The following is a 72,089-nucleotide window of genomic DNA, read 5'->3' as shown; positions in this document are numbered from 1 at the left end:
TTCGTAATAATTTCCATTTTAGATCTCTTTTACACGAATGCTCAGTACCTACTGAAGGTAAACGGGTCGGACGTGCTGAGAAAAGGTTACAACGTGGCCATATCGATCATGCAACATCCGAACAACTGGCAGAGGTTTAGCGGAGAGTGGCCATCGATCGACTTTCAGGTTATCGAGGTCAGCCCTTCGTAATGCTGCGGCCGATATCCCCAAATTGGAAAAATCGACTTTTTACATTTATTTTTAATAGCTTCACTTTTGACATTTAAATCTATAATCCCGCACCGGTAACCTTACCATCAAACAGCATCGTTTAATAAGTGCTTTAGAGTGAATTTATTATATTGATTTTTTTTTTTATTTTTTTTTTAAATTGGAATTAGCTTTTTTTTTTTTCTTACTTTTGACTTTGTGAGATTTTGCTGGCAACTTAAAATAAAAAAAAAAATAAAAAAAAAAATAAACAATATAAAATAGGCAAAACAGAAATCTGAGGCTATAATATGAAGCTCTATATTTAAGAATATTTTTTAAGTTAGTATTATTCTATTATCGTTTGAAGTAATCAAAAAATGAAAAGCGATACTTTATTGTGTATTCTCTAAATGATACTCCATGTTTAGTATTCTATGATGTAGTTTGCTGACCATACTTTTTTTTTTCTCTTCTTTTTTTAGGTGGATTCTAAGGTATGATTACAAAGAAGAATTTTATTAGCATTTTTAATTAAAAAATGAAGACCAAAATCAACAGAAAAAAATGATCACAAGAATAACATGAAACATGGATAAATAATCAATATAATACTTATAATATATATCTTGATAGGGGTCTACTGTATGAAAAGCATACATGGAAAATGTCAGGGTTTGCCCTTGGGTATCCAAACCTGAAGGAACGATAAGGGATTAAGTTTTTGACCATCAGAACATTTCGCCTGTCCTGTTTTTTTCATCAAAGTCCCATAAAAAAACATTGATTACCACTGTAGGCATGCAATATTTTAGGTGACTAACTCGAACCCCACATTGAGATGATTCTTAATGGCAATCCTTTCCTCCATAGACTTCTATGTGAGTCCTTGTGGTTATTCAGACCGAGCCATTCTAAAACACATACAGATGACTAATATGCAGCTGCCTGGAAACATTATATTATATTTGTTGGGCGTTTAACACGCTCCAAAAATTCAAACTGAATGTTTAAACTGTTTAAAAGATTTAATTGTACTCATTTAGTACTGGATAATATGTAAGAATTATTATTGACAATTAATTTTTGGGTTTTTTTTGGAGCTTTATTATACGTTTTAAAGATCTAAATTTCATAACTTTTCTTGAAAATAAAAATTGCAGATATTACATTTTTCTTTAAAAAAAAACAACTTTTTTTATTATTTATGTTTTTATACAGTTCTGCGGTTCACGTGAAAAACTGCCAAGTTCTGTGTTTTCTAAAAAAATACTCTCGGGATTAAATAGAAACACTCAAAGCAGACGTGATCTTACAACGAAATTCAGTCTGAACGCCGGAACGTATGTTATTATTCCTTGTATCGCAAGGACGCCCCTGGAGGTCTCGTTCTTGCTGCAAATTTTCCTGAAGAGTAAAGACAGCGTCGTGTAAATATTTATTTTATTTGAAATTCTCATTTTTAAATATTGCACCAGAAATCAATAGATCAAACTGTCTGAAAACATGAATATTTTATTGCATTCTCGCTAGAAAAGTTATAAATGGAAATGTTTATTAGAATGGGCAGTAAAATGTATCTTTTTATTATTTTTCATGCTTTTACTATACAATCAAGGAATACAATAATTATGGGCTAATTACTTGGTATTCCTAATTATATTTATTGCTCTAATAATTTATTAGTATGTAATTAATTTTTTTTTACATTTTTTATATTTTTTTGAATACATTTTAAGATATAAAATACCCTTAAAAGACATCTGCTTTTATTTCAAAATAATGGGTATAAAAAATAATTTTTGATTAAATATAAATCATATTAAATGCATAATCTAGGGGAAAATACATTAGTAAACTTTTTTTTTTTTTACTAACATTTTTAGATAGATGCAAAGCATTAATTGACTAAGGTAAAGTTTGTCCCCAAATATGTCTTGGTTCATAGAATGTAATTTTTACATTTTTTTTAAACATTATTTACTAACTAATGGCCTAGAAGTTCCTTATGAGAGGAACATTATAAAAAGTATCATTGTGTGCATAAAAAGATCAATGTACTAACAATGTATCAACACAAAAAAAAATCTGACTCGTGCTTTTTGGAGGACAAAGTTTTAGGTAAAAATTTTTTTTTCAAAAAACATTCAAATATACAAAAATTATATTAGCAAAAATATCATGCTTTTTATTATTATTATTTTTTTTTTAAACAAACAAACAAAGTATTAGAAGAGGCGTATAAATACTCTCCTGAGATCCCCCAAACTAATTTAGGGCAGTCTGATGACTTTTAGCATCATGTTTAGCTTTTCATGTTTTTTTTTTATTATTATTATTTGGAATTCCTCACTTTTACGATGTGAATTTAATATTTAAAGATGAATTGTGATTTTGTGATTTTTTTCTAATATTGGCCACTTTTATTGGTCAATCAATGGAGTTGCCCATGTCTTCTAAGCAGTTGGAGACTTTTTAAATGCCTTATCCTTTTGCCATCTTTCCGGCCAAATATCCCACTTCTTCCACTCCACTCGCTTTATCCAACCAGCTTCATTCCCCATAAAAGATTTATTATTAATTAATTCCAAAGAAATGATTTATTCCTAATCGGCAATTAACCGATATGTGCAGCTCTGATCATAGCATAAAGTTGGCTTTTGCAATATCCTCTTCTTATCATTGAAACTATTAATATTGTTTAATTGCGTAAATGATGTGTTTTATTTTTTTTTTACATTTTTCTAGTGAACTGGGTTTGTCATCGGGCTCCGACATTCATAATCCCGGACCGTTACCGGCTAATTACTTGGTAATTATAATATGCTGTTGGCGTTCCCGTCGAATGAAGTCATTAGATTTTATTTGCTGGGCTATTTAAATGATAAATAATGTATTGTCTGATACCGTTCAACTACAGAATAAAAAGAATTAGTAAAGTCGTTAGTCTCAAGCAGCGACAGTTGTAAATTGTCACAGCTTTAAGCGGATTCGAGACGACCAGAAGTTTAATGAGAGTCGTTATGGGTCAGCTCAACGAGAGCTTTACTGAGCGAGCCGATTTAAAGGGTGGGTTCTAATAATACTTTGGTATAAGAGGAAAATTTAATGGATTTACTTTTTTTTATGCGGTAAATGAAGCAGAACATTTAGCTTTTTACATTTTTTTTTTTTAGAAAAGTTGAAGTTGTCATCATTTTTCCCAGGCATTCTTTAACGCTGAATAATAATGTGGTGAGAGTCGGGTCTCTTCTTCTAAGCCAAATATGCTTCCTAATTAGTCTCGAAAGCTTGTCACCGAGCACAGGGGTGTCCAACCTGCGGCCCTCCAGCTGCTGCAATGACTACATCTCCCATACTCCTCAGCCAGCACCTTAGCTTATAGAGCATTATGGGGGATGTAGTCCTGCAGCAGCTGGAGGGCCGCAAGTTGGACACCCCTGACCTAGTACAAGTCAGCCTAGGTAGGTTTATTTAGCTAGAAGGGATACAATGAGCGATTTATGAACATCTTTTATTTATATAGCACCAACAAATACTGTAGCGTTTCTTGCAGTCCATACATTCAAAGGGTCTGACCAAACTAAAACTAACAGACTAAGATAAAAGAGGCTCGGCTCAGAAGCTTACAATCTAGAGAGAAACAAGTCTGCCCAAAGCCACGTGTCCCAAATATATGGTTGCCCCCTTTCACAATGGCTCTGTGGGTGTCACGTTCTGCCCAGGCTGCGGAGCTGCATATCTCGCTCTTGCTTCAGTTTCCCTGTTTTACTTCGATCCATTCCTGGATTTCCTTTTGCTCTCTTCTGATCTTCCATTCCTTGCTTCTGCTTCAGCTCTTTGCTTCAGCTCTGTTTCCTTTATAAGGTTTGCCCCTCCCGTGTGTTCTGTTTGTCTCAGTCTGCAGTCTAAGCTATGTCTCAGTGCTATGTGTTTGGGTTACATGGTTTGTTTCGTACCTCTGTCAGCAGGGCTTAGCGTTAGGACCCACCGTCATTGGAGTACTTTGACGTAGTGGTGGGCTAAGCATACTATGGCCATAAGATGTGATGGAATCTCCAATTGTTATCATATAGTTGTAGGCTAGTTCCTGTATTCATGTTTGTTTGTCTCTTATGTACCTTTGCCCTCCTTCCCTGAATCATCTGAGGATTCTGGTTCCTCTCTCCTCTCCCCATGTCCTAGTCAATATGGCCTATCCTTGCTTAAAGGAGAAGCGTCCGAGGATTCCGGCTCCTCACTCCTTCCCCGGTGTTCCTTGCCTTGTTCCCTGTCCTTTGTTGTGCCCTGTATCATGTATATCTTGTCTAGTAATGTTTATTCCTTGTCTGGTTCACTGTAGTGCCCTGTATCATGTATGTCTTGTCTGGTTATGTTTCGTGCCTGGTCTCCCTGTCCCTTGCTTGTTATGTTTCTGCTATATCCTTTGCTTAGCTTCCATACTCCCAGCCTGCAGCATCCTGCACGTGATTCTAGTGATATGTTTCATACCTGCTCCAGGGTGCCTGCAGGATACCACTTTGTTTCATTCTGGACTTCATCCGCTGCTATATCAGGGCGCTGGTGTTTGGCTGCACAACCCTAGGTGCTCAACACCTGGGTGAGTGCGGTCGCCCTGCAACCAGGCCCTGTCCAAGCTCCACTACTGCACTGTGACTCCTGCCCACAATCTTTGGGCGCGCTGGGTCCTTTCAGTCATCTGTTTAGACCCAGTGCATGACAGTGGGGTGGCGAGTATCTGTGAACCCCTATCTCTGGTGGTCTAGAGGGGGGAGACCTGTTTAGGAAGTCAGTCCCTCTTTGAGATCCCTCTCTCCTTCCCTGAAGCTGAACTCACAAGATTGCTAATCAGTGTTACTATTTTACAATTAATTAAAGAAAATATGCTGGGAATTGAACCCCAAATAGTCTTCGGGGTCCTACCTACTCTGCCGACTGGCAGCACAATGTAACTGTTCACCGAGCGTCTCACTGCCCTGGGAATAACAATGTTTGTTTTCTAGAGATACGAAGACCGGTCCTATGAAACGACGTTCAGGAGATACGCGTCTCAAGTAAGAAATGATACCGCGTTACATACCGCACGTTATTCACAGAGCGGCCCCGGGGCCAATGACTGCATGAATCTTCAGTATATTATGTTCTTTGACTTCTTTGCCACATTCAGTCACTCATCGTCTTTAAAGTATTTTAAGTATATATTTTCATATTTTACATTTTGAACACATTTATCCAATTTTAGTGAAAGTTGCTTTTAAGTATTAATTATTCTTTTATTAGGGAAACAAGATGAATGTCAATGATTTACATAGATTTCTCAATGAAGTCGTTTTGAAAGGTAAGGCTTTTTATTTGAAAAAATGGTAATATCCCATATTATCCATAGATTTATTTTCAGTTTTAGTTTCATCTCTGCTACTATATATATTATATATATTATATATATATATATATATTATATATTATATATTTATATATATATATAATTTAAAATTATTATTTTCATTATTTTATTAGTATTATTTTCATTATTTTATTAGTATTATTTTCATTATTATTATTACCGGGTATTATTATTATTTATTATTTTGTCCAAACAGATTTATTGGTTAAATTGAATATTTATTTTTGTAAACAATTTCCATATAGTTTATTCAACAGATATAGCTTATTCCATCTATTTCTTCCAGGTTTCTCTTCTCCAGCCGGGGGCTTCACCAAAGACTCCAGCAGAACAATGTTGACGTCAATGGATGTATCCTTCTAAATCTATCGTATTGCGCTTTCTTCGGAAAGAACGTACGCTGACCTCATATACAAATAGGATTCTTTATTTAAATGAGTTATTAAAGAAAAATGAATCGGCAGACTGTTATTTGTTATTAAATGTGTGTTTGGGGATGGAAGTCTACCCAAGGTGGTGCCAGAGGTGGCCCGAGATAATGGTGCCCATCAACGTAACCATTAGGTTTTTTTATACTCGCCATTGATAGGACTTGATAACGGGATTGGTGTTTAATATGGTTGATATTAGGAGAGAGAAGCATTAAGAATATTCATCGGAGGTCCTCTTGGCCCTCAACAGCCGGCTTCCTCACTGCGGTGTTCCGAGATATGACATCATATCCCAGCACGTTGGTGCCCATGCTCTACAACGGGTGCTCAATGGGCCCTTTTTAACTGGCATCATTTTCTCTTAACTTCATGGACAGCAAAGTGAAAGCGGATCTCTTACCGCAGAGGGCTTCGGACAATTATGGCGTTATCTGACCCGGTTTAAGGTAACCCGCGTGTGGGGTTCAATAGACGTGATACACGCTAGTGATTATGCGCCAGTGATTGCAGCGTAACCTAGATGGGAGCTAGAGAAGTAGGCTGGGGACAGGGGCGTAACTAGACGCCTCAGGGCCCGGGTGCGAGAATCTGTTAAGGGCCCCCCACCCCCTCACCCCCCCCAAAAAACATGATTTTTACCCAACAATTTTTTTTCAACTAATTCAACAAATTCAATTTACATATTGAATCATAATCAAAGAAAAAGGGGCGCATGTACAAAGGGCATAATCCAGGGGTGTCCAAGTTTTTTCTGCAGTGGGCCACTTCATCAGAATTGTATACGTGCGCGGGCCGCACTCATTTTTCACTGTGACAAAAACTATGGCCTTTAATAAAATATGCAGATTAAAATAAAGTAAAATGACACAAAACCTTTACTCTTCCTCTCACTGATTTCTGGGCCTTGAAAGTTTTGCGACTACAAATTCAGGATTCCCTAGATTTATTCTAGGGATGAACTAAAATGAAAATTCTGGACCAAAACATTCAGGGTTCACTTAGCTAAAACCGAAAATGACCCCCACCTTTAAAAATACTAATAAAAACTCACATGTTTAATAAAAGTAGGTAACACGCAATTGGACAAAATTAGCAATATGACTTGGCATGATAGGAGTGTGATTGCTGTTAGCCTAGGCAACCAGTAAATGCTGGTACCTAGGCATGATGGGACTGTGCTCGCTGTGATTGCTGTTAGCAATCACACTCCTATCATGCCAAGTCAGCCAGTACATGCTGGTACAGGGTGGCTGTAAGTGATGTGCAGACCCCATACTGCTGGCAGCATCACTACACAAGGGGGGCAGCTAGCTAGGTTTCAGCATGTACTGGCTGACTTGGCATGATAGGAGTGTGATTGCTAACAGTAGTCACAGTCCCATCATGCCTAGGTTCCAGCACTTACACATCCATCCAGTAAATGCTGGAACCTAGGCATGATGGGACTCTGATTGCTGTTAGCAATCACACTCCTATCATGCCAAGTCAGCCAATACACGCTGGTACAGGATGGCTGTAAGTGATGTGCAGACCCCATACTGCTGGCAGCATCAATACACAAGGGGGGCAGCTAGCCAGGTTTCAGCATGTACTGGCTGACTTGGCATGATAGGAGTGTGATTGCTAACAGCAATCACAGTCCCATCATGCCTAGGTTCCAGCACTTACACATCCATCCAGTAAATGCTGGAACCTAGGCATTATGGGACTGTGATTGCTGTTAGCAATCACACTCCTATCATGCCAAGTCAGCCAGTACATGCTGGTACAGGGTGGCTGTAAGTGCAGACCCCATACTGCTGGCATTATCACTACACAAGGGGGGCAGCTGGCCAGGTTTCAGCATGTACTGGCTGACTTGGCATGATAGGAGTGTGATTGCTAACAGCAATCACAGTCCCATCATGCCTAGGTTCCAGCACTTACACATCCATGCTATCACACACACACACACACACACTCATTTATTCATATAATCATTAATTCACAGATTCATTCCCTCAATCACACACACTCATTCAAACACCCTCCCCACCCCCCTACCTGTACTGCAGCTCCCTCGATGCCGCTCACAGACTTCAGCAGGGGGCGCGGCCTCCCTCTGCCTTCTCTGCTAAAGCACAGAGGAAGTAGGAAGTCACCTGAACTCCGCTTCCTCTGTGCTGTCCAGAAGACCCTCCCACAAGTAAGTAGCAGGGCTTGAGGTGCGGCTCGTGTAAGATCGGTTGCCCTGGCTGCCGATCTTACGCGGGCCGCACCTCGAGGTCTCGCGGGCCGCATTTAGCCCGCGGGCCGCATGTTGGACGCCCCTGCCTTATTTAAAAAAAAAAAAACAACGTAAAAAAAAAAGATTTCGGGCGGCCCCTTGGCTTGGGCCCCCCTGCCGCCGGGGCCCGGTCGCAGTCGCGACCCCTGCGACCCCGGTAGATCCGCCACTGGCTGGGGAATGGGAGACGGTATATCTCTGCCCAGTGGAATAGCAAAAGAAAGCATATGTATTTTGTAGTGGGTAAGTGGAACAGCCTTCCAGCAGAAGTGGTAGAGGGTAATACAGTGAGGCTACTAAACATGCATGGGATAGACATACGGCTCCTGACTCTAAGACGAGACCGACGACTGATTAAGGTTTGAGTCTTTACAGCAGGAGAAACGGGCGACTAGACTACCATTAGTTACCATTTTTTTTAGTTACCAAAAATTACCATTTTTGTCAAATAAATGCAAATACTATATAGCTTGGACCCCTTCAAATACATACATGTTTGTTTTTTTGGTTTTTTTTTTAAATATTTAAATTTTTTTTAAGGACATTTTTGCTGAAATTGATGTGAATCGTTGTGGATTCCTGGATTCCTATGAACTACAGAAAGCGGTGGAGTTTGCAGGTATGATATGGGATAGAGAGGCCGGAGTTATTCATAAAGTTGAGACCTTTTTAAGATGAGACGATGATGTTAAAAATACTGCAGGTATTATTTAGTTGTTCGTGCACTTGGTAATTTTATGTTAGAAAACTTAAAATACTTATTTTTGTTTAATACAAATGCTCAACCTAAAAAAAAAATCACTAAATTATACATAGAGGTCATTTTACTTTGTAAGTTATGTATATATATTCAATATGCAAGAAATGTCCTTTTTAATTTAATTAAGAAAAGCATATTAAAATAATGGAATCTCTTCATAGGTGTACAGAGGCCCTGTATCACTCCCATCACTCCTGTGTTCCAATGGCCCTGTATCACTCCCATCACTCCTGTGTCCCAATGGCCCTTTATCACTCCCATCACTCCTGGGTTCCAATGGCCCTTTATCACTCCCATCACTCCTGGGCTCCAATGGCCCTTTATCACTCCCATCACTCCTGGGTTCCAATGGCCCTTTATCACTCCCATCACTCCTGGGTTCCAATGGCACTTTATCACTCCCATCACTCCTGGGTTCCAATGGCCCTTTATCACTCCCATCACTCCTGGGCTCCAATGGCCCTTTATCACTCCCATCACTCCTGGGCTCCAATGGCCCTTTATCACTCCCATCACTCCTGGGTTCCAATGGCACGTTGTTTTTGCTGATCCAAGTTTAAGTTTAAAAGGCTAACTGATGGTTAGAAACCCTTTTGTAATTATGTTACAGCCGGAAATTTCCTTGTTTTCCATGAAACCAAAACCTTTGAATTTTAGTGTATGTATGTGTATGCATATATACTATGTGTGTGTGTGTATGTGTATATATATATATATATATATATATATATATATATATATATATAATTAAACACTCATCCAGGGGCGTAACTAGACACCTCAGGGCCCGGGTGCGAGAATCTGTTAAGGCCCCCCCTCACCCCCCCCAAAAAAAACATGATTTTTACCCAACAATTTTTTTTCAACAAATGCAATTTACATATTGAATCATATCTGTAAAAAAATCAAAGAAAAAGGGGCGCATGTACAAAGGCCTAATCCAGGGGTGTCCAAGTTTTTTCTGCAGTGGGCCACTTCATCAGAATTGTATACGTGCGCGGGCCGCACTCATTTTTCACTGTGACAAAAAATATGGCCTTTTAATAAAATATGCAGATTAAAATAAAGTAAAATGACACAAAACCTTTACTCTTCCTCTCACTGATTTCTGGGCCTTGAAAGTTTTGCGACTACAAATTCAGGATTCCCTAGATTTATTCTAGGGATGAACTAAAATGAAAATTCTGGACCAAAACATTCAGGGTTCACTTAGCCAAAACCGAAAATGACCCCCACCTTTAAAAATAATAATAAAAACTCACATGTTTAATAAAAGTAGGTAACACGCAATTGGACAAAATTAGCAATATGACTTGGCATGATAGGAGTGTGATTGCTAACAGCAATCACACTCCTATCATACCCAGGCAACCAGTAAATGCTGGTACCTAGGCATGATGGGACTGTGCTCGCTGTGCTTGCTGTTAGCAATCACACTCCTATCATGCCAAGTCAGCCCGTACATGCTGTTACAGGGTGGCTGTAAGTGATGTGCCGACCCCATACTGCTGGCAGCATCACTACACAAGGGGGGCAGCTAGCTAGGTTTCAGCATGTACTGGCTGACTTGGCATGATAGGAATGTGATTGCTAACAGTAGTCACAGTCCCATCATGCCTAGGTTCCAGCACTTACACATCCATCCAGAACAGCCCCGGAGGGAAAGAATTGGACAGAGGGGCCCCATGAATGTAGTGCGGACGAGGTACCCATGGTCAAGCCGGTTTAAGGGGTTAAGGCATGACTAAGCGGAAATTTTAGCACGGAAGGAGTTAAGTTTGGAGGCACGTGCAGGGCCAGAGGGGAGGGGGTAATTACCCTCCCTGGGGGATATATAAGGAAGGGTCGTGGCCTATAGGGGCAATTATTTTCAAAGAGATTTTTCCCGCCCATCCCTCCCCTAATTTTTGGCTCTGCCGGGTACTCTGGTTTGGTTAAGCTGGTACGGTGCAGGAGTTAACCATCTAGGTATGGTTACTTGTGGTGCACAGAGGTGTAAGTGCAGGACACTCCAGGGGCATGCGCCTCTGTGAATCGTAAGGTCATGTGACTGCCGCGCTAGGGGACGCCGGCAGTTCCAGCAGAGATACAGGTGGCCACGCCCACACCAGCAGGTTATTAATTTGGTTATTAATGGTTACAATTGGTTATGTTGTCTTTCGTTTTGACAATAATTATTGATATATGTTGTGTCAAATTTGTTGTGTTTATAATATTTGACACTTTATGACATATTAATAAAGGTTGAGTGTCGCGGTGCTGGAGTGTTTAAGTCCGCACCGCGGACAAATAATTCCATTCTGACGTTAATAAAATTTTGAAATAAAGAAGTGTCTTGTTTTATTTGTGAAAGAGGTACCGAAACTGGACGCTACTTCATTCAAGTAAATGCTGGAACCTAGGCATTATGGAACTGTGATTGCTGTTAGCAATCACACTCCTATCATGCCAAGTCAGCCAGTACATGCTGGTACAGGGTGGCTGTAAGTACAGACCCCATACTGCTGGCAGCATCACTACACAAGGGGGGCAGCTGGCCAGGTTTCAGCATGTACTGGCTGACTTGGCATGATAGGAGTGTGATTGCTAACAGCAATCACAGTCCCATCATGCCTAGGTTCCAGCACTTACACATCCATGCTATCACACACACACACTCATTTATTCATATAATCATTCATTCACAGATTCATTTCCTCAATCACACACACTCATTCAAACACCCTCCCCACCCCCTTACCTGCACTGCAGCTCCTCGATGCCGCTCACAGACTTCAGCAGGGGGCGCGGCCTCCCTCTGCCTTCTCTGCTAAAGCACAGAGGAAGTAGGAAGTCACGTGAACTCCGCTTCCTCTGTGCAGTCCAGAAGACCCTCCCACAAGTAAGTAGCAGGGCTTGAGGTGCGGCTCGCGTAAGATCGGTTGCCCTGTCTGCCGATCGTACGCGGGCCGCACCTCGAGGTCCCGCATGTTGAACGCCCCTGCTTTATTTTAAAAAAAAAACAAAAAAAAAAAACGGAAAAAAGATTTCGGGCGGCCCCTTGGCTTGGGCCCCCCTGCCGCCGGGGCCCGGTCGCAGTCGCGACCCCGGTAGTTCCGCCACTGCACTCATCTACGGATTTTCCCTCAGAAATCTCATGGTGCTGCCACAACCACAAGGGATTCTGGGTAGGCGCATGCAAATAAGGTCAACAATTATCACTTTTGCCTCTATATCCACTTGTCTGGTGTCTGTAGATGAGTGTGTAATAATACTTCTACTACCCCCTTAATTTTAGTGGAAGGGTTTTCCATCACCTTTACCCACCATAACTTATGTAATGGTATATATATAAATTGTCAGCATTTCTCAGTTTGTCACTAATAATGAAAAATAAAAAATGTAACATAATAAATCCTTAACATGTATAATGAAACATAATATAAAACAAATACACATCAAAAACAGACAAACAGTATATTGTATAATGCCATTTTTTCCCCTACATAGGACTTGTTGTTACCAAAAGTCGTCTAAATCAGCTAATCTGTCTGTATGGAAATAATGAGCAGAAAGTACAATTTGTTGACTTTTTGCTTTGTATGATTCGACTAAAGGCAATTTCCAGTAAGTTCTGATTTTTTTGTTAATATTTTTTGTTTACACATTTAACTCCCCGAGCTGGATATTTTGTTTGTAACCCGTCAACCCATGTGGAATGTCATTTGATTTTATTTCTTGCACGGTGACCCTAATTTAGTTGAACCTGGATGAAAAATGGGTGATCTTGCTAACTTTGAAATGCACATTTAAAAAAAAAAAAAAATTTAAGCAGTTAAAGAGAAATCGTCACAGCTTTCATATATTTATTGAAAACTAATATAATAATTAATAATTAATAATAATACAATAAAAATCCCAACTAATGTTTCTCCAATTTTCTCCAAAAGATACAATGAGAAATTTGTCTACCGATGCAAAAGGAATATATCTGAGTCAAGAAAAGGTATGTAATATTTTTTTATGACGGGTGTGATGTCACAGTATTATAAGGGAAAGTGTTATTATTTGTGAGGTTGTGAAGTTCCACATGGTAGCGGAGAGGTCCCTTTAAATTTTAGTTATGTCCCCCTGCAAACTTGCCATGTAGGACATGAGTTTGGCCGGATATTGACACGCGATATATATATATATATCTGCCAGTCAGTTCCAGGTGGAGGTCTAACAAGACCCCCGTGAGCATGTGCAGAGAGCGCTATTATTGATTTCAATGGAAAAGAATTTCTGACACTGATTGGTTGCTTTAAGCAGCCAATCGGTGGCAGGAACCCTTGGACCACAGAAGAGGTGGGAAGCTGCAGGTCTGTTCAATGAATGAAAGTACTACTCATTCCACAATTACTAAAATAATGATGACAATTGGCTTCAGCTCACATCGATCCAGGGAAAAATATGGAGTCAAGAAGGAATTTTTTGCAACATTTTGCATTTTTTCTGGATCGACTGATACGAATAACGGAACTAGATGGACTTTTTGTTGTCTTTTTTTTTTTTTTTTCCCAACCCGAGTAACTCTTTGACTGTAAATATGTGTAAATAATGTGTTTGCAGCTCATCCAGCTGATGATATGATATCGCAGCCTGAACATGAAGGACCTACAAAAAAAACTCTGGTAAGAGACTATCTTGAAAGAGATCATTTGCATGTAAAAGCTAAAAAAAAAATAGTACATTTTTGGTTTTATACTACCTGGGGGTCAGACTCCGCATGTGGATGCCAGGGTTTGACCCTGTTGAGGTCTGAGGACCTTGTGGCACTTGCCTGTTTGAATGACCTGTGGGTTAGGGATGATGTCTGCCACCAATGGTCCATGATTCATACCCACGATATTCCTTGTGTCCAAAGCCCGGGGCAGGACTATCTTTCTACCACCTCCTGACGCTCAGCTTCTGAGAATTGCGAGGTGGCCACGTAGGAGCTGCGATGGAGGTCTTTGTTGGTCAGAACTCCATCGAAGTTCTAGGGCTGGTCAGGGGATCTCCTCATCTGTCCCGAGATCCCCACGTCTTTGTCTATGGAGGCAGACTTCTAATGGCCATCTCTTTGGCCCGAACCATCATGAAGCCAAACAGAATACAGCAGCAAATTAAAGGTCCTGTTCCACCTACTCTGCTGAAATTAGCATTAGCTTAAGGCACATCTTCATCAATGTCCTAAATGTTCCCAGATATAATTCATTAATGATGTCGAATGTTCATACTTTCTTCTGGAAATGCTTGTCATGTGACAGATTTGTTGTTTGTTTTGTTGACAGGTTGTTGCTTTAGAAACCGATAAGAGTTTTTATAGTTTCTGTGCGATTAATCCTAACAATAACTTTAATACAGCTTTTTACTTTCTAGAATGAGAGAAAGGCTACGTGAGAAATGGACAATATTCTATCCCATTTCATATGAAAAACCTTTATATTAAAGACATTTCTGCGGATTTTAATAAGTAACTTTATTGGGGTGAGGGTTCATTTCGCGAAATATAGCACCAGAATAATATCAAACATATGAATCGCATAAGCTTGGAAGAATCGAGCTTTTTCTGGATTTGTATATTCAAATAATCTACGCCTCGCTTTCTTTTCCAGTCTTGACTGCAAGCGCACGCCAGGAACGCGTTCAAAGGAAAGAACACTAATGTTTTATTTTTTTTATTTTAATGATTGATATAATTCAATAGAATATTTCAAAGTATTCTCTGTGATGGGTATGAAGCCCACTTATTAACGGTAAATCATTAAAGGATAAGTTCTATGGAAAAAAAAAACTTCTCTTCCTAAACCTTAGAGTTGTATACAGTAATAACCCCCCAACCTGTATACAGTAATAATCCCCCAGCACTGTATACAGTAATGTCGGTCAGCATTGACAAAAACCTGGTTTTAACTCATTTTGTCCCAAAAAACCTCCCTTTATCTGCAGACCTGGAGCCGCCGTTGCTGTCAGTCATGTGATATTTTGGGTGACTTTCCCAGCTCAAACGCCACACTGAGCGGATGCTTTATGGCGATGCTAATGAAGTCCATTCCTCCTTTCATTAGTCAGAGAGTCTGGTTGGGTGATTTAAACTGAGCCATTTGTTTGTTAACCAGAAGGTAGTCTGATCTACAAACACCAGGTTATGGCTTGCAATGGCCCCTAATGCCATATTATTTTAAGAATGTGAATTTGTTTGCAACATTTTAGTTTTTCTTTTGTCGGCGAGTATTCCTAGTTATTGGATGTTTGCTTTTTGTTTTTTAAGCAAATCAAACATTTATTTTGATCTATACATTTACTTGCATTTCTACATTTACTCTATAAGTGCATTCAAAATATCAATTAAATGGAACCATATTAACCCCTTAATGACAAAGCCCATACGGGCTAAAAATGGGTTTTTAATGGGTTTAGGGACCGGCCCTTGTCCTTAAGGGGTTAATTACATGTTGCATGGAAATCATCGGTGCTGTCCTTTACGCAAACAAAATACAAAAACCTACCAGTAGTGCTATAGTATCATACGATCTGCCTATACTAAGATACTGCTAATTAAAAACTATTCTGTAATATAAATTGTGACTCTGTCAACAAAAAATAAAATCATTTATGTTAATAAACAAGGTTGCCAGACCTGTCTGCGTCCTTTTTAAGGCTAATTGTGTTTTATTTTATTAATAATATAATATATTTTATTTTATATAAGATCCATCAGCAACTCCTTCCCAAGCCCCCATACTCTTTGGAGCATTTCGATATGGAGCACTCCGCAGGGCCGCGGTCGTTTCTCACTCCTCCATTCACATAAATGCGGGTTACGCTTCTGATGGAAGTTCAACATGGATAATTGTGAGTTTACGCAGCTGCCGCTTAATAACTCCGCTTCTATACGATCAGGTGGAGGAAAGGGAAAAGGGACTGGTATCCTCACAGTAGTACAATCAAGGAGGGGTATATGGGACCCCCACTATGCCTAGTAAGAACCAGACGCAAATAGGTGGTAATACCAGAGGGACCTTCGGTGACTTAGAGGGTTCCAAACAGCTGTTCGCCAGCTTGGGGCATTAAAACCCAACTCCAGTACCGAGGATATACCAAAGATTAGCCTCCTGCTGTTTTTTTTAGGTTCAGGCAAATCCGCCCTGTCCCCATAGTGTGATAACCAAGTGTGAATCCTATGTAACCCCGGGCCGTGGAATCAGAAATAGTGACGTGTTTTGCGTGCCTTTGCATAGCACAGCCTGGGATATCGGCAATGGAGTATATGTCCGGGTCTACACATCAGCTGCCATTCCTATAAATCGTAGATTCAGTATAATTCTGGTTATGTTTTCACAATAATAGTCCAACTGGGACCTGACTGGCCCCCGAAAAAGGCCCCCGGGCCCCCCACATGCTGTGCATTCAGAGCATTGCGTAATAATAAATATATGCACTTATATCTGCCCCTGGGCACTATATGTGTAATTAACCTCATAAGTGCTACATGTATGTAATTGTAACCTCTTTAATGCTGGAACCCAAAACTTCCACGTGCATGTAATTATTCAGAGCACTGTGTAATAATAAATATATTTAATATATAAAGCCACAAAATCCACTTATATCTGCCATGTGTTGTCTATCCGTGAGCCCGTGTCTGAGCGTTGTGGGCGGGTCACACATTATAGGACAAGCTTGGGTGGGGGGGGCTATACTTTAATTCAGCAACAGGTGCCCCCCGCAATTTGTGTTATGCCTCTGACTGTGAAGTTCCCCTTATTCTGATGAATTTAACGTTTTTATATCTAAATCAAATATTAGAATCGTCATTCCTAGTCCTGCTGAATCCCCGGACCTTCCCCAGAAATAATACTTTTATTATTTACATTTTTTTTCGTTTGTCATCATTTTTGTCGGGAACGTGTAATTGTCACGTGACACATGAGCAGGCGCTGATAGGTTGTTGCCAAGAAACTGGGAAAAAAAGCTTTTTAAAACTTCCTGTTATTTTAGGTGATTATACCGTCAGAGAAAAGAATAAAGCGACAGATCTGACAAGGTTAATTTGCGTAATTCTTTTGTCTCAGGATAACGGCACCTTTAAGGGTAAATATTTCCTTCACGCCCCTTTTTTTCCTTACCCTTACAAAGGCTGCCTGAGCGAATCAACAATCAGCAACTTATAGTGGAGAGATAACTTAATGGGGAGGAATAACCATGCGGATCCTGAGAACAGGGAGGAACAATGGGATACACAAAAGGTGGCTGTCTACTTCATATACGTTGGTTTTTTTTTATCACGGGTTTATTAAGTAAACAAACCTGTAAAGTTTACGGTTTAGAGAAAGTGTCCGATCTGCCTTAATATATATTTTACCCTATATAATATTGCTTAAACTTTATTAGTATTGTATATTAGAACACGTACAACAAAGGACAGGATTGAGAAGACATTACAGATCCGCTATATGGAATGTGTTAACATTCTAGTAATGATAATCATTGCAACACGTTAACACTTTCCGATAATAATAATAATTACCACCACATATTACATCATATACAGTATCATTCCACGAAGCGTCACATATGGCTGGGAAAACCAGCGGTCCCTCTCTAACTGCCTGCGTTAGACGCACGACCTTCTTCTACCAGATGACACGGCTCGTATCTCTTCAATCTTCCCGGTAACTACGAATGAAAGCCGCTCTTTGAATCACAAGAAATCAGGATAACGAATGAAGCCCTCCATCGGATGCTGTTTACGTCATGAAAGAAATTGCACATGGGAGCAGCCACTTTAATTTCCTGTACTCAGGATTTGTCCGAATTATTCCTCCCCATTAAGTAAACTTCCACTTAATGTTACGTTGCTGTTTGCTGATTGGTTCAGGCACCCTTTGTAAGTGAGAAAGTAGAAGAAGGGAGAGACCTTTAGGACCATAGATGGTGTCACTGTTCCTTTAATATGCAATAACATATGTGGTATATAATAATAATATTAATTAATAATAAATATAGGGGTTCAATAAGTAGATGTTTGTGTAAATGACATCACGTTAATCCACTCATTTGATCATCATTGAGATAATTGTCTCAATTGCACAATATTTTGCTTATGTCATTATTACATCACAAGATTTTCACTGCATCTTTAAAGGCAACATGTCTACATTCAGAGGAAATCCGGGTTTCTAGGGGGTGGCATTTTCATACGTTATATTACAACCCCAGCCGCCACACTGAGCTGAGTCTTCTGGGCAATGCTAATGAAGTCCTGCTTATGCTAATGAAGTCCCTTTCCCCATAGACCTTCATTAGTCAGATGGTCTCTCTGGGTGATTAAGACCCGGGACATTTTATTGTTTAGAACAAGGGAACATGATAAGAATTCAGTGTATGTTGTTTAGTAGATTTGGGCCAAGATCACAGAAATAGAGCACGTACAGAAGGTGGCTACACGCCCCGTAACATGCATTATATTCAGCGATAACTCATTTGTGAAAATGGTAAATGTTTCGTACTAGCGTATGATGCCGAGTGTTGCATATTCTTTTAACCCCTTATCATATAGTTACGGGAGCACACATAATACTGACCGGCTTCGTAGGGTTAAGTTACAGACCTAACCCTCCCCTTTAAGAACCTGGGTAATCGTATAACCTTTAGCTTGCTTTTATTCCCTGTCTTATCTGCGAGCTTCCTTGTATTTATTTACCCGTATCAGCCTAGTGAGAATGATTACACTGTGGGCACCTTCCTGTTGCACAATATGTATCATTTATTATCCAGGGGAGAGGTTCCAGTGACAGGTGGAAAATGTATGCAAATATGTGGTCAGGGGTGTAACTAGAACACACACACACACACACACACACACACACACACACACACACACACACACACACACACACACACACACACACACACACACACACACACACACACACACACACACACACACACACACACACACACACACACACACACACACACACACACACACCTTCTCCAAGCAACAGCTTTGCCCCCAAATAGCTTACCAGTGCCATCATTGCCCCCAAATAGCTAACCAGTGCCATCATTGCCCCCAAATAGCTTGTCAGTGCCATTTTCATCCCCAAACAGCTTGTCAGTGCCATCTTTGCCACCAAACAGCTGGTATTACACACACCAAGAAGCTTTTAAAGGGGTGATCCAATGTGGGACAAGTGGCCACAGTTTTAACCCCCGCAGCCATGATTGGATCAAAAAAAAAGAAAAATATGTCATTTCCATCTATAAACATGCGCAGACAGAAACACTCAACACAGCTATATTTTATAAATACCCCAAAGTTGCATTTGCGTAAAAGAGGAGGAATAATAGGTCCATTAACCATACAGATAATGGTATATATTGCAATAGGAGCTCTCTGTCCCGTGGAGCTTACAATCTAAACTGATTTCATTAGGATTACTCCAACACACGTGTTTACACCCGAGGGTTCTCTTTTTTTATATGCGTAAATATAACAAATAAATGTCATTTTAATTTTTATTTGATGCATATTTGTGATGTTTATTTACTGTAGGGGACTGGAAAATAACCAAAGAATTAATTAGTAAAAAAATAAAATAAACTATATTTGGGGGAAAAAACTACTGCGCAAAAAAAAAAAAGTGGGAGATGGCCGCCTTTTCTTCATTGGTATAAACATCATCTCTGTTGAGGAACAGGTGGGGCGAGAAAGGAGTGTTACTATATTACATGGGGTAATAAATCGTAGGTGATAAGTTCAGAAGCTCTATTAACCCCATGATGTAAGTTAAGCAGATATTGCGCATGGCCATTGGTATAAATTGATTTGGTGACACCAAATGTGTGACAGTGTGCTGGATTTCAGGACTGTCTAGGAAAATCCAGGACACATGTGCACACTGCTACACCCCCCGTAGGCACTCGTACAACCCCCCCCAGTACATTCTCCCCTCCAGGTGGGGATACAAGGGAACCCAGCGACCCCCGTCTGCTCCGTCAGCTTGGAGAAAACACTATTATTTACAAACATAAATCCAAAAGAGACGTCATTCCGGTGAATACAGACGGCAGGAACCGGAACATCCAGTAACTCCTGTTATATGAGAAAGAAATCCGCGCTGAACAGTTACAATCCACTTATTCATATCACACATCCCACGGGTGCCATTATTATTCACATACTAGTCACACACAACCCCAGCGCTGTATACAGTAATATAACCCCCAGCGCTGTATACAGTAATATAACCCCCAGCGCTGTATACAGTAATATAACCCCCAGTGCTGTATACAGTAATATAACCCCCAGCGCTGTATACAGTAATATAACCCCCCAGCGCTGTATACAGTAATATAACCCCCAGAGCTGTATACAGTAATATAACCCCCAGTACCGTATACAGTAATATAACCCCCAGCACTGTATACAGTAATATAACCCCCAGTACCGTATACAGTAATATAACCCCCAGCACTGTATACAGTAATATAACCCCCAGCGCTGTATACAGTAATATAACCCCCAGTACCGTATACAGTAATATAACCCCCAGCACTGTATACAGTAATATAACCCCCAGCGCTGTATACAGTAATATAACCCCCAGTACTGTATACAGTAATATAACCCCCAGCACTGTATACAGTAATATAACCCCCCAGCGCTGTATACAGTAATATAACCCCCAGTGTTGTATACAGTAATATAACCCCCCAGCTCTGTATACAGTAATATAACCCCCCAGTGCTGTATACAGTAATATAACCCCCAGCGCTGTATACAGTAATATACCCCCCAGCACTGTATACAGTAATATAACCCCCCAGCGCTGTATACAGTAATATAACCCCCAGCACTGTATACAGTAATATAACCCCCAGCGCTGTATACAGTAATATAACCCCCAGCGCTGTATACAGTAATATAACCCCCAGCACTGTATACAGTAATATAACCCCCCAGCACTGTATACAGTAATATAACCCCCCCAGCGCTGTATACAGTAATATAACCCCCAGCGCTGTATACAGTAATATAACCCCCCAGCGCTGTATACGGTAATATAACCCCCCAGCTCTGTATACAGTAATATAACCCCCCAGTGCTGTATACAGTAATATAACCCCCAGCGCTGTATACAGTAATATACCCCCCAGCACTGTATACAGTAATATAACCCCCAGCGCTGTATACAGTAATATAACCCCCCAGCTCTGTATACAGTAATAACCCCCCAGCTCTGTATACAGTAATATAACCCCCCCTGCACTGTATACAGTAATATAACCCCCAGTGCTGTATACAGTAATATAACCCCCCAGCTCTGTATACAGTAATAACCCCCCAGCTCTGTATACAGTAATATAACCCCCCAGTGCTGTATACAGTAATATAACCCCCAGCGCTGTATACAGTAATATAACCCCCAGCGCTGTATACAGTAATATAACCCCCCAGCGCTGTATACAGTAATATAACCCCCCAGCGCTGTATACAGTAATATAACCCCCCAGCGCTGTATACAGTCCGTTCCTCCATAGACTTTTATTTGTCAGAGAGTCCAGCTGGGTGATTAACACTGAGCCATTCTATTGTTCCCCACAGGCAGTATGATAAGGGGTCGGGGTGTTTAGTAGATCGGGGATCAGATAACAGAGCGAGATACAAATGGCTGATATGCAGCGGCCTGAAAATATTTATATTATGGGGCAAAAACTACAAACAGTGCAATATTTTTTTAACTAATTGAGCATTAAATTAAAAAAATGGAAGGAGCCTCTCTTTAAATTCTTGGGTCCATAACCTAAAAAGTGGCGTCTCCAACAATTTTGGGGGGTCACATAGGGGGAGAGGGACAAAATTAGGGGGGCAATTGTAAAACGCTATTTATATACATATACTAGATATGTATGATCTCTCCAACCGGCCCTGCTCCTTCAGAGGCATCTCAGGTGGGGGGGGGGCACCAGATTATTTAAGAGGGGGGCCTAATGTGGTGAATATATCTCTTTTGTGGATTTCTCACCGAATTCATTTTTCCATAACTTTCACACGAGATCTTTCTGAATCCGCTGCAGGTCGCAACTAAGAACGTTCAAACCCGAATATCCAGCTATTCCAGATCGACGTAAAATTACACGAAAAGAGTAAAAATGAAGAAAAGAGTTTATGATCCGTAACCAAATGAAATGCGCCCTGCACAAAACAGAAACTGCCCAACAGTACCTGCCAACTCTCCTAGATTTCAATAGAAAGAGGCAGGAACGCTTTCTGGAGCTGACTGGCAGTGAGTTTTTCAGCCAAACAAACCAAATGTTTTTTTTCTTTAGATGTTTCGTGCAGAATCTCCATATCTGGGAACTTTCTAAACGTGCGGATCCCGGGACGCTTAAAATATTAACCCTTTAATGGCCCATTGTAAAGATTCTATCTATCATCAAATCTGTTACCTAAATGGCTCCAATACCGGCCCTCACGGAAACCTTGACTTGTCATTTTTTAAAGATACACTTACTTGAGTCACCTGCATTCAAGCAGGGATATCAACCATAACATACTGGGAGCGACACCACCAACTGGGAGTCTTTTATAAGATCCCAGCGGGGGGTGGGAAGGAGTCAGATCCGGACTGTGTGATCCGGAGAATCTGCCCCTTCACCCTGAGATCGGGGCAAAAAACCTTAGACTGGGGGGGGCAAACCCTGAGAGTTCTGATGTATGGTAATTATTTGCTTGCCTCCGGGGTTGCTAAATTGTGAGTTTGCAGGTAAATTCACTATGTATTAAGAAGAACCAAACCCGAGGGGCGTATATACCGTATATATATATATTATGATAAGCAGACCTGGCTGTTGCTTGAAATACTGTAAGAAACCAGAATTTCAAGTAATTTTTAATGCACACCTAAGAAACACTAAGAGAGCAGAGGATCATCAGACCTTAATCAGTCGTTGGTCTAGTCTTAGATTCAGGAGCCGTATGTCTATCCCATGCATGTTTAATCCCCTCACTGTATTACCCTCTACCACTTCTGCTGGGAGGCTGCTCCACTTATCTACCGCCCTCTCAGTAAAGAGCCTATCGGGGAAGGTTTTTGCATGGACGCGGCACTCCAGAGGCTTTTACGTTACGAAACAGGATCCCTCCATCAGTTGACGTAAGTTAATGAAAAATGCGGTTAGTGGTTAAAAGCAAAAAATACCCCCGCAGGTCGTGTCTTGAAATCACTTTCTTAACCGCACGATCCGTGCTTTAGAACAGGTGGACTGCTTGAGAAAACAGGAGCTTTCTTGCTCGCTTTCTTGTTGACGGATTTCCACGGCATGCCTGCCGGACGGGCGGACGGACAGGAGAAACCCGACTACCCCTTCATTTGTTTAACAATAGCCGGCAGACAAAGGGACGGGCGTCACACCTGCGTCGGTTCAAACCCCCCCCCCCCCCCCGCTAAACACCGAGAGATCAACTCCCAAGGGATAACCTGACCCCACGAGACGGCTAATCAGGGAACACAGCAGATCCATCAGCTAATGTTTAACTAGGGTGAGGACGCAACGCGAGCCTCGCAAGAGCAAAAAGAAAATAAAAGACGAAAAAACCAATTCATAATAAAAGAGAAGACGCCTGAATTCATCGCGTTATCACCTGGCTGCGCATGTTGGGGGGAGTCTGACAGGTAAAGCGATTTGTTCCTTTGATACCGGTGTATACTGGTTTGCCGTAATGGAAACAATGTCACAGGTTAGCGGAAATTCTATGGAAACGTCTGCGTGAGTTGGCCGGTGCGAAACACTCATTTTCAAATATTTTACAAAAAAAAAAAAGTGAAATTCTATGCATTAATCTCTCATTTGCAGGAAAATGGAGGGTTTTTGGGGGGGCAAAAAATGATTATTTAATTATTGCACCGTATTATTTTTGTGTTTGCTTTTTGCGTTGTTTCGATAGGGGAGGGTGAACATTGATAATAACATTAACATTGCCAGAATACTAAACTGACAGTGAGCTTGCGATCTATCAGATTTATTATATGTATGGAAAATAGAATATTTTTAAAATATATATATATATTGTTTTTTATTGATTAAAACATTCTACAATAATAGAAACATAACCAGTATTCTGTTCTAAAAATAATAAAAGCAAAATAAAGGCAAAAAAATGTAACACAAACAGTTAATATTTTTATTAAATTAATATATGAATATAGCCTTTTTTTTTACTGCCCCCCCCCCGAGGACCTTTGACACAAAACATTATAAAGCTGTTGCTTTCTTTCTTAATATGGATAGCCCAAGGATGATACAGGATGATCCGTTATCATGGAACCAGTTAGTTGTCGAGATGCTAAGCCCTAAGACCCGTTCATTTTTATTTGCGGAGTCAAAAATTCAGGAGAACCAGGCCTATCCTTATGTATCTATATATATGTGTTTTGGCTCTTAAGGGGTTAAACGATCCTCGTCTATTCAGGTGGTCTTTAAACTGTAACGTAGTGCTGCAAAAAAAGTATCAAGAAAGATTGCGGAATCCCGGTGAGTTTCGTTAATTGACCAAGTTTGAAGAGTCTTAGGACTTCGATAAAATCATAGGAAACCCCCCCACACACACACTAACACACACACAGTAACACACATTAACACACACACTAACACACACACAGTAACACACACACAGTAACACACATTAACACACATGCACACTAACACACACACTAACACACACACAGTAACACACATTAACACACACACTAACACACACACAGTAACACACACACAGTAACACACATTAACACACATGCACACTAACACACACACAGTAACACACACACAGTAACACACATCAACACACATGCACACTAACACACACACTTACACACAAACTAACACACACTTACACACACTAACACGCAGACTAACACACACCAGCACACACCAACACGCACACTAACACACACACAGTAACACACATTAACACACATGCACACTAACACACACACAGTAACACACATTAACACACATGCACACTAACACACACACTTACACACAAACTAACACACACACTTACACACACACTAACACACACACAGTAACACACATTAACACACATGCACACTAACACACACACTTACACACAAACTAACACACACACTTACACACACTAACACGCAGACTAACACACACCAGCACACACCAACACGCACACTAACACACACACAGTAACACACATTAACACACATGCACACTAACACACACACTTACACACACACTAACACACACACTAACACGCACACTTACACACACACTAACACACACACAGTAACACACATTAACACACATGCACACTAACACACACACTTACACACACACTAACACACACACTAACACGCACACTTACACACACACTAACACACACACAGTAACACACATTAACACACATGCACACTAACACACACACTTACACACACTAACACGCACACTAACATACACCAACACGCACACACACGCACAATAACACACTAACACATGCACACTTACACGCGCACAATAACACACACACTAACACGCACACTAACACACACACTTACACACACACTATCACACACACGCACACTAACATACACTAACACATGCACACTAACACATGCACACTTACACAATAACACATGCACAGTTACACATGCACACTTACACGCACACTTACGCACACTAACACACACACTGTCAGCGGAAGGAACTGACGGTTTCCACCTGGTTTTGCCGCTGTTTCTTTTTTGTTTCTATGGGAGTTTTGGGGGGGGGGGGGTGACGTTGCGGAGGGTCCGAGGTTACTCCCCGGGGAACACATTTTCGTTTTCCATCTACTTCTTGAAGGACATCCGTCAGAATGAAACATTGTAGCATTTTTGTGTTACTGGACTTATTAGAATTGAAAGGGTTAAAAGGACACTCCTGAGATCCAGAGCTGCGATTGGATACATCGTCCGTGGTCCAACATTAAGCTCCCCCTGATTGGCTGCTTGAAGCTTTTAAATTAATGGGGGCACTTTCTGCGCATGCTCATGGGGAGTCTCGTTAGACCCCCCACAACTTCAGGGATCCAGTACTGGAAGCATACCTGCGAACAATGTAAATGAGCTGACCCAGAAATATTAACCCTTTAATAGCCCATTGTGAAGGTTCTATTTAGTGACTCGCCAAATATGTTACCCAAATGGCTCTAATACCGGTCCTTGACTTCTCATTTTTTAAAGATTGAGTCACCTGCATTCAAGCAGGGATATCAAATTGGTAGCAAAAGCACATATTGTCAGTCTTATATATGATCCCAGCAGTATAGAATAAGAAGGAGCCAGCTGCAGACTGTGTGACCCCTGAAAATCTACGCCTTCACCCTGAGATTGGGGCAAAAACCCGGGGCAAACCTGAGTTCACAGGTATGACTGGAACCAACTGGCAATGAGTGCATCATGTGGCATTAAGCCAAATAGCAGGGGAACCGGGGCAAATGCATTGGGGGGGAACTTCAGAACCCCTCCATGTATTTGCAAGGGGAACATCACAAAAATGTAAAGGAATTTAAATGGATTAATATGCATGCGACAGCCGGACTGCTCCTTTAAATGCTGCTCTGTAATCGTCACCGTATTCCATTATGGGGGGTGGGGGGGTTGATTGTACACGGACGGTACCTGTTCATGTCAGAACTACATGATATTCGGGTTATTTCCTAACGATCGTTGAGTAGGAGCCGTCCTTGTAAAGCTGAACACCCGTCCGACAGCTCACCAAGATCGGGGGAGTTTCTGTAAACTCGTTACAGCCGCTCGTTTACTCCAAAAAACAGAATTCCGAGCGTGTAGAGAACGAAGCCCGTTTATCCTGTACCCGCTCACAGACATATAGGAGCGAAATGCTAATTTAAACAAAATTTAACGCATGCGGGTAAAACGAAAGCATCTCGGTGTTGCCTCTGTTTTAAATAATTCTCCTGATTAACTGATCTGAAAATCTCATATTAGAAACATAATTCCAATAAAAATGTAAGAGGTTCTGCCTGGATTTGGGAAACAGTCAGCTCATGGATGTGGAGATGTGGACCTCATGGAAAACTGCTGGTTGTCACCAAGATGGCATTGGAGAACATTGGAGAACATTGGAGAACGTTGGAGAACATTGGAGAACATTGGAGAACGTTGGAGAACGTTGGAGAACATTGGAGAACATTGGAGAACATGGCAAACCTTGCAGCGGAACGGCATCAGCGTGTTTCCTAGAGAACTCCAGGCAGAGATAGTAGAAAGTGAAAAAAAATGATTCTCCTTAGGGTTAGAGCAGAATCGTCACTCTAAATTAGGGACACCATCAAGAGGGTACAAGGGGAACTCATGGATGGTGCTTAGAGAAGCTGGGGGACCTGGCCGTCCTGATCTGTCACTGGCCTCCCCATTGGCCCTCGCGTCCTGTACCCTGGACTACCTATGTCTGGGACCTTGTGGACTTTGGAGCCCAAATGGACCTTTTTTGGAGATTGGGGTCAGGTGGCCTTTTCAAGAGGGATTAGATCCCTGCTGGCATCTCTCTGGACTAGGGTTTCCTGAAGAAGTCACGTGACATAATCATCATGACCCAAACGGAAGACCATATAGTGATATTTTCTTGGGGAGTTTCTTTAAGATAGAAAGTTCTATTGACTTTCTCCTCAAGTAGAATAGGAAATCAGGGACCCTAAACCTGCGTAACACTAAGTAACAACCAAAACTGGGTGACCTGGTAACAAATCACCCGGTTCTTCAGCTAGAAGGACAAGCGGCATTGAGCCGCTCCACAAGCCGCCTTCGGCTTCTATCCTCATCAAACATGTTGAGGTTCCTCACCTCTCCACCGATGAGTGTCTACCTGCCTCTAACTATCGAGGCTCTTGCCATAAGATCCTTGCCGAGCCTCAGCATTTAGAACATTTTTGTTTCTTTTATTCGCCTACGTTTACTGGACATCGTTCTTCGCTTATGTTCTTCGCTCTTCACTGATTGACTTAATTATTATCCATTAACTAACTATAGCAACGAACCGTTTCCTTGGAGATATTATCTTCTGAGGGCAAGAGTTGGGATGGAATTTTTATAACTCCATTAGAGACCATTAAGCAGGGAGTGTTTCAGGAAATGAATGAGGAACCTCTCATAGCCATACCATCTAAGTGTCCTTCTTCAGACAAGGGCAGTCCCTCGTTGGCCACAATTCCCCAAATAAGAACCGATCCAATGCATGGTTAAATTCCTTTACTGTATTTACCTCTGCCACTTTTGCTGGGAAGCTGTTCCACTTATCAACTACCCCATCGATAAAGGGAAAATCTTCTTACGTTACATCTAAGCTTCCTGTTGTTTCAGACCATGACCTCTTGTTCCTTCTCCTCCTACTGTGCTAAAAGTTAAGCCAATATCATATGACACTTTCCATAATCAAATCTTATATCGGCAAAAGTAATGATAGAAAAATGTAGTGGTGATGTTCATTTGCATGTTGTCGCTGCACGGAAATCTTTTAGGCAGAGGAAAAAAGCCTCAAAAGTCCGGAGTTGACGGGGTTTTTCTGGGAAAATGGGGAAGGCAGGATTTACCAAACAAAGTAAGTAGCTGCAGCTGTTTAAAGCTGCTGTCCCACTTAGAAAACAATGTTAATAGAGCTTTGTAGGATGTTAAGCAAATAAACCTTAGCAGATCTGTCATTTTATTTTTTTTCCCTCCAATCGCATAAAAACATCTCGGAAATGGTTTTTTTGTCGCAACAACCTATCAGTGCCTGCTTGTATGTCACATGACAATTAAGAAGTCCTTGAAAGACGAGGAATGAGGCAAAATCTTATGGGAATATTTATTCTCTGTAAAAGGTCTTGGAATTCAGCTGTATTAGGAAAGATGATTTAGTTACGAAAGTGTTAAATTCAACAGAGGGGGGGCGCCATTAAGAAGAAGAGAAGGGAGGGATAAAGTCTATAAAATTAGTGAACTGAAGCTCTAATAAGATACAGGGAACTCGCCATAAATAAAATTATAACATATTTTTTACTTCCTTCACTCTTCTTTCCATCTTTATCATCCTTTTTTCACTACTTTCCCCTTTCCCTCTTTCTTCCTCCCCAGGGCCGGCCCGACAATGGAGCTGAGTGGGGCAACCGCTCCAGGCGGCACTTTTGAAGGAGCGGCACTTTGCCGGCCCAAGCCCTTTTTTTTTTTTTTTTTTTTTTTAAAGCGAAAGAGAGAAAGGGGCGCCGAGTGGTTTTCGCTTACCAAGCTGTCAGTACCCGCTCGGCGCCCCTCTCTCCTCTGCGGCGAGTCTCCCTGTTCGGTCTCGGTGCCGGCTTGTAATGCTGAGCGCCGGAAGATTTCCTCATAGCCGGCTCCGAGACGGAACAGGGAGACTCGCCGCAGGACTGCTGAAAGGTAAGTACAAGGGGGGCGTCAGGGACGGAGGCAGAGGAAGGGTAGATAATGGGGGGGGGGCGGCATTTTAAAATTCGCCCCAGGCGGCATTTTGCCTTGGGCCGGCCCTGTTCCTCCCTTCCATTCCTTCCTTCCTTTACTTGCTTTCATTTGTTCCTCATTTCCATTCTTTCTTCTTTTCCCTCCTTCCTTCCTTCTCTTCTCATCTCTTCTCTTTTCCCTACTTTACTCTCTTCATTCCTTCTCTCATTCACTCTCTTCATTCCTTCTCTCCTTCACTCTCTTCATTCCTTCTCTCCTTCCTTCCCTCTCTCTCTCTTTCCTCCCATCATCTTTAACGTATGTTGTTTTTCTTCCAGAGGATTGAGCTACAAAAAAAACCTCTTTCCAAATCTCATATTTCACAGTTCTATAGACCAACAAAGCCCCGTGTGATGATGTTTTTACTTTTTACTTATAGAAATCCACTATATGCGTATACAGTGGAAGCAGCCATCTACCTCAAGATGTTTCTTCCCCATTAAGTTTGCTCTCTCCCACGATTAAGTTGCTGATCGTTGCTGATTGGTTCAAGCAGCCGTCATAACGGGAGAGCAGAAGGAAGAGAACTTCAGGACAGGAAATTAATCACATATCGCTTCTTTGGCCCCTGTGTGCCGCAGACATCTGCTTCCCCGGGAAACAATATTCTCTTACTTCTAAATAGAATATCTCCAAAACAATTCCACTGATTGACAAGCGAAAAGCACAAGCTGTAGGTAGTTTTAATTAACGAATCTATTTATGCTAAAAGCCGCCATGGCGTAAAAGAGAAATTGCAGAATTTGCTATTTCTTCCCTTCTTTTAACTTTCTGACGTCTTGTCCTAACCTTTATCGGACTCGGTTACCTCCCTAAATCTTTACTTAATGATTTGCACTTAAAGCCAAACAACTTCTGCCCATCGATTTTTTTTTTTTTATTTTTTTTATTTTTTTTATTTTTTTTTTTTGCTACAGCAGACAAAGTACATTGATTTCCGTGTACTAAATAATGCAATTAAACCGGCGGGAAGGGGGTTCTTGTCAGGCCCTCTCATCTTCAGGCTCTGTTGGTTTTTAATTTGATTAGAAATTATTTATGCCGGAGCTGCGTAAGACGGAAAGGATCCACCAGCTGATCTTTTATTGATGCAAAATGTTTCTGCGCTTGGACAGAATGTAACAAAAAAATAAAATGTTCCAACACATATACTGAACAATATATTAACCATTATACGGTGGCGATTCGGGGTATCTCGTCGACTCATGGGGTCCTATTCACTCCAGGAAGTGTCGTATTTATGAGAAGGCCTAACGCAGGGCAACGTCAAAACCACCTCCGTCCTCACTGCTGACGTATGATGTCATATCATGGATTTATTTAAGTGCAGATTTTTAAAGAACAAGTAAATATATTTATATACTGGTGTGTATATATATATATATATATATATATATATATATATTTATGCTGCTATGGCAACAAATTGTTTGACCCTAATCAGAACAGGAAAGAAATATGGATGGGAAAAACTTTTTTCCGGGCAATGTTGGGGTCATGTTCTAATTTAAAATATACCTCTAAAAATGTTTTTGGTTTTTTTGTTCTTAAACAGCACTGAGCAATAATGCCCATCCCTGGGGTATTTAAGAAGGTGGCTGAGGGGCAGCAATTTCAGCGAAGCGTTGGCACAGTGGACAGCCCCAAAAAGTTCAGAGGGCAAGATTTCAACGATATCCGAGAAACCTGCTTCAACCGCAGACAGCTGTTTGAAGATGAGACCTTCCCAGCGCATCTGTCCTCCATCGGCCAACAGCTGCTGCCCATGGACAAACTCCTCAGCATCAAGTGGAAAAGACCAAACGTAAGTCACCGGCTCCACCGAGAACGTTAAGGATTTATTATTTAATATAAAAATTATCTCTTTTATTTTCTGAGGAACTATGCGGCGCGGGGGCCATTACTGTATACAGCGCTGGGGGTTATATTACTGTATACAGCGCAGGGGGTTATATTACTGTTTACAGCGCTGGGGGTTATGTTACTGCATACAGTGCTGGGGGGTTATATTACTGTATACAGTGCTGGGGGGTTATATTACTGTATACAACGCTGGGGGGTTATATTACTGTATACAGTGCTGGGGGTTATATTACTGTATACAGTGCTGGGGTTATATTACTGTATACAGTGCTGGGGGTTATATTACTGTATACAGCGCTGGAGGGGGGTTATATTACTGTATACAGCGCTGGGGGTTATATTACTGTATACAGCGCTGGGGGGTTATATTACTGTATACAGCGCTGGGGGTTATATTACTGTATACAGCGCTGGGGGTTATATTACTGTATACAGCGCTGGGGGGTTATATTACTGTATACAGCGCTGGGGGTTATTACTGTATACAGCGCTGGGGGTTATATTACTGTATACAGCGCTGGGGGGTTATATTACTGTATACAGTGCTGGGGGGGTATATTACTGTATACAGTGCTGGGGAGGTTATATTATTGTATACAGTGCTGGGGGTTATATTACTGTATACAGTGCTGGGGGTTATATTACTGTATACAGCGCTGGGGGTTATATTACTGTATATAGCGCTGGGGGTTATATTACTGTATACAGTGCTGGGGAGGTTATATTATTGTATACAGTGCTGGGGGTTATATTACTGTATACAGCGCTGTGGGTTTATATTACTGTATACAGCGCTGGGGGTTATATTACTGTATACAGCGCTGGGGGTTATATTACTGTATACAGTGCTGGGGGTTATATTACTGTATACAGCGCTGGGGTTATATTACTGTATACAGCGCTGGGGGTTATTACTGTATACAGCACTGGGGGGTTATATTACTGTATACAGCGCTGGGGGTTATATTACTGTATACAGCACTGGGGGTTATATTACTGTATACAGTGCTGGGGGTTATATTACTGTATACAGCGCTGGAGGGTTATTACTGTATACAGCACTGGGGGTTATATTACTGTATACAGCGCTGGGGGTTATATTACTGTATACAGCGCTGGGGGTTATATTACTGTATATAGCGCTGGGGGGTTATTTTTCAGTGGGACTTCCCCTTTAAATATAAGTGTGCCAAGCGTTAATGTTTTTCCTGGAATTTGAAGCGCAGAATGTTTGAAGTCAGAAGGTTTTTTGCCGGAAAAACTCTACTGAATGACATAATAATGTAAAATTAGAAATTTCATCCGTTGCGCCCGTCTGATCGGCGCCCATGTTGACAAACGGATAAAGTTAAGCTGGTTTTGTAGGATTTTCCCAGAATAAAGCAAATAAAGACCAACTCTCTGGGTTTCTAAAGCAGATGGAATATCCTGGAGACGATTTTCTGTCGCTTTGAGTTAAAATGACGTTTAAACGGTTAAAGGTGTGAGACGTTATGAGGTGCGAGACGTTTTGAGGTGCGAGATGTTTTGAGGTGCGAGACGTTTTGCGTGTGAGACGTTTTGCGTGTGAATACTCGGACATGGAGTGTAAACAGCGCCTAATAACACAAATACAGAACGCGGCCCAAATTTGCCTTCGAAGAGTAAATATTACTTATAGAGTGAATAATAGATAAAATGAAAAGTAAAGACGCGTGATTTACTGTATTAGACAAATTCAAGTCATTCTCGGTCACGTATGGCTGTTTTTGTTCTCATATCAAAAACCAGCAGATCTGCCAGTAGATCGGCCTCATTCGGCCCCCACCTAGTCGCCCGTTTCTCTCTTGAGTAAAGACTCAAACCTTAATCAGTCGTTGGTCTCGTCTTAGATTCAGGAGCCGTATGTCTATCCCATGCATGTTTAATACCCTCACCGTATTACCCTCTACCACTTCTGCTGGGAGGCAGTCCTACTTGTCTACCACTGACATCATCGGGACTAGGGGGGGATCCAGGTAGCTGGAGCCAGAAATTTCCCAGTTATGGTCGTTTTTCATTATTACCGACACACCATCAGGATTACACATCAAAGTTATTCTTGAACAAGGTTAACAAAAAGTGATTTTATTGTCCTATAGGTTGCTATGGTGACAGCATTACAAGTTTTGCCCCAGAATCACTTCTTATGCACAATACCCAGTTTTTTTTAACTTAATTTAAAAAAACATTTTTTTTTAACCAATTACATTCACAAAGCCCTGGATCGCAATGCTATCCTAGAATAAAAAGTCAGGAAAAATATACCGGTATCCTGGTGGAGATTCCTTAAAAGTCACTTCACTGATTTGACTATAATTTATACAGGGCCTGCTCAGCTATTGCCATAGAAGAAGCTCATTGAAAGTCAGCCTTTTATAAAGAAAGCCCCAGGCGAGAGCATGGAGCAAGAAGGGCGCATGACTGAGGGGACGACAGGCAGCCCTCTCCCCCTCCCGTTTTCCTGTTTTTTAGTAAATTTGCTGAGTCAGCTAGGGGGGCCGGCGGGCAATGTTGATTGACAGCCCTGAGCTGACGATTGATAGGTGTGCATCACCTTACTGTGCTTAGGGGTGGGGGTCACTATATATATGGGAGCCCACCCCGTTTAGGTCACTTTTTCGATTGACCAGGAAAGCTTTCCCTCCCTCCCACCCCTCTTTTTTTCTGTTTCTTGGCGGTTGGTTATCAAGCTGGCATAGTGCAAGGGTTAACCACCTTAGGTGTGGTTTGACCCGTGGTGCACAGGCCCTCGGCCTAAGTGCAGGACACTCCTTGGGCTTGTGCCTTGGTGAATCCTAGCCGTGACAATGGCTGCCATGCAGGGGACGCCGGTGGTCTCTACGTTTTTACGGTTTTACGCCTGTGCCAGCCGGTTCGGTTGTTTACAATTTAGGGTTACGATTTGTAGCCTTTATATTTTGTTTACAATTGTTAGTTTTAAGGCTTGCACGTGTCATAGTAAGTCGGGTGGTGCGGCACGTGCTTTGCTATATTATATACTATGTTATATGTGTTTACAAATAAAGTTCATTTTACTATGAATAAAGTTATTTATATCTGTGTCACGGTGTGGAAGGCGTAAAGCGGACTGCACCGTGGCCTTATTTTTCCATAGTTGACTATAATAAAGCATTATATTATTTACTTTGTGTTTGTGTATTTATTGTGGGAAGGGGGGTAAAGAGGGCGTCGCATTGGCGCTACCTCAGTCATGCAGATTGCAGTCAGGGATCTGAAAGGTTTAACTCTCTTGTTATGTCTAACGTTAATAAACGTTGCCCAAAGACTTTGGCTTTAACTTTAACTACAACAAGCCACGTTTCCCCCCCCTGGCCTTGGTGAAGTGTTTGCCATAAATATGTATTGTATGGGAGGTTCACTTAATACTTTTTCGGTCCGAGGTTCTAAAGTTCATTTGCTTTGTGTTTCTTGTCACATACAGTAGATATTTAATCCCCTACACAAAGAACTCCTCTGTGACTCAGCGTTTGCCCCGGCTATTATGTTTCCAGCATATAATTCATACAAATAAGACTACAAAAATAGTCTTTAATGTGCCTTAATGTGTTGTTTGTTTCAGATGTTGTGTAGTATTCTAGTTGGCATCGTGCAATTTATCCCATAATACTAGGGTTTAAAATGTTAGCTAATAGGTTTACAAGACGTAGCCCCTCCCCCCTACACAAAGGAATCGCCCCCGGGGCATTTTCTTATCACCAATACCCCCCCCCTTTTTCTGGATCTTAAGGTATAGAATCTTTGGACATACCCCAGGAGTTTGACCAGGTTGGACCCGGAGTCTCCGGGGCGAAGGGCTGCTTCCCTGGGTCTCTGGGTCACTTTCTTTTAAATTTTTTTTTTATTATTATTTTGTTATGGGTGATTGTAGGGAAATATTTGAAATTTAGAAATGTTCATTTTAAATTTCAATTATGTTAATTTTAAAATTGAAAATGTTTATGAAACCTTTTGGCAGTCTGTCCCTTGATTTTTTTTTCTCATATTTGTATTTTTAGGGTTATTTAAATCTGTCTTTAAGTGATTATCTAGGGGTACTTGAAAAAACAAGGGCCATGAATAATAATAATGGTATAGAATCAAAGATCACAAAATATTCTTCAGGAATTTCCAATGAATAATTCATGATTTTGGGTGTTTTTAAATGTTTTGTGCTGTATTAGATCTCTAGCTTTCTAGAAAAACAGAACTGCTTACAGAATATGTCTCATCTTTCCACTAGAACGTTCTGGATTAAATATTGTACATTTGAGTGAAGTGTATTTACTCAGCCAACGAGATCCCTCAAGCTCCTCTCCATAGCTTTTACATCGTATGACACGGACTATTGAGGATTTAGTTGCCATGCAATAAGACAAAACATAAGTACCCGTTACTTACAAGAATTCCTAACAAGAAGAGAGTGACTATTTCATAATAAGTCAACCAATTAACCATGTATTACGATATTGTTAAGTTAATAGAAATATATAATGATGTCATACTCAAATACCCAATACATGATGTCATATGAATGCATAAGCGCAGAAAACTCTATTATAATTTCCAGGGATACATTTCATGATAAAGAGGGTTGTTGGAGATCTGAAATGTATTTACATTGATTATTTTGTAGAACAATCAACCAGTATCACAATTTTTGGTTTAATAATATAAAGTCAGGCCATATTAATGCGTCCATAGACAAAGGGCAGGGCCGGCCCAACATTTTAAACTTCGCCCCAGGCGACATTATGTCTTGGGCCGGCCCTGACAAGGGTATGAAGAATGAGTGTGTTGTCATGAATGTGGTGACAACAAATTCAGAGATAATGCATCCCCTCAATGTTTCAGATGTCTAAGCTGCCTTATTGTTTGCATTTCCTTGGTTTTCTAACTCTCACTCACGCTCTCTCACACTCTCTCACACTCACACTCTCTCACCCTCTTTCTTACACTCTCTCAATGTCACTCTACCTTCTCCGCCAACCGCTTCCGTGTCTCCAGCTCTTTTTCGGCGGCTCCGCATGGAGAAGTGGGGAGAGGCTCAGCCTCATAGCGGAAGTACTACACCAGGCCAGAATAATGCTCCCCTCCATGCCTCCAATCAGGGGAGAGGGTGTGCAGAGAAACTCCGCCCCTTTGCGGAAGCACTCCAGAAGGCCAGGTTAACAGAGCTAATAGAGGGGAGAAGCGGCCGAAAAAAAGAACAAAAAAAGGGAGAGGGGTAACAAATTTTGTTTGAACCAAATGGAAGAAGCCCTCTAAATTTAATCTGAACCAAAAGAGTAGTTAACACAATGCGTTGTCCGAAAATGAATGAAACAAAAATAAAACTATAAAATGGTCCATATGCACAAGTCTACCAATTATATTTTTTCACTGATTTGTGTTTTGGAGATAAACATAATATTAAGGGGAAAATACATTATGCAAATTACACTTTCATGTGTATTCTAAACGGCTACGGAAAAATTGGTGAATTTGAAGAATGGTGTATGGCAGCTGCAGTTTAATGTTGATAAACATAATATAACGCAGTTGGTACATACAAATCAGAAAAGACTAAGGGATTGCAGCGTGTACGGCTTTGAAGAGCGAAGAAGGGACGTGATAGAATGATTTAGATACATTAAGGGGTTTCATTTAAGTACAGGAGGAAGGTTTGTTCCAAAGGAGGAGAAATGTTAGAACCAGAGGCTATAATCTAAAACTAGATAATCTTAATGCATTTCAGTGGAATAGGGGGATTAAATGTATATGTTTTCTTATAATTCCCCATTAAAGAAAAACAAAAAAAATGAAATTCTAACCCAAAGATCCTTAGTGGAAAACCATTGCTAGTTTACTGCTTTTGACTATATTCATTGTATATATTAATGGGAATGACATTAAAAAAGATATTGCCAATTTCCTTATGTTTAATGTTTTAGATTCTAGTGAGTAATTAATTAATGTTTTGACTGAAAACAAAGATTCTTATTAGAGCTTGAAAAAATTGGAGAAAGTCTTGTCTGCTGACAAATTATCAACAAAGATACAAAGATATTATATATATATATATATATATATATAAATATATTTATTATGACTGTTACATTAAATCTGTAAGCCAATTAGTATACAATTTGACTGGAAAAAAATGCCTTCAGTACAATAAAAATAATTAGATTTGTTTCCCCCTTTTTTTTTTAAATCAGAGATTTTAATTGGGACATTCCAGAAGCAAACGCTAAATTCAGATTCCAATTAGTTTTGTAGTTTAACAGAAAAGTGTTTCTTCCTTAACTCCAACCTCTAATCTTCAAAACTGCAATAAAATAGATAATAACGATTTGTGTGATTAAAGTGTTAATTTTGAAGGGGGTCTCAACATCATGGTCATTATATATATATATATATATATATATATATATATGGTTTTTTTTGGTTTTTTTGTTTTTTTTTTAAGGTTGCCAAGGAAAGGATATTTAAACAAATTCCTTATAATCAAACACAATTCCTTGGTCAGAAGGCAGATATAGTACAGAGGAGACGGGCTTCTTTCTAAATCATTGTATCATGTACTCTGTTGTCACAATGTACTCATGTGATGTCACAAGATTACTTATGACTTCATTTAGAGCTAATAGCGTTCCAGAAATTTGTATTGTCCTACTAGAATATAGCTTTATACGCATCCCGATACATTGGCTTTCAGCCTCGTCAAGTCTCCCTAGACCATTATACTGATCGTTATTTGCCAAATTCCGGAAGCTTTATCTGCCATGAGAAGAAAGAAAAGGAAAGAGAGAAGAAAAGTGTGCTCCATATTTTCTTTGTTCTCTGCAGCGGGCATTACTTAAAATCATTACGTTATGTTAACAATGCCCGTACATGTACTGGCTCAAAATGCATTGTTTTCAATGGGTTTAGGGACCGCCCGTTGTCCTTAAGGGGTTAATAGAGCTCCAGCATATTGCGTTGCGCTATTACTACCGGGGAGGAGAAGGGAACTTTAACCCCTTGAGGACAATGGGCGGTCCCTAAACCCACTGAAAACAATGCATTTTGAGCCCGTACATGTACGGGCTTTGTCACTAAGGGGTTAAAAACATTAAAATGACAAAATTGACAATAACAGTAACGCACGTTGAGAAGGCCACATACAGTCGTATCTGTCGGCCGTCACTCAGCACAGTGGTGGACAATCCAACCCAATTTATCAGCATGAAGCGTCTGCTCCCCCCCAGTTACACTAATATAAAGGCACCGTACTTTATCCCCGTGCGATCCATCATCTCCTGCCAGTTACCGGCATTAAATCTTCCCACGAAACCGCCAGCTGAGCCAAAATACATCTTTGTGAAGTGAAATACTAACGTTGATATAATCCGTCAGCCCATCTTTTATTTAACGGAAAGCACTGTTTTTTTATGAAAAAAAAATTCTAGCAGGACTGTATTGACGGAGAGGCGCTCTAAAATAATTTACGGTCATCGGTACTCGTTAGCGACTATCGAATTACTCCTCTAAAAACGCCATCGTGATACAATGTATAAATCCTCTAACCATTGATTAGAAATCGGTGTTAGGTGCGGAGACGAGCCGGCGTTAAAGCCCTTCCTGGGGCAGAATATTCTGTATATCGTCTTCTCGATAAGATTCTGCCCCTGTAGCTTTGAACTGCCTGGCTGTATGGCGACACACTCACCTGGATCCCCGGAGCCATCCTTTACATTACATTTATTTATATAGAGCCAGCAGATTCCGGGTGGGCGGTCCTACAGATGTTCGTGGGCAGGGCCGTGGACGTGGGGGGGCTGGCCCCAAAAGCATACACATTTAAAAGTGATAGGAGAGAGGGAAGTGGGCGGGTGGGTGGGGGGTAGTTAAATTAAAATGTAAAGTCAGGCAAAATAAAATCAGTTTTGCCTGATATTCAGACGATTTCTTGCAGGCCTGTGCTGTTTCGCCAAAAATACCTAAATTATAATCAATAAAAAATAATGTTTTTATTTTGCTTTCGCGATGCTTTGCCAACAACAGCTTTTTCGAAAATAAATATTTATATTAAGGGATAAAGAAACCTAATCCATTTGTAATATTGATCATGGGCCGACCTGTTCTAGATCTCCGCTAACGTCGCATTAAGCGTGTTTGACTGGTAAACAGTTGGAGCTTATATGGAGCTCGCGGGTCACCTTGACAAAGAATTAATTGGCAGCGACTCATATTCCGAATCCAAATGCTGCGTTCCCAAGGCATGTTTATTTACCATTACAGAGGAGAATAAATCCATCCATGTTATATTTACAGGTGACGTGTGGCCAGGGCAAGTGAGAAGTGGGAAGCCTGCTCACTCGCAACTATAACGTCCCCTCTTTTATTTTTTTCCTTATTGGTGGAGAGGTGCTATAATGATTACGTAGAGAACTTAATGGGGAGGAATAATCATGGAGATTCTGAGAACAGGAAGTTAAGGTGGCGGCTCCCGTGGTATACACTGACGGCTAGCTTCTAATATATAAGTTATGGCGGACTCGCTTTAATAAGGTTAGGTTATATATAGAGTGGTTAGATAAAACGTGCCCCGAGAATCTAGGTGAGCTGAAGGTCACTCTTTATTGGTCAAAGGGAATTGTTGGCAGAAAATGTTACAAACAATTATTTCAGTTTATTTGAAGACCTTGAAAGTTTTTTTTTTTCTAACTACTCATTCACTCTTTCTTTCTTTGCTTTTTTCCTTTCTTAATTCATTCCTTCCTTCTTTCTTTTTCTTTCCCCTTTCCCTTCTTTTTTCCGTCCCTTCTTCTTCTTTTTCTTTCTTTCTTTCTTTATTTCTTTCTTTCTGTCTTTCCTTCTTTCCTTCCTTCCAGAATCTCAATGAGCTGGAGCTTACTCTTTATTGGGCAAAGTGAATTCTTGGCAGAAAATGTTACAATTATTTCAGTTTTTTTGAAGACCTTGAAACCATTGACTGCTTTTCTTCCTTCTTCCTTTCTTCATTTATTCCTTCCTTCTTTTTTCTTCCCCCTTCCCTTCTTTTTCCTTCCTTTCTTTTACCTCCTTCCTTCTTCTTTTTCTTTCTTTCTTTCTTTCTTTCTTTCTTTCTTTCTTCTGGAGGTTATTCTTTATTGGGCATTTAAGTGAATTCTTGGCAGAAAATATTAGAAACACTTCAGTATTTTAGTTTCTGTTAAGACCTAGAAAGGTTTTTCTTTTCTAACTACTCTTTTACTTTTCTTTCATCCTATACTTCTCTCCTTTCTTAATTATTTTTTACATTCTTTCTTTCTCTCTCTCTTTCATATTTTCTTTTGTGAATTATTTCTTCCTTTCCTTCCTTTCTTCCTTCCTTCCTTCCTTCTTTCTTTTTTCTTCCCCTTCCCTTCTTTTTGCCTTCCTTTCTTTTACTTCCTTCCACTTTCTTTCATCCTTACTTCCTTCCTTGGTTGATGCTTTCCCTCCTTCCTCTCTCTCTGTGTTCCTTTTTCTTTCATCCCCTCTTTAACCCGTTCCTTCCTTTCTTTGTTTATTCCTTCTTTCTTCTTTCTCTTTTTTGTTTCTGTATATATTACATTTAAAAAAAAATACACAATCTCCCCTTTCAATCGCAGTCTCCAATAATTCCGATTCTGGTTTAAAACCGCAATGTCCTCTCTGATTACCTAATGGCTACTAATGTGTAACTCTTCTTATTTCCTTCAGGGCTGCAAATGATATTAAAAGGAACGCAATCCCTAATGTGCATTCCGAGAGTAGATGAGGAGAATTAATGCATTGTAAAATGAGCTACACATTCCAATTTTGTGTGTGTTTTTAAGCATGAATCAGTGAATTATTTTTTTATTGTCGTTACGGTTTATAAAGGCTTTGGAATGGAGTCAATAGTGTGTAAAATGGTTAATTTATTTTAAAGTGGATTGTACTCCTAATGAAAAACAAAAGGGTAGTCTCGATTTAACCCTTTGAGTGAAAACACATTTTAAGATTGGCGCTGTGAAGTTTACAGTATAATAAACAGTGTCATTATCTAACTAGATAGATGGACGGATAGATAGATAGATTGTCAGCTCCTGTGAGCCGGGCCCTCCTCACCTGCTGTTTCTGTAAGTCAGATTGTTATGTTATATACTACTTGTTCTGTCCTGTCTACCCATTGTACAATTAATAATAAAATAATAATTTTTCATTTTATTAAATTATGTTAAATGTGTTCATTTCTATGAATGTCTGAACTTGGAAGAAGAACCCCCAACAAAACCAATGAAAATGAAGAAAAAAAGCTCAAAATTTTAGTTTTTGAAATGTGCTGTCCCCCCCCCTCCTCTCTCACGTTCTCTCCCTACCTTCTCCAGCAACAGCTTCCGTGTCTCTCCTTCTCCGTTCCACCTGCTCTATTGCTCCGCTTCGGGGGAGAGATTGTCCCCACGTTGTCTACTTTGAAGTGGAGAGGAGAATGCAGACAGAGGAGCGGAGAAAGAGAATGGGATTTTGAGACAGGGAAAAGGACATTAAGGGAAGAAAGAAGGGGTTTAAGTTACAAAGAGGGACCTGCCAAACTTAAAAGGGACTTATGGATGGCATGGAAATCCTCTCCTGGACCTCTATATGCTCTTCTATGGTCATGTAGACTAATTAAAAAGTATCTCAAACCACAAAGGCAATTTCTCTTGTATTAGTAAACCTATCAGAAATTATAAAAAAATAGATACAAATAACATTTCTTCCATAAATTTGTATTTTAATAATGTGAGTAGCTTGATTTTGAATGCTTTGCCTACAAGGAAGGAACTCAGTGTAGCGTTGAGGACCGTAAAGGACTAAATCGTTGGGATATAGTTAAAAAGTTATTTATAGCAGAAAGATCCGGAACCACTGAGGCGCAACCTAATCAGGAGAAGCTGCTTTAACAGAACAATTGTTCATTGCGAGAAGAAGTTGCCCTGTGCGGTTCAATGATCGCTCAAAAGCGGCGTCTAACACATCGAAATGAGATAATCGCAAGGTGTGAATGAGCTTCTGATGAACACTCATCAGCAAATCAAAGACACATGAAGAAGATGCAGAATATTATATTTAAAGGGAAATGGTAGCTACCGCCGCATTCACCACAATGTATTTATCGGAACCATCTATAATGAGTTATTGTTGCTTGTCTATCACATTAATTGCATCGCGGGTATTTAGTTTTAAGAATTTACTTAATGGAAACTGGGGTCTGTGGCTGAGAGGGGCACCACTATGTAGGTATATTTATTGACGCTGTCAAGTTCTGTCACGGACTGGGTCCAAGCTGATGGCAGAAGGACCCAGCGCGCCCGATGGTTGTTTGCAAGAGTCTCGATGCAGCAGTGGAGTCTGGGGCAGGGCCTGGTGCAGGGTGACCACACTCACCCAGGCGTTGAGCACCTAGGAAGTGCAGCCAAACACCAGCGCCCTGATATGGCAGCAGATGTAGTCCAGAATAAAATGGAATCCTGCAGGCACCCAGGAGCAGGCATGAAGCATATCACACGGATCACGAACAGGATGCTGCAGGCTGGGAGAATGAAGGCTAAGCAAAGGGTTAATGTAGCAGACACATAACACAGCAAAGGAAAGGGAGACCAGGCAAGAAACATGATATAGAATATACATGAGAAGTGGCTAGAAACAAGATATGAATAGAGCAAAATATAAACAGGCACTAGACGAGGAATAAACATAACTAGACAAGACATACATAGTACAGGGCACAACAAAGGACAGGGAAGAAGGCAAGGAACACAGGGGAAGGAGTGAGGAGCCGGAACCCTCGGACGCTTCTCCTATAAGCAAGGATAGGACATATTAACAGGGACATGGGGAGAGGAGAGAGGAACCGGAATCCTCAGATGATTCAAGGAAGAAGGGCAAAGGTACATAAAGACACACAAACATGACTACAGAAACTAGCCTAGGACTACAAGATAACTATTGGAGATTTCGTCACATGATATGGCCATAGTATGCTTAGCCCACCACTACGCCAAAGTACTCCAATGACGGTGGGTCCTAACGCTAATCCCTGCTGACAAGATACAAAACAAACCACACATGTAAACCAAACACAGCACAGAGACATACCTTAGACTGCAGACTGCAGACTGAGACAAACAGAACACAGGTGGGGCGCACCTAATAAAGGAAGCAGAGCTGAAGCAAAGAGTCGGAGCAGAAGCAAGGAATGGAAAATAGAACAAAGCAAAAGGAAATCCAGGAATGGATCAAAGCAAAGCAGAGAAACTAAAGCAGGACAGATATGCAGCTCCGCAGCCTGGGCAGACCGTGACAAGTTCACAGTATAATCAAAAGGCCTAGGGACATTAGTTACATAGTTTGTAAGGTTGGAAAAAGAACTAAGTCCACCCTAGGTATGAACAGGGGTGAGCCTAGGGTTAGTAGTACCGGGGTGCATATACATGTATATATTAAAAGGCAAACTTGCTCACCCATTCACCCTAACAGTATACATTTACACATTCATACACACGCTTTCTCCCGCCACACACGCTAACCCTAGGCTCATCACTTACAACCCTAACACCATAGGCCGACACATACTCACACTACCGCCATGCACTGACATATACACACAAGCTAAAAACAAATGCTAACACACACACTCATGCTAACACCATACACAAACTACACACATACTCTAACACCATACAGTAACACACACGCTAACAGCATTAACTCGCACATTAACACTATATACTAGCGCATGCACGCTCTAATGCCATATAGTAACACACACTCATACTAACATTATATGCTCACACACTTACACAAACACATACATTCACCCTAACACCTTACACATCAGTACACAATAAACAATACACTATACACTATACACTAAGGAAATAGACGAGGGTGTGTAAGCATATGATGGAATATCTGAGATGGTACATAGGATGGCATGAGAGTTGAGGAGTCTTAATGGTAAGAAGGAGGTTTATGAAGGTGATGCTCTATCTTATAGGAAGCGAAGGCATCAGTCCGGGGTGAGTTGTGTTCTGGAGGAAATAATCGTCTATCCTGAATTGTAATCCGTCCAAACCCCACCTTGCATCTGCAACAATTAGCAACTTACCAATAGGGGAGAAATATCTTAATGGGGAGAAATAATCACGCAGATCCTGAGAACAGGAAGTTATGATGGCTGCCCCTATTGTATACACATAAATATAATTTACTTTGATCAGTAAAATATAATACATAGATTTATTTAATGTACAGAACTGCAGATTATTAACCATGACACGAATACGGATGTAATGTTATGTGACATAAAAGTAAAGATGATAAAATACATGGATTTCCGTAGCTCTTAAATTGAAGAAAAACAAAAATACGATCTCAGACATAAAAAAAATAATCATCGTTTTTGGTTATTTAAAAAATTATTTACTACGTTCTAAATTTGCTCTCAGTTGTGATTTCGGTTCTGTTGTGTTGGGTAAAGCAATGCATTTTCATTGATTTCCGTCTGTTTATAAGATAATGCTAATTGTCTGTTGGAAACCTGAAATTTGTCCTAATTTTCATTGTTCAAGATAACAAATCAGACAAAACATGTTTAAAGGAATAATTTGTTGTTTATGAAAGATCTCAGACAAGTTATTTGCCTTCCTAATATTCCCGTCTCATATCAGACTAACAGATAAAACAATATATATATATATAAATTAAATAAACGGCAGTTAGGCAGCATTATGTCTTTAAGGATTTATTATCATTTTAGTAGAAGCCTAACCAAAGACCTAATGTGTCTCTCTCTCTTTCTCTCTCTCTCAAAAGAGTCACCCCGGGGTTCTCCCCTAGGGATTGGTTAACGCCGTCTTAATTTTAATTATTTTTCACATGCGCAAAGTCAAGTATCTTTAAAGAGAAAGTTGTAAAGTTTGGACGGGAGATTTTGGTCTTTCTTGTGATTTTTAAAACAAAGCTGAAATTCCAGCCCGGATAATCAATCTTGGGAGAAGTAAGAAACATGAAAGCAAGAAGAGCATCAGTCGATACGATGTCAATATTTGTATTTATTGCAAAGCAGGTTTTTTGGATTGTGCTTGTAAAGAACTGCAGTGTCTTATAAGGAAGGGATGCAAAAAAAAATTTCTAGAGTGGTGTCCAACTCTGATAACTGTAACCTGCCAAAACTGTACATATATTTTATACATCTATGTTTATATAAAATATATATAGTATATCACCAACATACATATTTAATGCATTACAGATGACATGTATGTATAGCTGTGAGGTACAGCAAACACAAACGATCTACAGAAAGACCTAGCTTCCTAGGCTGGAGACTGCTCTATAGCAGAAAGAAGCGAGAGGGGAAGGGAGAGAAGAGAGAGAGAGGGCATGGGAGAGAAGAGAGAGAGAGAGAGAGAGAGGGGATGGGAGAGAAGAGAGAGAGAGGGGACTAGAGAGGAGAGAGAGAGATGGGATGGGAGAGAAGAGAGAGAGAGAGAGAGAGAGAGAGAGGGGATGGGAGAGAAGAGAGAGGGGATGGGAGAGAAGAGAGAGAGGGGATGGGAGAGAAGAGAGAGAGAGAGAGAGAGAGAGAGAGGGGATGGGAGAGAAGAGAGAGAGGATGGGAGAGAGACGAGAGAGAGAGAGGGAATGGGAGAGAAGGGAGAGAGGATGGGAGAGAGACGAGAGAGAGAAAGGTGATGGGAGAGAAGAGGGAGAGAGAGGTGATGGGAGAGAAGAGAGAGAGAGAGAGGATGGGAGAGAAGAGAGAGAGAGGGGATGGGAGAGAATAGAGAGAGAGAAAGGTGATGGGAGAGAAGAGAGAGAGGATGGGAGAGAAGAGAGAGAGAGAGAGGATGGGAGAGAAGAGAGAGAGAGAGAGGATGGGAGAGAAGAGAGAGAGGATGGGAGAGAAGAGAGAGGGGATGGGAGAGAAGAGAGAGAGAGAGGGCATGGGAGAGAAGAGAGAGAGAGGGGATGGGAGAGAAGAGAGAGAGAGAGGGGACTAGAGAGGAGAGAGAGAGATGGGATGGGAGAGAGGAGAGAGAGAGAGAGGGGATGGGAGAGAAGAGAGAGAGAGAGAGGGGATGGGAGAGAAGAGAGAGAGGATGGGAGAGAGACGAGAGAGAGAGAGAGAGAGAGAGAGAGAGGGAATGGGAGAGAAGGGAGAGAGGATGGGAGAGAGACGAGAGAGAGAAAGGTGATGGGAGAGAAGAGAGAGAGAAAGGTGATGGGAGAGAAGAGAGAGAGAGAGGTGATGGGAGAGAAGAGAGAGAGAGAGGTGATGGGAGAGAAGAGAGAGAGAGAGGGGATGGGAGAGAAGAGAGAGAGAGAGGGGATGGGAGAGAAGAGAGAGAGGATGGGAGAGAAGAGAGAGGATGGGAGAGAAGAGAGAGGGGATGGGGGAGAGAAGAGAGAGGGGATGGGAGAGAGACGAGAGAGAGAAAGGTGATGGGAGAGAAGAGAGAGGGGATGGGAGAGAGACGAGAGAGAGAAAGGTGATGGGAGAGAAGAGAGAGAGGGGATGGGAGAGAAGAGAGAGAGGATGGGAGAGAGACGAGAGAGAAGGGATGTGATAGAAACATTTAAATACTACAAGGGATTTCACAAAGTACAGGAGGGAATTTTTTTCAAAGGACAAGAAATGTGAGCCTCCAGGCCAAGAAAGATGTTGGGTTTCAGCCAAAAATCCAAAGGGGCTTTCAAAGAATTACCAACCCTTTATTCACTAAAATACAACATTCAAAGAATTTCTGGACAGCTTGTTAAACGTAATGGATATTCTCGGAATTAGTGACATTTTTGCCATCTGATCCCACGATCTGATATAATGCTCTAATTTCGACCTTAAAGACTGAATTGAATTATTTTTATATTTTTGTCTTTATTTTTTTAGGAAATTGACAGAGACCCTCGTTTCTTGGTGGACGGGGCTAGCATTTTTGATATCGTCCAAGGTGAAATAGGTAAGACCAAACAAAATACACGATAACAACCCAAGGAAAGTATCAGGAATCTCTTTTTTAAGCCGTGATGTGAAGAAAACCTTAATTTTGTCAAAGGGCAAACAATAAAGGAACAGAAGCACATAAACTTCCGGGACCTCGGAGGTCTCCTCAGTTTTTAGTTGATTCGATAGTTGTAAGATGCAGTTATTTTTCACATTGAATATAAAACACTATTTTTGGTTGCTTCCTTGAAGGTGACTGCTGGGTCCTCGCTGCTGTTGGTGGCCTGACGCTGCACAGAAAATTCCTGGAAAATGTTGTTCCCAAAGATCAAGACTTTACATACAAATACGCAGGAATTTTCCATTTTCGGGTATAAGTTTAATACATTTTTAATGATAGTACAAAGTATTATATATATATCACCATTTAAAGTTCACTTAGAAGTTTGCTAGTTTAAAAAAAAAAAGAAAATCAGATTATTTTCCATTAAAATAACATGAAATGGATCAGAATTCCAGCACAGACGGGGTTAATATTTAATGGAAACTCTTCATAGGCATACAGAGGCCTTTTATCACTCCCATCACTCCTGTGTTCCAACGGCCCTTTATCACTCCCATCACTCCTGTGTTCCAACGGCCCTTTATCACTCCCATCATTCCTGGGTTCCAATAGCCCTTTATCACTCCCATCACTCCTGTGTTCCAATGGCCCTTTATCACTCCCATCACTCCTGTGTTCCAATGGCCCTTTATCACTCCCATCACTCCCATCAGTCCCATGTTCTAATGGCCCTTTATCACTCCCATCATCCCTGGGTTCCAATAGCCCTTTATCACTCCAATCACTCCTGTGTTCCAATGGCCCTTTATCACTCCCATCACTCCTGGGTTCCAATGGCCCTTTATCACTCCCATCATTCCTGGGTTCCAACGGCCCTTTATCACTCCCATCACTCCTGTGTTCCAATGGCCCTTTATCACTCCCATCACTCCTGTGTTCCAATGGCCCTTTATCACTCCCATCACTCCTGTGTTCCAATGGCCCTTTATCACTCCCATCACTCCTGTGTTCCAATGGCCCTTTATCACTCCCATCACTCCCATCAGTCCCATGTTCTAATGGCCCTTTATCACTCCCATCATTCCTGGGTTCCAATAGCCCTTTATCACTCCAATCACTCCTGTGTTCCAATGGCCCTTTATCACTCCCATCACTCCTGGGTTCCAATGGCCCTTTATCACTCCCATCATTCCTGGGTTCCAACGGCCCTTTATCACTCCCATCACTCCTGTGTTCCAATGGCCCTTTATCACTCCCATCACTCCTGTGTTCCAATGGCCCTTTATCACTCCCATCACTCCTGTGTTCCAATGGCCCTTTATCACTCCCATCACTCCTGTGTTCCAATGGCCCTTTATCACTCCCATCACTCCTCTGTTCCAATGACACGTTGTGTTTGCTGATCCAAGTTTAAGTTTAAAAGGCTAACTGATGTTAGAAAACCCTTTTGCAAATTATGCTACAGCCAGAAATGTCCTTGGTTTTAATGAAATACGTCTTATCAGTAGTGTATATATATATATATATTTATATAGTAATCTTTATGCCAACCTAAACTGGCTCCTTTAAACCCAAAAGGGCCAGTGTATAGCCGGAGCTTTTAAACATCAGAGACTTTATTGCGGGTCGGCAACATAAATTAATTTTAAATAATTGGACCAATTCATGAATACCCTTATAATGATACAAAATGTTGTTTTCATGTAAACATTGTACATATCCTAAGAAAAGGTGAACACTTTTCATACTATCCCGCTATAAAAGTGTAAGCTTACTGGGCAAGGAAAGTCATTTTGAATCCATTCTTGCTCCTCTATCATAGATAATGTTTTTGTATTGATTTATTATTAAATAAATGGACAATACACTTTTGTTTATTTATTTTATTTATTATAAAAAAATTATTAGTTGAATTTCTATTTTTTTTTGGTCATCTGTTGAAGTTGAATTTCTTTATTCTTTTTGAACAATGTCGTAAAATAATCTGTATTTACCCCGGGGATTACTCGCTTCAAGCCTTCTCAAATATTGTCAAAGTGAACGAAGCCAAGTCCGTAGCCGTTTTATAAACATGCGCAAGTGGCCACAGGTTCGACCTTGAAAGGAGTGTTTACAAAGTGATGTAATGAATGCTAAACATGACCCAGAATGACTTTACTGCCCAGGATTTTGCTTAATTAGCTATAAAATAAATAAATATTAATATATATCTGTAATGCTCCTTTGATCAAGGTTTCCAATTTAAACATTTTGGGCCACTACTTATTTATTTGTCATTCGTCTGCATTTTTACATACAACCATGAGGGTGTCTAACATAACGCTGACACTGCATTAACATCCTGACTGGATCCTTTCTGTGCTCCCTTCTATGGGATCTCTATGGATTTCCTTTGTGTAAATGTGCATGTTGGCTGCCAGATGGTTTATTATAAGGCCATGGCTGGATATGCAACCCCCCCCCCCCCCCCCGGGCTGAATGCTGTCTCCCAAAGGGTAAATTTTTTGTAAATACTCGGTTTCTGCCCTCTTTTTTTGCAGTTCTGGCAGTTTGGAGAATGGGTGGATGTGGTGGTGGACGACCGACTTCCCACCCTCAATGGAAGATACCTGTCCGTCCAGCCTCGTAGCAACAATGAATTCTGGCCGTCCCTGCTGGAGAAGGCATACGCCAAGTAATAACTGAATTATATATAATATTATCTGCTTTACGTCCAATCTTTACAAATATATCTAAAAAACCCCCAAAAAACTCATGAATATTTAAAGTGTAAACCTCTATTGGACTACCCTGGATCCAGGGCTAGTCTTAGAAACAGAGAATCTGCCAGCAGATCGGCCCCATTTGGCCTCCATCTAGTCGCCCGTTTCTCCTGCTGTAAAGACTCAAACCTTAATCAGTCGTTGGTCTCGTCTTAGATTCAGGAGCCGTATGTCTATCCCATGCATGTTTATATTCCCTCACTGTATTACCCCCTACCACCTCTGCTGGGAGGCTGTTCTACTCATGCTTTATTTTAAATAACGCCTTTCTTTAATCATTATATTAGACTGCGAGGATCTTATCAGAATTTGCACTGGGGGTTTATTTCGGAAGCTTTGGTCGACCTAACGGGAGGAGTGCAAATGGATTTTATTTTAAGCAAACCTCCGGTGGATTTGCGTGACATTGTCATTGCGGCTGCTAGATCCGGTTCTCTGATGGGTTGCACAACTCCAGGGGATGTAAGTGTTGATGCCGTGTATATATATATATATATAATATAAATTTTTTTAACCTATGAAAGGATACATTGTAACATTCACAAATGCATTTGCAGACATGCGCCTAGCTTGATATTAAAGGGACACGCCACCCATCACGTGCACTTTAATGCATAATGAGAGGTCCCTTTAAATTCCTATGATATGCCCCTTTCCCTGCCCCCACCTATATTCTGTCCCCACCAGAAGTGTTCCCATTAATTTCAATGGCAGTGCTTTTCAGCCACTGATTGGCTGCGTCAAAAAGCCAATCAGTGGTGAGAATCAGCAGATTTTTGTGAGGCTTTTTGTGAGGCTGTCAGGGACATTCAAATGCCCTTTAATAAAGCAGAAAAAAATATAAATTATTTACTTCCTGTAAAAATCTATATTTCATTTCTGAATGATGATGTCATGATCCACGCGGTATGTATAGTGGACGAAGCCTGAACACAAAGTAGCTCCTGTATTTTAAAGAGATCAGAGGTATGAGTCGGAGCTCGTGTGATATTTGAATGTATTCCCTACATACTTCTGAGTCCTATTTTTAATCATGTTTTTCTTTTTTAGCTACAATCTGGAAATGCGGAATTATTAAATGGTCTCGTTCAAGGTCACGCATACACAGTGACTGATGCCACGCAGGTAATAATGAAGAAGTTATATTTATTTTTATAAATACAGTATAATTATATATAATATTATTATATAATTATTATTGTTATTATTATTATTATTATTTTTATATACACATGTACAGTTGCATTATACACTTTATATAATAAAACACTTTGTTATCCTATGTAATTATATTATGTACAGAGGAAGAATCGTGTTCAAAGAATGTTTTCCAAAATATTATATATGTTATATAATGTAATATTTTTCTAAATAATTATTATTATTACTATTCTATTTATTTACATACGTACAATTAAAGCTACATTATCCATTTTACAATAAAAAATATTGCTTAAAGAATATTTCTCTAAAATATTATATATGATATAATATTTTTCTACATTATTATTATCATTAATAATAATAACAATAATAATATTTACATGTATACAGATACAGCTACATTATATATTTCACAATAAAAATACTTTGTTAGCTTATTATTATTATTATTATTATACATTCGTATACATAGTCTCGTAGTAAATATAAATACTGTGATAGGGTCCCTTTAATTGGCTTCCTCGTTTATGAGCTCACTGGTTGGCAAAACACATTTATTACTAAACAATGAAACTATTCAAATAGGAACAATGGATTTTTTTTAATATAATTTGGCTGGCAGGAACCTGCGTTTTTTATTTATCTTTTTTCATTCTGTTGGAAAAGTGAGACACATAAATTTTTTTTGGCAACTGAAAAACCTTTCCACGTCTTCTAAAAGACACTTTTATTACATTACATTTTAAGACGGTATTACATGATGCGTTACACAACAGCCCTCGTGGGGATTATTGCCACATCTTTACAATTAAACAATACTACATAAAAATATACATTTATTTTATAAGACTCCCAGTTGGAGCTTTTGCCCCCAGTATTGCATGGATGATACCCCTGCTTGAATACAGGTGACCCAATAAATTGTATCTTTAAATAATGACAAGTCAAGGTTTCCATGAGGGCCGGTATTAGAGCCGTTTGGGTAACACATTCGGCGACTTGCTACATAGAATCTTCACAATGAGCAATTAAAGGGATAATACTTCTAGAGTCTCAGGGTCCGCATGTAGGCTCAGTGAAGATGTCATAAATATGTTAATAATGTAATTAAATGGATGTGAAAACTACCATGCATGATATGGGGTTTTAAGCATTTGTGTCACGCAGGTTGATTACAACGGAAGAACGGAAGATCTCGTTCGCATTTGGAACCCGTGGGGTCAGGGTGAATGGAACGGGAACTGGAGCGATGGGTAGGCAGCGATTCTTCTGTCATTAACATAGTAACATAATAGTCAAAAGTTTGAGGTCACTTAGAAATGTCCTTGTTTTTGAAAGAGAAGCAAATGTTGTCTATGAAATACGGCACAGACGTATAACTAATCCCGTCCTTATAACCTGTTATATCCCTGTATATTCCTCATATTATATATTATATACTCTCCGGCCGTATAACTAATCCCGTCCTTATAACCTGTTATATCCTGTATATTCCTCATATTATATATTATATACTCTCCGGCCGTATAACTAATCCCGTCCTTATAACCCGTTATATCCCTGTATATTCCTCATATTATATATTATATACTCTCCGGCCGTATAACTAATCCCATCCTTATAACCCGTTATATCCCTGTATATTCCTCATATTATATATTATATACTCTCCGGCCGTATAACTAATCCCGTCCTTATAACCTGTTATATCCTGTATATTCCTCATATTATATATTATATACTCTCCGGCCGTATAACTAATCCCGTCCTTATAACCCGTTATATCCCTGTATATTCCTCATATTATATATTATATACTCTCCGGCCGTATAACTAATCCCGTCCTTATAACCCGTTATATCCCTGTATATTCCTCATATTATATATTATATACTCTCCGGCCGTATAACTAATCCCGTCCTTATAACCCGTTATATCCCTGTATGTTCCTCATATTATATATTATATACTCTCCGGCCGTATAACTAATCCCGTCTTTATAACCCATTATATCCCTGTATATTCCTCATATATTATATACTCTCCGGCCGTATAACTAATCCCGTCCTTATAACCCGTTATATCCCTGTATATTCCTCATATTATATATTATATACTCTCCGGCCGTATAACTAATCCTGTCCTTATAACCCGTTATATCCTGTATATTCCTCATATTATATATTATATACTCTCCGGCCTATATAACTAATCCCGTCCTTATAACCCGTTATATATCCTGTATATTCCTGTATATTATATATTATATACTCTCCGACCGTATAACTAATCCCGTCCTTATAACCCGTTATATCCCTGTATATTCCTCATATTATATATTATATACTCTCCGGCCGTATAACTAATCCCGTCTTTATAACCCGTTATATCCTGTATATTCCTCATATTATATATTATATACTCTCCGGCCGTATAACTAATCCCGTCCTTATAACCCATTATATCCTGTATATTCCTCATATTATATATATTATATACTCTCCAGCCCTTATATAAAGGCATCTAATTGGATCTGATAACATGTGTGGATTGCACATCTTTACTGTAAAAAAAAAAAGTTTACACCTTAATATTTTGCAGATCCCTGCAGTGGGAAGGGATACAACCAGAAATCCGAAATAAATTGAACGTCCAGAGAAATGATGGAGAATTTTGGTGAGATTATTATTATTTTTTGCAGCATTTTAAAGAATATTTGTCTGCTGTTAATGCCACATTTTTATGCATTCATAAAATAATAAATATGGTTGTTGAGTATAATCCGTCCCAAATTCTACCAACACCACTTACGTATGTTTTTAATGTATATTGTTTCAGAGGGGGACTGAATGATTTAAGTAGTTGTGCCTATGGGTACCTTGATACCTTTGCCCAAGTTCTGTTTAGTTTGGAAGTGATATATTGTACATATTTTATTGTTGATAAGAAGAGCCTTGTAATTTTTTTTATAAATGTTTCTTTTTCTTGCGGTCTCAGAATCTCACAACCTCTTCATATTTTATTTTAATAGGATGTCTTGCAAAGATTTTTTGAAGAATTTCAACCGCGTAAGCATCTGTAACCACACTCCATCTTACATGGACTTTGACAACCCCCAGTGTGTTTGGAAAGCCTGCTCTTATTTTAGCCAGTGGGTGAAAGGGAGCACCGCCGGGGGATCGAAAAATGCAGGTAACGTCATACATTTCTTATTTTACGTCATTCTAAATTCTAAGGTGAGGAAAGAGGAATATAAATGGGGAAGAATTAACGGTGGAGCACAAGGAGCATTTTCCCCAGGCAAGCATGTATTTATGTGTGTATACGTGTGTGTGTGTGTATGTGTGTGTGTATGTGTGTGTGTGTGTGTGTGTGTGTGTATGTGTATATGTGTGTGTACACGTGTATACAAAATGTAAAGGACAGGCAAAGAAGATAAGAGAAGAAAGGGAAAAAAGATAGAGTGAGGAAAAGATGTCAGCAAGTGAGGAGGAAAAAGAGACGGGCGAAAGAAATTTCCAAAGAGGAAAAAGAGAGGGCAGGAGGCAGAAAAGGGAGAAAAAGAGCTTTATCGATAAGACAAGGGACCCTTCCTGTGTAATTGATCCACGGCCCAAAGCTTCTTAATCTGGTCTTGGACATAATATAGTATATTCATATTTTTATTGAAATTATAACGCTGTATAGTGTAATTTGGGTTTTAAACACATTGTTTATCCTTAAAATTTTCTGCTTTATGTGTTTAATCCATGCGTAAAATTCTAACATTTCTCTGGTGGGGAGTTTTAAAGAGGTCTTCTCACCAACCAATGGTATGGTCCACCTAGCAGGAACATTTCTGCTCTGGAGATAAGACAAACTTTGTACTAGAATATTTTTTATACAGTATTTTCTCCTTTGGTTCTTTGTGGGTTCTAAAGTCTTCTTTCTGGCCAACTCCAAAATGGAATTTTAGCTTATATTTTAGATTATTCTATAATAAATGATTTTATACCTTAGAGACTCTTAAGTGCTCATTAACTGACCAAATATAAATGTAAAAAAAAACCTCATCTATTAATCTTTGGGTGTCAGAAAATGTTTCACGGTTAAGTGACCACATGCTTTAATTTTAAGATGTTCAGGGAGCGTGCATAGTGTTTTTACAGCCTAATGAATGCCATGGCCGGGGTCTTCCCCATCGTCTACAAAATTAAACATGTCTTCCAACATGTCATAATACCCAACATGTGACAAATAAATATATTTTTATTTGTTCCTTTTCAAGTTGTTTGTGGTTATTTTTTTTGTGTAATTTTTTTCTTTTTATTGAAGAAAAATTGAGACATTGCATATGGACATTGTTACATTGTCACTACATTATGATCTCCCCCTGTTTAAGGGGCCATCTTTTCTTTAACGTCCTCCCCTATTACCCTTTATTCTCCAGTAGTTCTTGTCTCCTTTCTATCCACTTTTCTTGGGGGGAAAAACACAGAATAAGCAATTTGCATATATTATCTTATGGTATGTATCTTTCTTTCTATTATGTTATAGATGACATCTGGAAGAACCCACAGTATGTTTTTACCGTGGAGGAAACACAAGGAGGAAAACTGTGTTACAATGTAACAGTGGCGTTAATGCAAAGCCTAAGCAATGAGCGCAGGTTTAGGCCCTCGTGGCTACCCATTGGCTTCTTGTTCTGCAAGGTAAAAGGTTACATTTTTGGACAGAAAACAAGTAATTTCAGAAAATTGTGTATTTTTGTCTTGCTCATATGCAGGGGTGGTATTAGCAGCCAACATGTGCAGCTAGTGGGAGACGAAAGTGTCGATTTTTAAGATTTTTTGTTCTAAGGTTATATGTATTGCATATTGTATGAGATAAAACATTGAAGCTGCTATCCAGCAGCCATTGTGACTTCCTGTACTCAGGGCCTCGTGACTTCCTGTACTCAGGGCCTCATGACTTCCTGTTTTCTGGACATCATAGCTTCCTGTTCACAGGATGTAGTAACTTCCTGTTCTCAGGACATCATAACTTCCTGTTCTCGGGATGTCGTAACTTCCTGTTCTCAGGAAATACAGCTTATTGACATACGCATAGTAGAAGGTATAGGTAGCTTTAGTGTCTGCACTGAGCTATAAAAAAAGCAATGATAGTAAAAACCTCCCCCTATAGAACTCCGGTGTTATCAAGAAACTTGTAAATCTAGAAGAGTATTTTGATTGACTGAATTTTATGTCTGTAACATAGCAAAAATTGATTAGTTTTGTTTGTTTTTTTCCTCCCCCCTCAGGTGACATCCAAGGTGAGATGCGATGTGTCCTTTCATAAGGGTCACTATTAAGACAACAATACATTTGGAAAATATAGCAGTGGTGCATACATTAAAAAGAATAAGAACGATACTGACAAGATCCACATATCCCCTTGCACAAGGATGACAAACGCATTTTCACAGAGCTGCGGAAAAAAAAATTGGGGAAAAAGATGAAAAAGTGGTTGAGATGGTCATGGGAAGACCAAGTTGGAGTTGGTCACCGGATAGAAAAGACAGAAGAGAAGGCATCAATAGGTTGCTTGGATCCAGCTCACATTCCTCTTCTTCTAGCAAGCCAGGCTCTTGGTCCAAGCCTACTGTAGCTCACCGAGCTCTAGAACCAGGCCCCTTAAATCTTTCTTTACTTAGGTCTCCTAAAAACATTTATGTTCTAGTCCTGCTAACTGGGTCTATTTTACTTTCTACATGCAGGGCGTAAAGAATGGATCACAAATTAAATATTCCCGGCAACAAGCATTGGAAACGATAAACTCTGGGCTACAGAGGACACGAGAAGTCACCAGATCTTTTATGGCTCCACCAGGAACCTACGTTATCATTCCCTTCACAGAACACAAGGAGCAGGAGTCAGAGTTCCTCCTAAGGATCTTCACAAAGACCAAAGAAATTGCAGAGTAATATTTCATGTGATGTGAATTCCTTGTTGATACATTAAAACAATAGCATTAGTAACAATTGCCATACATGGAAAAACTAGCGATTTGCCCCAAATTTCAGAGTTTCCACACCAATCTCAGAGAGCAAAGGCATATTCTCAGGGGATGTTCATTCCACCAGCCCATGACATGGACCTTCTTAACAAGAGGAAGGCACGTCTGATCTTTTTTTTTTTTCGTGGCTCAATAAAGCCATGGGATTCTAGTTATTTAAACCCATGGAAGCTTCCTTTAGAACCCCCAGTAGTCCCCCAACCCAATTGCAGCAGCTCCAGAGAGAGCCCCCTTCTGGAGGAGGTCTATGTTTGCTCCTTCATGATGAGCTCCAGGATACAATGTAAATTTTAGTAATTTTTTTTTGATGCATCAATATTGGGTCAAATTCATGACTGTCAAAATTAAACAAATAATACCCATAGATGCTGTATGTTAATTTTGCTTATCATTGCTTATTGCTTATCATTTTTTATGTCATTTAGATGATATTGAAATAGAATGCATGTTTCCGGAAAGCATGTTTGTTGCATTTTCAGATATACCAGTAGAGAAATAATAATTGTCTTTTTTTTTTTTATATTACCACTAACATTTTAGATATAATAACTCCAAATCGGAGGCTAGAGAAGAAAATAATTTATTGCATCCTGTGAATGATACACCATCCAAGTAAGTTAATATTATTATAATATTATATATTATCTTATATTATTATTATGAAACGAGAGGCAACCCAAGAGTTTGCCCTATGACCACATGGCCTTGAACCATTCGACATGTCTCATGTAGAAGAGTCAAAGAAATTCTTCAAAGTGTAGTAGAGGTTGGTGGTGTGACACCAGCAGAGGACACTTGTTCTTGTGTAACAAAACCTTAATCACATCCGAACAGACCAAAAAGACCAAAGTGGAGAAAGACTCTTGAGTTGACTTGGCCACCATGTCACCAGACCGTGCCATAAGTTGGCTTAAGTTCATCGTGTGCTGGCTTGCTTAAGTGTGCCTTAACTGTCCATCAAGGCTGGACTTCCCTATAAGATAGAACAGAAACTGGAGTGGTAGGCATGGTTTAGCGATAGCTCCTCCCACCAACCTTCCCATTTATGGTCATGTTCCACCCACCAATTCATAAAGTACATGGCACACCTAACTTAACAGAAAAATGGCGATTGAATGTGTAGCGATGTTGTGTTATTTACTACATTAAGACATTGATTTACTGTTTTATACATAAAAGAGAGAAAATACAGCCATTGTTAAACAGTCATTTCGGGTTAAAACACATTGATTCTAGCTCGAAATAAGCCAGATTCTCTTCTGTTTACATTTTCCTCGATTCTCGTTTCTTGGAGATAAGGAGCCAGCAGGTTCTCTAGTGCTATACAATTATGAAAATATAAGGTTGTTACAGCTTAGAAACCCCACATTTAATAAAATCAAAAGAACAGAAAGCTACATTTTTAAAAAGAAATCTTTAGAAACGTGTTTTATATTGAAAATGCGGCATTTAAACAATATTCCTATTTTTTAACAGTATTGTTACTATTATTCTAGATATAATTCTTCTAGATCAGAGGGAAGGGATAGAAGTTCGTCATCTTATTCCGACGAAGCTTTATCAAAGTAGGTGAATCGTAACCATACTTGGCATGTATTGCTGGGAAGAGTTTTATGTTTTGTTTTTTTTTTAAATCTGTTACATGTTTTCTGGAGTTTGTGTTCAAAATGCTAATTGCTAAAATCCCATTTATTTTTAAGAACATTGCATTATAAATAAACATCATTGTTATTTATTTACTTTGGTTGCACCTGGACTGTTTGGGACGCACAACCTTATTCCGATTGGAAGTTCAAGCTAAGTTAAGATCTTAAGTTAAGAGCTAGTCACATGTTAGCGCCCCATTCTTGCCCGATCTGTTGCCCCAGTGGCAGATGGGGTGCTGCAGTATGCGGCTGAAAATGTCCAGCTGCACACTACGTGAGTATAAAAATGTAATGTACGGCTGCACACTTCAGCCCTTAGCCACACTTATAGCATCAGATGGCCTCTGGCCTTAAAGTGCCGGGTCCGCCCCATCATCCTCAGCCAGGCTTTTACCCCAAATCACCTTAAATGGGGGGGGGGGAGTAGAAGGGGACACTCCATTGCCAGGAGTATAGGAGACTGACTCAGAGAAGCAGCACTTGCCCCGGAGACTCCGGGTCAAACCCAGAGCATTCCCAGATATGCATATGGCCTCTCTGCACAACGGCGAGCTCTATTTATGCACAAATAGTACATTTTAAGTAACAATAAAAACCAGCACACACCTTTCTTAAGTATTAATGTGTCCAACAGTAATATTTAATTCTCCCCCCCAAAAAAAAAATATATATATTTCTTGGAACTTCCCCTTTAAATTGTGTTGCAAATGTTGCAGGTTTGTATAAAAGTCATTAAAATAACATTTTATGCCAAGCGGTCACCCTGTATTTTTTTAATATTAAAATAACGTTTTCTGTTCCAGTGACTTTGGTTCCAGGCTGCAAACTCCTAAGGTAAAATAATTGCATTTACTAATATTTGATATTCAGTCCTCCTATATTAACTGTATTAAGCTGTACTTCTGCGCTATAAATGTCCCGTAATGCCGGCGTACAGCACTATAATCAAGAAACTTTGATTAATGACCTTGTCAAAACGTTGCTTTTGTGTCTGAAAAAGGTACGGAGTAAATGATTGTTCCGACACAAATGCGGAACAGAAGCTGTGCGCACAGCGGTTTCCGTGAACAGAAGTTTTAATCATAACTCATTTATAGCGGAAGTGTCAACACGGCTTTTAGCATAAATGCATGTATTAAAAAAATACTATGTTTTGGTTTGTCCATTATGGTCTTGCTATGAGGATCCTCATTATTATTCCTCCCCGTTTAAGTTATCTTGGCCCCTATTGTTAAGTTGCTGGTTGTTGCTGGTTTGTAAGGGCGAGGGAGAAAAAAAAGGGAAAGAATAGGAAATTGAAAATGCTGTCTCTGCCACAGTCTGCAACCAGGACCAGGACCAGGGCAGCTCCACCACCAGCCCCCTCTGCACCTCCAGCCCCCTCTGCACCACCTGCACAGTCCCCCATAGAGTTAATAGGCTGGTTGGGGGTCTCGCTGAGCTCCATTGTAACCATCCATTTGAGCAGTGAGTGGCCCTGGAGGCTCTCTGCTCCGTGGCAGAAGGGCCGGCACTCCTGGAACTCTTGTCCAAGGTGTAGTTAGTCTACTAAGTGTGGGTATCTAGGGTGTGGGACAGTGTGTGTTAGTGTGAGTGTCTGTGTGTGACTGTTAGTGTGAGTGTAAGGGAATGCTTGTGTGTTGGTGTCAGTGCCTGTGCATGTGTTAGCGTGTATTTGTTAGTTTGATTGACTGTGTGTGTGTGAGAGTGTCAGGGTGTGTGCTAGTGTATGTCTGTGTGTTGGGTTGGTGTGTGTTAGTGTGTGTCTGAGTGGATGTGTGAGTGCCGAAGTCTGTGTGTACCTTACCTGTCTATCCTCCCAATGTTCTTTTTGTTTCTTTCTCTTTTTTCCTTCTTTTCACTCAACCCGCCCCTTTCTCATTTCTCTCTTCTTTACATTCTCTCCTTTCCCCTCACTTTTTTCTCTCTTCTCTCTTTCATCTCCCCTTCTTTCTCTTTTTAGTTACCTTTCCATCCCCCCCTTCTCTCACACATATTTTGTTTACATTCTTATGTATCTCATACACAAAATATGAAAAAAATGAATTATAAAACCACACCCCGACCACACCCTCACCACACTTTTAACCACGCCCCCTGGGAGTAACCCTTTAAAGATTGTCCAGGACATGGCTCTATAAAAGGTGTCGACCCTTATCAGGACAATTCAAAAACAGCGGAAATTAACCCGTTTTTGCAAAATTTATTGGCTACATTATACAATAAATTCAAAACGTGCCTTAACATTTTTGATAATGCAGGAGCTAATTTTTTGTGAGACGCTCGGAATCCTACATTATAATTCTATTTTGCCAATATGACAATAAAATAATTATTCTCTGTCATTTTTATTCCAATTCACCCAAGCTGAATAATTTTATACCGCGGCGGTACCTTCTGTCAGACAATAAAAAAAGTTTCTTAGCGGCTGTTTAATTCGTAGCTGAATGGAATTTTGAGTTTGACGCAAGACAGACACTAAAACATTTTTATAAAATTAAATGCGATCAGTATTAATTATATTTTTCATGATTTGAATTATTTTTAGGCTGTTCTAAAAAGATACCAAGATTTCAACTATGAAAATATTTTTGCTCGATATGCGAATCAGGTGAGACTATGGCAAATGCACAATCCATGTGACATACCCATATATATATATATATATTATCTTCGGGATTCTTTAAACTACATATTACAACTGCGGTCTATTTACTGGTGACCGACCTTATATGCAAATTAACCGGTTTACAATGCAGCCCTTTATTTACCTATGATGTCACGTTGATGACATATTTAAAACTAATCTCGCAATATGTAAATGTGTGTGATTTGTTTGGCTCAGCCAAATATTATATAATCTACAGAGATTAGACTGAACTTCATCAAAGACAGATCAATTCAGATCAAGTAATAGAGAAACATCAAATTATCCAACGGATCGGCCCAATTCGGCCATCTAGTCCTGAAATGTATTTTCCTTTGAAATGAACTCCCTTCTTCTACTTTGTCGAATCCCTTTATGTATTTAAATATTTCTATCACACCCCCTCTTCTCTCCTCTAAGCTGTATATATATATTGAGACAATTTAGTCTTTCCTGATCATTTGTGGTTTGTGTAAAATAAAATTTAACCTTTTCTGTTTTTTGAACATTTGCTAGAATTCAGAAATGTATGCAGAACAACTCCAAAGACTTCTGAATGATGTCATACTTACAGGTAGGAGTCTGTCTTTGAAAATTGTGTAAGCTTAAATGCCTCTTACACTGGTAATCAAGTTTTATATTTCTATAGTTATATTATTATTATTATTATTAGTGTTATTAATATTATTGTAATAATAATAATAATTATTATTATTTTATCATTATTATCGTTATTATTGTTATTATTATTATTAGTGTTATCAATGAAAAAACTACAAAAAAGCTTTACCTTAATAAGAACATTAGGCAGCTTTATATAGAGTTTATGATTAGCTATTAGTGAAGAAATTACATTATAATCTAAACTTTTGATAAGATTTTACACGCATGAATATAAATAATAATTAATATTTTTTTTCAAAATCACAGTTGTCCCTAGAATTATTTATTTCAAATTCATTTTGAAATATTAGATTTTATTACTATAGCATATAGCTTTTAATATTCAATGTAATTAACCGTTTAAAAAATCTTAGCTATTTCCTTGGAATAGGTAAAACATCGTAGCTAATATTCTGCATTTCATTCTCACAAAATGCCCAAAACTTAATTGAGGCAGACCACAAAATCAAATGAATTCATCTCATTTCTATAAAGTAAATATATATATTTTTATTAAACCACTAATTCAAATAATATTGCGGGTTATGTTTCAAAATTGATTCTGCTGCAAAACTTGAAATAAAAAAGTGATCTTTTCACCATAGCAACCAATTGATTTTAATCAGTTGCTATGGTGATAAGATCGTTTTTTTTAAAACTGTGCACCAGAATCATATTGTCTTCATAAATCCAAATTGCATTATCAAATAGCTGTCACTTATGCTCTCTGACACTCTCATTCACTCTTTCACACTCTCTCTTAATGTCTCTCCCTACATTCTTCACTGACTGTTCTGCCTCTTCTCTCTCTGTCTCTTCTTGCTCTTCTCTCTTCTTTCTTTGTCCACTTCTCTCTGGTATCAGCTCCGTTAACCAGGTCTCCTGGAGCACTTCTGCAAATGGGTGGAGCCTTGGCGCACACCTTCTCCCTACATCTGCAAAAGGGAGGAGCCACAAGGACAGCCTCTCACTCATTCCTCCAATCAGGTGAGAGGGTGTGTGTGTGTGGAGGCTCCGCCCTTTTTGCGGGAAGGGCTTCCGGAGGCCTGGTTAACGGAGCTGATACCAGGGTGAAGCGGACGAAGGAAAAACGACAGAAGGCAAGAAGCGGAGCACAGAATTGTTGGAAGGAGAAGGTAGGGAGACATTGAGAGACAGCGTGAGAGAGAAGGAGTGAGTGTGAGTGAGGCAATGAAACGTAAATGCAAATTCTGAGGTCTCTGCTTCTTTTTCGAGTGTTTCGTTGGTGGTCCCTCCTTTTTTCAGACAGTAAGAATTTATGAAATTGACAAATTTCATTAAAAGTAAAATGCACAAGTCTAAAATAGATTATTAAATAACTCAAGCTTTGGGTTCATGCCTCTCATAGGGTCATTTTTGTTAAATTATATTTTATATTTATTTAATTACCCTTGCATTCAATTTGCAGAATGGTGAATCTTCAGGTGTTTAACCCTGAACTGAACTTGAATATGGCGGCTTGCGATCTGCGCCGTTAAATTATTTTCTGCGTGACCGTAATTATTTCTTAATCCTAATTTGCAGATCAAACATTCGTTGCCGACAAAGGAGATTTTACCTTGGACGCCTGCCGAGGGATTTTAATACTGATGGATGTATCTTTCTTCACTAAACCTTTTTCCATCTGTCTGAGGAGCTCATTACCCCCGTTCTTCATACATGTTTAGAAATTCAAAAAGGATGATGATGCCAATCAAAAAAAAATTAATCTTATATTTATTTTCTAAGAATCCCCTGATGTCTAAATTGAACACTCTTTAGGAATGTTCTACGGCCCAAAAAAACAAAATTGTTAAATATTATATTTTTTAAATAGAATATTCTCAGATTTATTTTCATTCGGCCCCCGTCTAGTCGCCCGTTTCTCCTGCTGTAAAGACAAAAATCTGAATCAGTCGTTGGTCTCGTCTTAGATTCAGGAGCAGTATGCCTATCCCATGCATGTTTAATACCCTCACTGTATTACCCTCTACCACTTCTGCTGGGAGGCTGTTCCACTTATCTACCACCCACTCTGACATCCCCCAAGACAGTACTTAATTGAGCCTGTCAGAAGCATGGTGACCTATGTTAAATTCCCAATATTTTGAGTAGTTCCCAACCAGTAAGAGCGGAAGCCCTCTACTTCACGAAGAGTCAATATGTATCCAATCCAAAGTATGGAACCTTCAAGACGTAATTAAATAAGAAACTTAAATTATAAATTACTAAAATTAATTTATTATTAATAAATTAATAAAATGAATTAATTATTAATAAATTAATAGAAAAATTATCCTTAGCGTTCCTCGTTAATTAACCGTCTGCCTCATAAAAGAAAACCGTTAGAGACATGGGCGTAGGAGCCCAAAAAAATCTGGGGGGGACAGCATTTTCCCCCATCAGATCCCCACTTTATCCCCATCTCTCACACTAGGAATTAGCAATCACACTCCTATCATACCCAGGCAGCCAGTACATGCTGGTACAGGGTGGCTGTAAGTGATGTGCAGACCCCATATTGCTGGCAGCATCAATACACAAGGGGGCAGCTAGCTAGATTTCAGCATGTACTGGCTGACTTGGCATGATAGGAGTGTGATTGCTAACAGCAATCATAGTCCCATCATGCCTAGGTTCCAGCACTTACACATCCATGCTATCACACACACTCATTCATTCATATACTCATCCATTCACAGATTCATTCCCTCAATCACACATACTCATTCAAACACCCTCCCCACCCCCTTACCTGCAGTGCAGCTCCTCGATGCCGCTCACAGACTTCAGCAGGGGGCGCGGCCTCCCTCTGCGTTCTCTGGTACTGCACAGAGGAAGCAGGATGTGATGGGATGTCACGTGAACTTTGCTGGGTTCCGCTTCCTCTGTACAGTACAGAAGACCCTCCCACAGGTAAGTAGCGGGGCTCAAGGTGCGGACCGTGTAAGATCTGTTGCCCTGGCTGCCGATCTTACGCGGGCCGCACCTCGAGGTCTCGCGGGACGCATTTGCGGAGTTTCTATTGGGGGCGGGTTCCTACGGCCCTGGGGGGGATTTCTTCATTATCGGTCCCCCCCCGCATGAGTTACTGGTTACCGGTTCCTACGCCCATGGTTAGAGACCTCAATATAAAATGCTTCTTAACATAAAAAAAAAACAGCTTAATGCAAACGGAAAACTTAACCTTGAGGAGTTTGGGCGCCTGTGGAAACGTCTGAACATGTGCAAGGTAACGTGAAGTACATACTGCATCATTTAACCAGCAGAGGAGGTACTGGGGATGATTCATTAATTTTTTGTGACTTATCCCACTGCTTCTGATGAAGAGACCTCTAGGCTCATATAACTTTATTATCACATGGGATGATCTATTCCTAGTATAGCTGCGATAATTAGCTTTCATTCTAAGAACTTTACCCCAGTCCTGTATACAGTAATAATAACTGCCCTAGTGCTGTATACAGTAATAACCTCCCAGTCCTGTATACACTAATAAGCCCCAGTGCTGTATACAGTCATATAACCCCCAGCAGAGTAATAACCCCCCAGTGCTGTAATAACCCCCAGCACTGTGTACAGTAATAACCCCCAGAGTTTTCAGTCATGTGAATACTCTGCTGCAAACTGACATTACATACAGTATGTTTAATATTTATGTATAGAATTCTTCATAAGAATGGATTTTTTTTCATTTATTCCCTTTTGTGTTTTTTGGGTTCTTTATAGGATCTTTTCCGGTCGATAGATGTGAACCAAGCAGGGTACATCGATGGGTACGGGTTAAGGAAAGCGGTTAAAGAAGCAGGTATCTTCATCGCACTAACGCCTTTTTATATTCTATCTCCAGATCCGGTCTGAAATACATGGAACGATATTATTTGGGGGGTAAGGGGGCTTGCGTTATTAGCGTATTGCGGCCCAGGCTGACTAGGCCTAGGGCGGCAGGTCCAGGGGGCGGCAGGTCCAGGGGGCGGCAGGTCCAGGGGGCGGCAGGTCCACGGGGAAGCAGCCCCTCTCCTGCAAAACAAGGAGCCTATCACCTTCTTAGGCGCCCCACTCCCCTACCTGTCCCCAAACACTATGACACAGTCCACCATAGTTGACTTCTGCCGATAATATAAACATTATAAACACAAACGACATGCTAACACGTACATTTACACACACACGCTAACACTATAACACGCAGAAGCCTACTTGCTCACAGCCCTATCTTCTCTCACTCTGTGTTTTCGAGAGGTGAAGAGAGGTGGTTAGAGGCCGCCATGCTTACCCACCGGCCCGGTCCACCGCTTTCCAATGGTCTAAGCCAACCGGCTGTCCATTTTTGCTTAGCCCCCATCTCTAAGTCTCAAGACGTGGAAATCAGTGGTCTGCGCGCCGCTATGTGAATGAACGTTGAATACGGACCTTCCTACAAGCATTTACCGTGTAATAGGATTCGCAAAATACGCCAACAGCCAAGCCGCGATTTAACATTTTCCATCAAATAATAAATCATTTGCCCGTAGATCCGTCCTCCTGCAAAATAAGGATTGATCTGGGTTTCCAGTTAAGTGACAAACACTATTACTTACATTTTTCTAAGAAAAGAAATTCGCAGCCGGGAGGCAAAATCTAACAGTTTTGATAAATTGGCCCCAATACGTTGTTGAGTTCTCCGTTTAAAAAAATAAATACTTTAAAAAAAAGGAATGCGTACAAAGATGTAATGGACGTCGAGCGCTGTAGATGTCGGCCGCATTAATCACCGGCGAAGGGTTTTCAGTTTCATCACAATTTGCCGATAACTTAATTTAAAGCAACATAGTATCGGGCGCAGCCATCGACCCTGTTAAAGCTGCTGTTCCACTTAGACAAAACATGCGTTCTCTGGTATGTTACGCATATAAACCTTATTCGATCTGTCATTTTCTTCTTTCCTCTATCAATAACAGATTAATAAGAACAAACCCTAACCTACAAAATATATACATTAAATAAACTCGTGGCTTTAAGGTTTTTATCTGAACACTGGTAAATTGTTCTTCTTTGTTCAATAAAGGGACAGCTTAAGGTCCCAGTGAACTATTCCAAAGAAAAGTGCATATTAAAGTACTTTTTGAGTACTTATATGCATTGTTGAAAAAAAGTTTAAAAACAAGGTGTACTCTGCCTTAGGTAGAAGTTGCAGCTTCAGAGCTACAGCTTCCCGGCTGCTCTCTGGTCTCTCACATGGCAATTAAGCATTCCCTGGAAAATAAGGAATGATCATAATGCGGTTGGTTGATTGGGCTTTAAATATATCTCCCTAAACTAACATGTTTTCTTTGGTTGCACCAGGACTTGTGGTCAGCGACGATGTACTGAGTGTCATGGTCATGAGATACGCAAACTCTTCAAATCTGATGAATTTCTCTGATTTTGTTTGCTGCATGATTCGGCTCGTGACTGTGACAAGTAAGCTCAAAAAAAACAGACCGGCCTTTTTTAAATGTATTGAGAATTTTTGTGGGTGCATGAATGAGTAGAATCCGAGGTCGCCAACATAAGGACGCTAGTGGGGTGACAAAGACCAAAATAATTAACACGATGAAGATATAATCTACAAAAAGAAGGTTCCGCAAACTAAGATATCAAGTTATTGCTCATGGAAGAACATCGTTAGTCTTGAAGATATGGCAGAAAAAGACAAAAAAACTGGTGAACGGCAAAGGCAATGAGTGAACGGCATAAAAAAATTATGAGCGACAGCTGAATACTTTAAAATAGCAAAATACACTTTATCTTTTATTTCTGGTCAGTACGGTGAACGGCACTTTAAAATGCCAGGTTACTGGTTCAAGTGTTTTTGGATAATATTAATTTATAATATGTCTCATTTATTATATAATATAGTATTAAAAGTCTGTAAAATGGATTAAAAAATCATGTTTGATTTCCAGGAGTGTTTAAGAATTTAACCAAAGATGGAAGAGGTGTCTACTTAACCGGGGAACAGGTAAGAACATTAGATAATCCAGATTCATTGCAAGAACACGATGGGCCATATATATATATGTATGTATAAGAACAGTTCTAGGTCAGTGTTTTAAATGTGGAACAGTTGCCATGGAAACCATTTTTTCTGCCAACTACTCCATATTTATCATTTTGCCCCGGATATAGCTGGCCGAGCTCCTGAAGAGCACACGAGGAGCGATTGGATCCGGTACCAAGTCAACTCAAGCTCTACAAGAAGGCGAGCTCTGATGAATCAAGCGACATTAACGCTAGCCAATGAGCTTCTAGATCAGAAAGCAGAAATTTGAGTTTCACAGGAAGATTTTTTCTTTAAAATATAACATTTTATTAAATCGTATTTAATGCAGAATTCCTTGTGTTTTAGTGGATGCAGATTATAATGTCCAGCTGAGAGCCGATATGATTTTGCACAGCAGGGTAAGATACATTGTGTTCTATTTCCAGGATGTTGCAGCGTATGGGGTAGAGGGTCATTAGGGGGTCATTAGGGGCGATCAACAATCATTTCATATCTTTTGCAACACTTTTAAATAATTTAGCGATGGGGGAATAGGCGTTGCTCTGCAATATGTTGTATGCCTCCTGGCACCCAGGGGGTTAAGGTTACTGGAGCACATAGAGATGAAAAAGTCTCATCTGGGGAGGAAAGAGAGGCACAAGGATCTGGGGCCTTCACAGGGACTGGGCTTCCAAAGGAGGGACACTTGGAAGATATGAAATTATTGGTCATGTGGAAGGAGCATAAGGACCTATTCCTGCCGTACCCTAGGGGCAAATAAATACCTTCCCTGTCCTTAAGGGGGATATGGGGACGATGTCTCCCAACATTGAGTCTGGGGCTCAGGGTGACTTCTTCCAAAGCCAAGAAGTTTTACCCAAAGTCACCGCTCATTGACGGCTTGGCAAGGCCAATGGAATGTTTCTGCTGATTGGATCATTCCATTGGTTGCCAACTTGATCACTCTTTACCCTTAAGGTTCCACCTGAAGAAGAGATTGCTGTGGTCCCAAACCTTTTTTTATGTTGGTCCAATAAAACGCGTGAACTTCGACTCCAAAACAGTTCACGCACAGAACCCATTGTCTTGCTTATGAAAATGTTATTTTTTTTCCAGGAAGACAGACATGAATTCCGAGGAGCCGAAGCGATTATATGCCGCCAAAAGACGCCAACTGGGAGATGTCCCTTGTAAAGAAATGATTAAACATTGTGAATATCCAAAAGAAAAGTTTGCTGTGGAACTCAGAGTAGCGGAAAAAATGGGGCGATACATTTGCCGGCCAATAGGAAGCTAGAGACCTTAAAAAAAAATCTATTTTATAAAATATCAACTGATTTTCACCGGAATTTAAATCTGCGTTAATGGCTATTTTCGTTAGTCTGTTACTTTGTATAGAGTTTGCCAGTTAAAAAAGTTAGACTTAACTTTTTTTTTAGTTTTTCTTGTTCATGACTTTATTTGTGAAAAAAAATCAGTGCCTTTTTAGAAATGATTTTGCTTGTCTGGCTAAAAATTGCTAATTTTTATTTGAATTTGTATTTTTGCTTCTCTGGCTTAAAATAGATAATTTATATTAGAATTTTTATTTTTTCTTGTCTGGCTAAAAATAGATAATTTATATTTGAATTTTTATTTTTGCTTGTCTGGCTAAAAATAGATAATTTATATTTGAATTGGTTTTTGCTTGCCTGGCTACACAGATAATTATTTTGTAAAGCATTTATTTAAATAATAATAATAAAAAAAGATAACTGTGTGCCTTTTTATATTTTAGAACCAAAATAGTTTCCGTGTGTTTATATTTTCGATGTGTAAACTCTCATGCGGTACCCACGGTGAACAATGTATCCTCATCGGAAGACTGGGGTGAATTCACAGAGCCATAAATTGGCCCAAGCCTAAATTCATTGTGTACATTTTCACTGAATTCAACAAAAAAACTGCATGTTTAATTAGAATATATTTAATGTTCTGACTTCTATTTTTTTTTATTGTGAACATTTAATTATAATTTGTTGTTTTTGATCGCCATCTACTGGGTGTTTTTGGTAATGCTAACAACCATGGTTTTTTTTTTAACCAAATTTCTGGGTTTAAGCAATTTTGTTTAACTAATGTTGGCTGTTATATGTGTAAAAATCTGCATAGTTATCCATGTCACAGTAGCCCTCTAAATCTGTTGGGTGGGGGAATTGGAAAGCAAGCAGAGAAGGTTTCTTATCCCAAAGCTGTGCACTGGGATAAAAGGTCATCCTAACTACATCTCAAGGGGTAGGGTAAACCGCCCCTACCTTTATTCCCCTCCACACACCCTCCCTCCATCTCCACCCCTGCCCTGCTTTTAACCGTGCCCCTCCATACAAAGAAATCTCACATTGCAAACCTGAAATGCACTCATTGGGGGCTACTGTAACAAAGATGAAATGAACAGGGACACTTAAATGACTGCTATTGCAATAAGATATTTTTTTAATCCATGTCAAGTCAGGACTGGTCATCTGGCACACTGGGCTAACATCCAGTAGGCCACTGGTCGTCAGAACCACACTCTCACCCGATCTGCTGCTCCAGCGGCTGTATATGTCCAGCCACATGCTACGTGAGCATAAAAGCGCAGCATGAGGCCACTCATCACATCCACTTACGCCAACAGGCAGCCACTGGCCTTAAAGTGCCAGGTCCGCCCAGTCATTGCCAGTCAGGACCTGCCAACGGTGTACAAAACGTTAAACCTTTGTCAGGCGTATGCAGTAATATTGTTTACAAATTTAGGCTTTAAATTAGTTAATTTTTTTCCATCCAAGTACTAATATACCCAAGTAAATGAATAGAATGCAATGTAATTTCAGAAACAATGATTAATTATGTTTGTGATATTGATACAGCTTTCATTAGGGCAGTTATTAAGAAATTACTAAGCAAATGTTTAACAATAGCACCACCTAGTGGACCAAGACTACACTGCATCTATTAGCTGCTTGAACTTTTTCTGAGTCTTTTACTCAGCTTAAGACTGGCAATTACAAGAAAAAAAAATATGAAGCAAAATTATGTTATATTCCAACCTTCTTTAGATTTACTTTGTTTGACTTCACTGAGAGGGTGGTAGTTAAATAAGTGGAACAGCCTTCCAGCAGACGTGGTAGAGGTCCATACAGTGAAGGAATTTAAACACGCATGGGTTAGGCATAAAGCTATGCTGACTTCCAAAAGAGGCCAAGGACTGGTTAAGGTTAAGAGTCTTTACAATAGGAAAAAATAGGTAGACGGGTCTAAAAAGTCTAGTGGTCAGTCAAGTTTATGGTTAAACGTGGCAAGGGTATGCAAGTCCAAATAATAATAAGGGGCTTATGGGTAGGGGTTAGGAAGAGGAGTTTATATATTGTTTTAATTGTTTGATTTAGCTCCGTCCATCCCTGCCCTGAAACAGGATGGGGTCCATGTCCCATCAAAGTAGACAATTGTTTAACCTTCTATTGACCTGCCCTGAGGGCATTACTTATATTTTAACCCTTCATCCTACTGAGAACGGGATGGGGGGCGAGCAATGGCTGGGGATTGGTGCTTCTCATAAATTTTTCTAAATATATTTTAATCCCCCCATCAGGGAAAGGTTAGCCTAGGGGGTAGGGGGCAATTGGAGAGGTGAAACTCCCATGTAGTGGACCTCCATGTAATGTGATGCTAAA

At 40.0% G+C, this 72,089-nt stretch overlaps 2 protein-coding genes across 2 annotated transcripts in view; both read left to right on the top strand.

Moving 5' to 3' along the window:
* LOC149281672 (calpain-1 catalytic subunit-like) overlaps window positions 1–27,340 on the top strand; it is a 39,656-nt gene extending 12,316 nt beyond the window's left edge. Inside the window, exons 11-17 of the mRNA XM_089499103.1 lie at window positions 23–177; window positions 678–689; window positions 5,473–5,530; window positions 5,883–5,947; window positions 8,834–8,912; window positions 13,644–13,705; window positions 27,086–27,340. Coding sequence (XP_089355229.1) covers window positions 23–177; window positions 678–689; window positions 5,473–5,530; window positions 5,883–5,947; window positions 8,834–8,912; window positions 13,644–13,705; window positions 27,086–27,340 — 686 coding nt within the window. The remainder of the gene's footprint in view (window positions 1–22; window positions 178–677; window positions 690–5,472; window positions 5,531–5,882; window positions 5,948–8,833; window positions 8,913–13,643; window positions 13,706–27,085) is intronic.
* A 3,817-nt stretch (window positions 27,341–31,157) lies between these two features.
* Window positions 31,158–68,790, top strand: LOC149281671 (calpain-13-like). The gene is made up of 22 exons (XM_089499102.1): window positions 31,158–31,394; window positions 47,358–47,427; window positions 47,664–47,782; window positions 50,016–50,149; window positions 50,525–50,699; window positions 51,288–51,362; window positions 52,569–52,654; window positions 54,003–54,077; window positions 54,433–54,593; window positions 55,938–56,092; window positions 56,683–56,694; window positions 57,139–57,341; window positions 58,934–59,002; window positions 59,887–59,917; window positions 61,632–61,694; window positions 62,247–62,304; window positions 63,939–64,009; window positions 65,557–65,625; window positions 66,123–66,201; window positions 67,719–67,835; window positions 68,321–68,376; window positions 68,764–68,790. The coding sequence occupies exons 1-22, from the start codon at window positions 31,158–31,160 to the stop codon at window positions 68,788–68,790; spliced, it is 2,142 nt and encodes a 713-aa protein (XP_089355228.1).
* Window positions 68,791–72,089: the final 3,299 nt, after the last annotated feature.

Source organism: Sceloporus occidentalis, unplaced genomic scaffold (genome assembly GCF_023333645.1).
Source record: "Sceloporus occidentalis isolate IW3139 unplaced genomic scaffold, rSceOcc1.0.p SCAF_129, whole genome shotgun sequence".
Lineage (NCBI taxonomy): Eukaryota > Metazoa > Chordata > Lepidosauria > Squamata > Phrynosomatidae > Sceloporus > Sceloporus occidentalis.
The sequence above is the reverse complement of the archived record's forward strand: the minus strand, read 5'-3'. Positions and strand labels throughout refer to the sequence as shown.

Excerpts from the sequence above, each read along its gene's own strand:
- LOC149281671 (XM_089499102.1), top strand. The coding sequence starts at position 31,158 with ATGCCCATCCCTGGGGTATTTAAGAAGGTGGCTGAGGGGCAGCAATTT. Across the intron at positions 47,783-50,015 it reads CAGGAATTTTCCATTTTCGG|TTCTGGCAGTTTGGAGAATG; the intron begins GTATAAGTTTAA and ends CTTTTTTTGCAG. Across the intron at positions 59,003-59,886 it reads TCCGACGAAGCTTTATCAAA|TGACTTTGGTTCCAGGCTGC; the intron begins GTAGGTGAATCG and ends TTTCTGTTCCAG.